General features: G+C 57.7%; 1 protein-coding gene across 2 annotated transcripts; it reads right to left on the bottom strand.

Moving 5' to 3' along the window:
* Positions 1-554: 554 nt before the first annotated feature.
* Positions 555-47,321, bottom strand: PPP2R5C (protein phosphatase 2 regulatory subunit B'gamma). Of its 2 annotated transcripts, XM_028507689.2 has the most exons (13): positions 47,121-47,321; positions 27,483-27,593; positions 26,511-26,603; positions 26,296-26,426; positions 21,951-22,010; positions 19,854-19,962; positions 18,470-18,523; positions 16,120-16,290; positions 14,668-14,795; positions 12,361-12,462; positions 11,035-11,107; positions 6,782-6,898; positions 555-1,568 (listed from the first exon to the last, which is right to left on the bottom strand). In XM_028507689.2, the coding sequence occupies exons 1-13, from the start codon at positions 47,187-47,189 to the stop codon at positions 1,437-1,439; spliced, it is 1,350 nt and encodes a 449-aa protein (XP_028363490.2). In that variant the 5' UTR covers positions 47,190-47,321; the 3' UTR covers positions 555-1,436. The 2 variants fall into 2 exon arrangements, with proteins under 2 accessions (XP_028363490.2, XP_028363491.2); XM_028507690.2 differs by lacking the exon at positions 6,782-6,898 and having other exon boundaries at positions 47,121-47,320.
* Between the last annotated feature and the right edge of the window lie 13,627 nt (positions 47,322-60,948).

Here is a 60,948-nt window from a genome sequence, read left to right as displayed (position 1 = left end):
CCCAGGCCCAGGGCACGCGCGCCGCCCGTGGGCTTCGGTGGCGGGGACGACGTCTGCTTGCACAACAGGAGTAGATGCCAAGACCTCGACTAGAAGACAGATCGTAAAAGAAGCCACATTTTATCTTTTGTGCATCAGGACAGTTGACGCCAGCCTGTACAGTCGTATGCCGCAGACAAAGAAACTGGGGTCGTTTGTGTAGGACAGCAGTGCACATCTCAAACAGCTTCGAGCAGGATAAAATAAGTCAAAATACTGGCCACCCTGAGAGAAATAAAGAACAGACAAAGTACTAAGTTTAAAGGATATTTCCTCGTGCTATTCCATCGAAACAAAAGCTCAGTACATGCAAGGAAGGCGTGAGACAGGTAGCAGCGTTTGAGGAGAGCCAGACACTGGGTTTTCCTTTCGAGTGTGTGAGTGGGACGTGTGCTCGTCTCAACAGGACTCCTCCGTGGCCACCCTCGCTGGCCCGCCCGCGGAGCTCCAAGAGCGCGCGCCAGAGCAGCGGCGGCGCCGCGCCAGCGCCCGGCGCGCAGGGCGTGACTTTTGTTACCTTTGCCCGGAGGCGGAGGCGGCTGCGGTTTGCACTCGGCCGAGAACTGGCTTCTCGAAATGCGCTCATCCCGGCTTTCCACAAAGCGCGGGGGCTCTTGAGACTCTAATGTTACTAACTCAAGAGCCTGGTTAAAGGACACGCTGTGTAAGAAGTGAAAAAACACAGGCAAACCCCAGGATGAACACATTGCTTCAAAAACTCCAATTCTAGCCAAGGGAGACAGAAAGCTCTGTGTCGAACAAACCCCTCCCGCGAGCCCCTCCTGGAGTCCTGGTGTGGGCAGACGGGCAGCTATGGCTTTAGAAAGACACGAAAGGAGTCGGGCACGGTGCCCCTGTTGCTACTCAAAGTAAAGGAGACCTCAGGAAAAACCTGCTCCGGGGACAGTTACGTGTCATCGTCCACATCGGAGCAATGACAGCAAAGAAGCAGTTCCATGACATCGGGGAAAAAAAGAAAGAAGAAATTGCTGGTGTAAACAATCACATGGAAACAATTTCAAAGGTTGCAGAATCTTAAAAATACGAAATACTTTTTAAAAGTGTTCCTTTGATTTGAAAAACATTGATATTCTCAAAGAACCACCTATTTTCAACGATCGCGAGTTCCGTTTGGGGAGAAGGTGAGGGTGATGACCAGGGTGCTCGCCTTAGCTCCGGGGACACCGCCGCGAGGGCGGCGGCGGCGCTGCCTGCGCCTGCGTCACCGACCGTCGTTTGAACTCCTGCTCTCGGGCGGGCGGGCGGGCGGGGGCGGGGCGCGCTACTGCCTAGAGGACGGGTGAGAAAGCTCTGACTCTGAGTGTGACTGATCTGTATGGCACGAAAGTGTGTGTTTCCTACAGGACCTGGGACGCGCCAGCAGCCGGGGCGGGCGGCTAGCGGCCGTCCTGGGACAGCAGCTCGTCGGCTCTGCAGTGAGCCTCCAAGGCGTTCTTGGTGTGGAGGTCCTGAGGCAGCTCGGACTTGCGGCGCACCAGGGCCCGGTCCTTCTTCAGGTCCTTCTGTGCCTGCAAGTACAAAGGCAGCGGCGTTGACTACGAACTACTACGCTGTCCAGCGGGAGCGCGCGCGCGCGCCTCATGGGCGCGGGACAGTGTGCGGTGGGGGGTGGCTCTCACCGGGCCCCTCTGAGCGCTAAGGGACGTGCAAAGAGGCAAAGCACCTCCTCTTGCGGTGAACACCCCGGAACGTCACGATAAAAATAATCTCATGACCGGTGAGAAGGACGGTGCACACGACACTGCGTTTCTGTCTGCTCAAACGGGCAGTTTTACAGAGTACTCAGCGCCTCTCTCGGGCAGATTCATCAGTGTTCCGTCAACCCCAAACATCGTCACACCCTCCTATTTGATGAAATGTCCCCAGAGCCATTCTATGGCTCTGGCCCTTCCAAAAACATTTCATAACGTTGACATTTCCTTTGTAGGTAAATAAAAATGAACTAAAATTTTTTAGTGACTATTTTAAAACTGAATTTAAAACTTCTCAAACTTCTATAAAACTTGAAAAGAGATACTTTAAGAGGTATTAAATGGGTCGTGTGGGGGGGAAAATCCCTCTAAAACTTAGAAAAGTGGTTTTTATTTACACAAGATTTCCCAACAGTAACTGTAAGGAATAAAGGACTCCCTCTTCCAGCCCATCCTCTTCCTGAAGTTTAGAACGGCCGGGCCTTCCTTAAAATACACAAAGCTCACGTTTGCACGAGGATTCCGAGAACTGTGTCTGCAAGGACGGGGGCCTGGTGCAGGCAGCCGACACCCACGCACACCCGTCTCCGCGAGTGGCCGGCAAACGAGGCGCCCCCCTCGCAGGGAGGGCCCCTGCGCTAACAGCGCTCCTGAGACGCGACGACGAGGACGAGCTGTTGGACTCGCCGAAGCCGCGTGCACACAGAAGGCGGCCCAGAGACTCGAGCCTGTGCCTAGCTCTGTGCCGTCGGTGCAGTACGCCTGGCTTTAATGAAAAAAGTTCAAGCACCTGCAGAGGTCATACACGGGAAGTTCACGTTTTTGCAGAGCATTTCTTAGGGGTCTCTGCATACTACCTCCTCAAACAGCAATAATACCAAAGTTAGGAAACAATTTTGTGTGACATCACTTCGAGAGTATTTCTGAAGCGTTATTGGATATTGACAGTCATTCACGGTGGAGGCAGGGGTTTGGGTCTTCCCCCCGACACCCTGTGAGCGGCTTCCGGAAAGCCGCGCACGCCAGGGGCTGTGGGGCCGGGTCCGTCACAGTCGCGGCACTGGTCGGAGTGCTTTCGTCTGTGAGGGGGCTTGCCGTCGGCCCACAGGACCCTCAGGGGGAAACCCCGCCCCGAGTTTTACGCCCACTGCAGGGCGGGCCATAAAACAAAGCAAAGCGAAGTCAGACCAAACCCAGCGTGTCCTGCCCGAGGGATGCGACGGCCGCGGAGACAGCGCTCCCAGGAGGGAGGAAGCGTTTTGCTAGAACAAGGCGCCGGCGGGCACCTCGCAGCTGGGGCCTTTTCGGTCCCTGTGTGAAGCGGCGAGTGACTTCAGAGGAACGGGAGCAGGACAGCACGAGACGCCATGCAGACGGCCGCCCTCAGGGGGCAACGCTCGGTGGAGGGGACGCGCTGCTGGCATGCTGGCGGTGGGCGGGACAGACGGACAGACGGGACAGACGGCGTGCCAGGACTGGGACGTCTCTGTGTCTCTGTGCGGGATGCCCCGGGAGGAGACAGCTGGTTCTGCGGCCGACCAGCTCTGGGGGAGAGGCCACGCCCACACAGTGAGGGACGCTGTGCACGTGTCACTGCCGGAGGCGGCGGACTTCCCGGCCCTCGCCACCACGAACCAGCTGGGTGACGGGAAAACACTTCATGTGCTCACGAGCTGTCGACTCTCTCCCTCGGTGCAAGAGCCCCGACGCACTCTACGGGCTGAGCCCCAGGTCCCTGCGCTTCCCGCCTCTCGCCTGCCTGTCCCCACTCTCCTGGCCTGCACGGCTGCCGCAGCTTTTGTCCCGACCGACTGCTAAAAACGAGAACTGCAAACATTTTAAATGTCCGGTGTAAACGCCATTCGCACAAGGCTTCCCAGGATGTTCTAGACGGGGTTACACACGCTCCTCACAGGAAACGCGAATGGACTTGGACTTGAGAACGCACCGTCGAGACTCGCCACACAGTTCCAACCAGCTACCGCCCCCCGGCCTTCAGAGTCAGTGCCGTGCACTGGGGTCATTTTAAAGAAATGTGGGCTTATTTTCGAAAATAAAATTAGTTGAAAATAAAACTAAAAGGGCACTGGAAACACTAAAGGCCTAATTTTCAGCTGAAGCGTCCTCTGTCGGTGCTGGCCCCCAGCCACACGTGTGCGCTGCCCCCGCATTCCCGGTGCCCCCCTGTGCCCCGACCACAGAGTCGCTGCGACCCCGGACGCGGCTGCGAACAGTCCCCCGTGAAGAGGGCTCTCGCCCATCACATGTCACGCCCAGCAGGCTGCACCGTGCATGTCTTTGCCCAGACAGGCCGACCCACGGAAACCCACAAGAAGTCCTGCAGTCGGGGAGGGTTGTTAACCTTCTTTGTTCTTTTGGCATTGTTTTGGCTATTCTAGGTCCTCTGTGGTGTCATGTGACTTTGGGGACCCGCTTGCCACCGGGGCTTCCGCCTGAGACGGTGCTCGTCTGGGGAGAACTGGCGGTGTCTTAAAGGCACGGAGTCTCCCAGCCCTGGAATGTGGCCCTCGGAAATCGGAAGGGAAGGGGCGTCACTCCTGAAAGAATGTCAGCTACATGAAACACTCTAATGTCAGGAGCCGTGAAAACAAACCCGCTCTGAGCCCCCCGAAACCACCCTGTCCACACGCCCGTGACCTGGGATGGGACACGTGGACGGGCTTCTCCCCAGCACACGGGCAGCGCTCCTCCCGGGGAGGACGGCTGCCCTTTGTCAAGATCACCCATCGGGAGGGTTTCTGGGTCCTGGCTGTCTCCCAGGGGCTGGTGCTGCTTCCAAAGGCCTTACTCCAGAAGAGAACGCTAGCTTAGCCTGCGTTCTTGATCACGTTCATGATCTCCTGCAGAGAAGGCCCTACGCCACACACAATTCATTACTTTTGGGGCAGTTTGTTCTCTTCCTGGCTTTGACCGTCAAGTCAGAGGATGTACCAGAAAGAAACATTCTCCAACCCTAAGACACTGAACGTGAAAGCACTGGCTTGCAAACCATCAATTTCCTCCTCACTTGTGGACGGACTAACAATGAGCACGTGGTTGCAGGTTCACAGGCAGGCCCCCTGGGGAAGGGCAACGGTTTGATTTCCTCTGCCTGTCGCCTCTGCAGGTGACAAGCTGGCTGTCCGCTCCTCAGCATGCTTTAAGCTGTCAGAGCAAAATGGTAACCAAAACGAGGACCTCAAATTGCTTTTCAAGTAAAAAAAATCAAGTAGGAAGATTAACGCTCCCACAAACAGAGAAAAATATGAGAATTCCTATGGTTTTTGTGAGGCCCGTCTCACTGATAAAATTACTAACTGGGAGGGAATCATGGAACTCGTGGACTACGTACAGGCCGGGCTCCTGATGCTCACTAGGGGCGTGCGGAGTTCCCCACCGCACGCACTCCTCGTGTCTTCAGTCCTGACGAGCCAACGGAGCGTGTGTTTGCCTGCTTTCCGCTTTAGCCCGCAGCTGGGAGCTGGCCGGCGGGAGTGGCATGGCCGGGGCCAGCCCGGGCGCCTCCTGCAGCCCCGAGAAAGGGGTCCAGACCAGGGCCGCCCGATCCAAAGTCACGCCGGCCACATACGTAATTCCAGATTTTCTAGTAGCCATGTCAACAAAGTGAAGAGCAATAGCAACAGGCAAAATTAATCTGGATGTTTAATTTGTCCCAGTATACCCCAAATATTGTCATTTCTACGTATGGGCAAGAATTAAAAGTGAGCCCTGGCTGGTGTGGCTCAGTGGACTGAGCACAGGCTGTGAAACAAAGGGTCGCTGGTTCGATTCCCAGTCAGGACACATGCCTGGGTTGTGGGCCAGGTCCCCAGTGAAGAGCTCATGAGAGCCAACCGCACAATGACGTTTCTCTCCCTCTCTTTCTCCCTCCCTTCCCGTCTCTCTAAAAAATAAATAAAATCTTAAAAAAAAAAAGAATGAAAAGTGCGGAATGAGACGCTTCCACGTGCTTTTCCTCTTGGCAAGCCTGGGCACTCCCGAGTGCCAGTGATGGCACAGCTCATGGCGGTGGCCACGCGGCTGTGGCTGCGGGCTGGGCAGCGTGGCCTGCGAGGTCGGGTCGGCCGTCGGGCCAGCGCTCCAGGAAACATCCAATCCTGTCTGACCAGGCGGGGAGTGCGGTTTTCTTGCACTGAAATCAAGCCGGCCGAACGAGGAGCTCTGAAGGAGGCCGGCACCGCTGAGCCGCCTGCAGACGGCGCACAGCGTGACTCCAGGCACCCCGGCGCCGCGCACGTCCGAGTCCCAGCGCTGGCGTCTTTGGAAACTCTCCTGGGCTGAAGTCAGAGGCCAGGTCCCCAGCCTGGCCAGCACGACACCGGCTTACACGAGCGGAAACGGGGGGGCGCCCTCAGGGAGGCCCGGCTCGGGAAGGCCCCTCCAGCCCAGGCAGGAGCTCGCCGCGCGACCCTCTCTGGCGCCCACGTCGTGTGTGCTCTCAACTGAGCAACGGGTCTACCTGTGGGCCAGTGGGGGCCGCCACAGGTGTTCCCACCACGGCAGAAGCAAACCACACAAGCAAGGCACTGCATGCGGCAGGCCTGGGCACCCCACCGGGGCACAGGCCCCGCCCGGGCCCCTCGGACGTCTGGGCAGCCGAGCTGGGCTGTGAGCGCAGTCGGGGCCTCTCAGGGGCCCGCGGGGCCAGCGCGGGAAGTCGGAGGAGGGCAGAAGGAGAGGACAGCGGCAAGACGTTAGTTACTGCGAAGCTCTCGACTTTCGGCTCAAGTTAACGTGGAAAGAACAGGTGGGCGGGGCCCCGGCTGTTAGGGGGAGGCGGAGACAGGTCACAGGCACACGCTTAACCCTTCAGGGCCGCTTCCAGCAACTCGGCCCTGAGGTGCACAGCTGAGGTGTTCCCCGTGCAGCCACTGCAGCTGGCCTTGAACCCCGGCTCACACGGCAGCCCCTGCCGGGCAGCACGCCGCCTCTCACGGGGGCGTGCGCCTCTGAAGCCAGTCTCCAGCGAGCGAGCGCGCGCCTCCCAGCTGAGCTCTGCGCACGTTTACCTGGCGAGCCTCTTCGTTCACTGTCTTTCTCAGCGTCTGCATATCTTCAAACAAGGGCCCATCTGTCTCCATTGCCACCGGGATGCTCACGGTGCTCGCGTGACTATACACCGTGTACTGCAATGCAAAGCGTGGAGTCACTCTCTGGCAGCGCCCGGGGCCGGGCACCCCCAGGGCCCTCCACCGCCTCCTCCGGCAGCGCCCTGGCCCTGCCGCGGACCACTGTGGTCCCCACAGCTCTGGCCACACGCGGGTGGGAGGGCAGAGCTGGCCCCAGCGGTCACGCTACCCTCCAGCCCCCGGGGCTGGGGACAGGTGGTGCCAGTGCCTTGCAGTCCTTGGTGTCCTGGCTCCACGGGAGCAGCGAGGGCGCGCCCTGGGTCGGTCACCGGGGCCTGCGCCTCTAACCTCCCAGCCTTCACACGCCGCCTGCCGCCCCAGGGCCCTTCCCTTTCCTCTCGCATCCTCCTTCCTGGGCCCTTTACCCTTTTTCCTAACTCGCTTCGGCCCCACCACGGACCACACCCAGCCCGCACAGCTGCCACAGTGAGCTGGCACTGACTGCAGCGAGGGGCCAGCGTGTCCCTGGGGCCTGTGGGCCTCTCAGCGGCTTCCTGGCCACCCCCCCACGCTCCCTGGGCTCCGGGCTCAGTGTGCTCGGCAGACAGGCCTCTCACCCCCGTGATGGGGCCTCGGCCACCAGCCTGTTGGTGGGGCCACCTGCCTGTTGGTGGGGCCACCTCCTGGTTGCTGAGCCATCTTTTGGTCTCTACCCTCCTGGGCCTGTCTGTAGCCAGAACGCCCCCCTGCCCCCCGCTTCCCCATCACCTCCCGCCGGCCCCTCAGAACAGGCCCTGCCCAACTCACGCGTCCCGTGGGGTCCTGCCTCACGCCTGTGACTCCGCTCTGTTCGCCTGCGCCCCCCACCCCCTGAACCCCGTTCCCTGCAGGCCACTCGCCCCGGAGCCCCGCCCTCACTCCTTCTTCAGCACGGCCCCCCACACGGCAGGCCCCTCGGGCCCCCCGCACTGCTGGCGGCCCGAGTGGTCTGAGGCACAGGGCTGACGAGGTCACTCGGCTGCTCGTGACACTTCAGCACACACACAGGCGAAACCCACACCTCTGTCCCCCTCCCCCGCTGCAGGGCACACCCGGCCCTCCTCCACGCCTGGAGGCCGCCAGCGCGGAGGGACGCAGCTTCCCTGCCGTCCTCGCTCTGCCCTGAGCCCCTTCCAGGGGATTCAGAGGCCCGAGTCCCCTCGGCTGAGACTCCTGCCGGGCCGAGGCCCCTGGGGACCCCAAAGTGGCACCGTTTCTTCCCGTGCCCCTCCTCGACGGCGGGCCCAGGCCTCCCGCCCTCCTCACCCAGTGTGCCGTGGGTGCAGTCTGACCGCCCCCCATCTTTGTCCTGGGAAAGTGCCATGACTTGGGGCTGTGCCCAGCTGGGCACGGGGGGGGGGGGGGGGGGGGGGGCGGCACAACAACGCCTTGTCCTGGCGAGGCTCCCGGCCGCTGGGCCCTCCTGTGGCGGCGCAGGGGCTGACGCTGAACCAGCAGGCCCGCGCCCGGCCCCTCGGAGCAAGAAACGGAGCGCGCACCTGACCCGGGGTGGGCTGTGCTGGGGGCGGCGCGGGCTCCCAGTCCTCGCTGGGCCCCTGCAGAGAACAGGTCAGCGAGGGCTCCACGACACGCTCACGGCAAACCGAGCACCACGTGGCAGGGCGGGGCCCGCCCCAGGGACAGACACCTCCGTGCAGGCTCAGGCTCACAGCGGGGCCAAGGAGCGCTCGGCCCCCAGGCAACCCGTCTCTCAGAGCCCAGGCGGCCGCCCGAGCCCTTGCCGCCCCCTCCCCTCCTGCCGCCCGGAGGGCACACCACAGCCACACCCAGAGCCCCTGGGAGTGCTGGCCGTCGCTTCGCACGGGGCCGTGAACGTCAGGGGGAGCAGCAGTAGGACGAGACGCGGCCCCACTAGGCTGACAGGAGAAACAACGCTAGAGAGCAGCGTTTCACGATTCAGGAGTTAAATCACGTGCGGCATTAGCCCCCGGCGAAGCGGCCACCACCACCAGAACAAACTGACTCAGCGCCGCGGGGACACCCCCTTCCCGGTGCCCACGGCCGCCGGAACACGAAACACGCGGCCCGTGAGACAACCGGAGGAACCGTCCGGAAGACCTCTCGACACGCGTCAGGGAACAGACGGTGGACCCCTGAGCACCGCCTTCAAAGAGGAAGCCGTTAAATGGGTTCTGAAAGAGGCAGGTCTGAGCCCGAGAAGCAAGCTTCGGAAACCCGGCCGTCTCCGTCGCACAGACAAGGAACGACTCACCAACTTTCTGTGGCGGACGGCGAGCAGGGACTCGAGTTCAGGAGCGCTGCTCCCTGGAGAGAACCGAAGCAGGCACGGGCCCCGCCCCCAGCCCCGCCCCCAGCCCCGCGGGCCCCGCCCATGAAGTACTTTCCGCTCGCTCACACGGAGAGGAGCTTGGGGTCGAGCCACAGACGTCTCAACACAGGGATGAGGGGGCGGGCGGAGCTCGGATGGAGGGCAGGTCCCCGCAGGGCAGCGCCCGGGCGCAGGCACACCCTGCACGCTGCCCCGGCGCCCGAGACGTCGGTGAGGAAGGAGAGTGGCCAAGAGGGACGGAAACGCAACACGAGACAGCGCAGGGGAGCCCACAGCGGCCCACATCTCGGGAGGAACGGCTGTCACAGCCCCGCAGCGAACCCAGCCCTGCCTGTGCACCCCTCCCCCGGCACTCCCCCTCGGTCACGTGACAGCTCGGGCAGCCTCTCATGAGGTCACGCCTGTACCCTCTGCAAAACCAGTACGGCACTCTGGTCCGTGTCTCCTGTGTTTCTCCAGGGGGTCGGTTTGGAGTGTGTGTGACGGGTTCGTGCCAGCCCTCGCTGGGGCCCCGTCTGCCGGCGCCCCGTGCCGACGCCGTCCACCGCCCGGATCTGCGCTGTCACTGTGCTTCCGCGCCGACGCCGGTGCCCAGCCTCCCTGCGACTCGGGAGCCCGAGGCTGCGCCGCCGCTGCCCGAGCTGCCGCCCGAAGCCGGTGCACCGCGGCGCCACAGGCGTCCTAGGATGGCACCGTGGTGGAACAGGGCGGAACAGACACCGCTGGCCGTTTGTTTTAGGCAGACTCAAGGAAGCACTTAAGAATGTCACTCAATTTCCCCCACGGCATAAGTCTCCTGATTGTAGTTTTAGCAGAGGAAGCACAAATCGGTGTTATCACAGAGGCAAAATGTACCTCTCCCTCCGCGCTCGTGCCCTGCTTGTTTATGAAACGTGAGGGGGGCTCGCAAGCCTCCACGCCAGCTGAGACGACAGTTACTCTCGCGCACCCCCAGCGCGGCACACGGACGGCTCGCGGCCTTGTTCACCTCTCGGGGCCTGGCAGGGCTCCGGGGACTCCCCTTTGTGCAAAGTCAAGCCTCGTCCTTCCCGGGGAGCCGGGGAACGCCCGAGCACGCCCGGCATGACAGAAAGACCTGCACAGACGCCGTTCAGGGAGCGGCAGGCGCTGCGGCGGCAGGCGCAGGACCGTCTGCAGTGACGGGCACCGAGGACCAGGGCGCACGCCCCCGGAGCCCGGCCACCCCGGAGCCACCCCGGGAGTCATGGCTCCCAGGGCCCCGCGGCTGGCTGCTCGGGAGACGGGGCATCGGTGCCGCGTGCCGGATGCGCAAGGGCCCTCCCGGCTCAGACGGCGGGGGTGAGGGCGGGGTGGGGAGGGGGACGACAGGCTCAGCTGCTTCGAGGACAGGGGTCTGGCAATTTTTTAATGACAAAGGCTCAGCCTACAGAAACCCGGTTTTAGGGAAGAAGCGATAAACTTTATACTCAATAGATTCCAAATCTCATTCCTTTTCTTTCAGAATTTGCTATCACAAGACGGAAATACAGTTTGGGCCATAGCATCTACGGCGTTTACAAGGGGAAGCAAATCACAAGGCTGGCCCAAACAGAGCCTGTGTCCCGGCCTCTTTTCACCGCAGCACACTCACAGCTTTCACGCCTCACGTAGAGAGCAGGAGAGAAACGCCAGTCCTGTGGTAACAGCACTCTGGGGCAAAGCGAGCGCTTGTCCGGAAGCTGAGAGCATTTCTATTGTGGACGTTTTCGCACACGGCGTCCGTGCACACGGCCGCCCGCCCACCCGTGACGCGCCACAGGCCTGTCTCACAAAAACACGCGGTCCCACCCGAGACGTTTCAAGTTACTCTCTTTTTCAGTACCTGGGGGTTTGCTTTGGCTAGGTTTTCTATTTTAACCCACGCTTCTTCTCGTTCTTTCATTTTTAGCTTCTCTCTGAAAAACAGTAAAAGGTCACTGGGGTTAGAGAGAGGGAGCAAACCCAGGGAGCCGCTACAGGGAGACCAGTGCAGGGGCAGCGCCTCGGCCCGTCTCCTTCCCCGTGGGGCGGTGAGGGCGGGACGCAGGAAACGCGGTGGGCGAGAAGGCAGCCGTCACTCGCTCAGGGGAAAGACCTGGAGCACCGCAGCGAGCCGGCGGCCCCAGGAGGCTGACGCTGAAAAGCAGCGGCCTTGTCTGACGCCGCCCCCGGGGAGTCACACGGCCTGAGGCCGTCGCTGAGCTCGGCTTGCTCGTGAACCCAGGACACGTGCAACACGACTTTTAGGGCCCGTTCGGAGAGCAGCGACACTCTGGGAGAGCAGGCCCGCCACTGTGACCGAGCCCGCTGCTGCGCACCGCCGGCCCACACTCGACAGCTCCCCTGTGCGTGCCGGCTGCCTCGCTCTCCCCACCCCCCACCCAGAACACAGGCTCCAGGGAAGCAGGCCTTTGCTGGTTCCGGTCGCTGCGGTGTTGCCGGAAGCCAGGACGGCCCGGCACACAGGCAGATGCTCACGGTGTGCACAGGGGGGACGTGACTCCTGTCACGCAGACTGTGATCTGAGTGAACGACCTTCAGTCAAGGGGATCTGCCGTGGCCAGTTTCAAGGGACAAGCAAAGGACAAGAGCTCCGGCAGTTCACACTGACCCCGAAGCTGGGCTTTTGATAACTGATTAATCACACAACTAGGAGGGAGCGCGCCTTGTCACCTAGACCGCCCCTAGACAGTGTGGACGGGGGCGTGGCTCTGCGAAGGACACAGGCCAGGCCCCAGGGGCGCCCGCGGAGCAGGGGTCAGCGCCGCGAGCGGAGCTGTGCGAAGGGGAAGGCTCGCGAGCCCCCGTCCGAATCTCAGGGGACGGATGACCGACTCACGCTCCCGCCTGGTGAACGCGGAGACCACTGCCCACTACGGCCTCCCAGCGTCCTGAGCGGTGCAGCAGTCTGGCCGTTAGGTTCTTGGCTACACGTGCACTTCTGCAAAAACGATTAGACTAGGAGCATGGTGGGGAAAACAGCTAGCTTTAAGGGTGTGTTCTCTGAAAATAAGGATATCGTAACAAACGTTTTAGTTGCTGTCGAAGTGTAAAAGGGCTGATTTTGCTTTAGCGTGAAGAATGGCATCAGGACAAACCAACGGGAGTTTCCTCAGGATTAAGGGAAAAATCGTCCTTGAAAGAGCAACCCTGGAGAAGAGCAACTTACTTCAGTTTCTCCGCTTTAAACTGCTGGGTGCAGTCGTCGAACAGTTTTTGGTTCATCTCCATGAAGAGTTTCAGGGCGTTGTATATCAAGCCGTGGATTGTCCTACAAGTGAAACTCGGTGTTGACACTCAGAACGCCTGATCACTTGCACCCCGCCCCCCTGATCCTCGGGGACAGTCGATTTCTCCTCCAGACCTATCAGGCTACGCCAACAGTTCGCCAAGTTCTCAAGCTTTAAAATAAAGAAGCTGCAGCTTCGGATTCACTCGTTCCTTTTGCTACAGCCGGCCTTGGGGCCCTGAGTGCCCCTCACGGCCCTGCTCACCCTGCTCACCGGCCCTGGGTTAAACTTGAACAAGTATAACTAAGACGAACTTAATTATACAGAGAACAATAATGGAAACATTGTATTTCCTATAAATGCCAGTTTTCTTTCCACCTCATTCACTGAGGACAGGAAAACCAACTTTACTAATGCCTGCGGAGCTCTGGCAGGCAGAGGCTGAAGTCACCGCAGGGCAGCACAGTCGCACCCGGCTGCAGGCTCTGGCACCCCGGAGGGGCGGGGCCCGGTGAGGTCGGCAGCACGGCTGCGCAGCAGAGCCTCCCCCCACCCCAACCCCCCGGAACTGAGAGCAGCAGCTGGAGAGCTGTCAAACCAAAACCCGAAACAAAACATTAAACTTTCAAATTGTAACTACTTTTTAGTTAACTTTATAATAATAAAACCCCACATCATACGCAGGCAACACTTAAAAGAGCCTCTCTTCCCGTGCGCCGGGCCGGAGTCACGCTCAGGTCCCCCGGGAACTTGACCGCCGCCGCTGGGCTCGGGGAGAGGAGGCGCTGGAGCGGCAGGCAGCTCCCAGTGAGCACGCGAACCTCGACTGGGCCAGTGGGGGGCGCTCCCACGCCCAGGACCGCGGTGAGCGTTTACGGGGTGCCGTCAGCTGTTAGGACTAGTTGACCTCTCCCCAATTCCCCCTCACACCGAGGTGAAGGTCACTGCCAGGCAGAGTGCCGCGTGTCCAGGCCCAGCGAGGCCACACAGCGGGCTGGCTTCCAGACCGCCAGCCCGGCGTGAGCGGGCACCTGTTCGCTGGCACAGGCTCCTGCCTCCAACCGACAAACAACACGTCTGCGAGGCGCAAAAAGCGCGGCGTGCCCGCGTGTTACCGCTCTCTCGGTCGGCTCTCACGGCACACCAGGCCGGGCGCCGACATTCCCCGCTCTCCAGGGGAGGGAGCGGCCGGGGGCCCTGGCTGACTGCGGGCCGGGCTGCTGCCCCCGAGCCCACTGCCCCCTTGTGCACGAGGGGCAGGAGCAGCGGTCCCGGCTCGGCTCCCCCACCACCCCCTGCTCTAAATTCCGACTCACTGCTCCGCACACACAACGGGGAGGAATGCGAGCAGACAGCCCCGCCCGTGCCCACGGTTTCTCATGCAAAGAGCTCCAGTGGCCGCGCCACCCCGCCACGAGGCGGAGGCGGCGGTGCCCACGCCGAGGAGGAGGTCTCAGGGAGCACTGTGGAGAGAGCCGGCCCACGCACCCTCCTCTGTGAACCGACAGGAGGGGAGCACGCGTGAGGCTCCTTGTCCGCATCACCTGCTCTCAGACGGGGACAGCGGGTGGTTCTCGGTCACGTAGGCAGGCTCACCGGGGCGCGTGCTGGCAGGGCTCCAGGCCCCGGAGGGGGGCCACGGTGCTCCTGCAGGGGCCGAGCCCTGTGAGCTCTGCAGGGACCTCCGAGTCCTCTGGGGGGGACTTATCAAGACGCTGCTGCTCGCACGGCAGGGACAGCGGGCGTGAACACACGTGGGCTCAGAAGGCGGTGGGGCAGGCCAGTTACGGGCCGCACTTCCACTTAATCACGAGGCCGCAGAGAAATCAACGTGTTGTTTTGTGACAGATACTTCAGACCTGGATGTCAACCGTAAGTGGTTTGAAGTATGAGCAGAAGATGCTACAGCTGAAGCTACTACACATAACATTGAATGCAAACTGTAACTAAAAAATAAAATTAAAGCCCCGGCTGGTGTGGCTCAGTGGATTAAGCACTGGCTGCAAACCAAAGGGTCCCCAAATTCCTGTCAGGGCACAGGCCTGGGGTGTGGGCCAGGTCCCCGGTTAGGGGGGCGTGTGAGAGGCAGCCAGTGGAATTATCCCTTGCACATTGCTGTTTCTCGCCCTCTCTTTCTCTCTCCCTCCCTCTCTCTCTAAAAGTAAATAAATAAAACCTTTTAAAAAGAAGTTAAAGAGCAAAGAACAAGACGCGCAGAGGCGGTGACCGCCGCCGGCCCCGCTCACTTGTTCCAGTGGGTCTTCGAGTTGCGGTACAGGGACGGGAACATGATGGGCAGGATCTTGGCGGCGTTGTCGCTGATGAGGCTCATGATGTACTCGTTGTTCCAGTAGTACAGCGCTCGCTCCGCCACCTGGCGGACAGGAAGCGCACGCTTTATCCCGGTCGTGACGGGAGTCATCCGCAGATACCCCCCTGCTGCCCCCGTGAGCAGGACGATGAAGTACATGCTGTGTCAGGAAACTTGTTCCTTCAAACTCACAACACCTTAGGCCAGCGATTTCCGTCTGGTGTGCGGCAAGAATTTTCAGTGCACGCCATCCTTAACTATTTATTCGGGGCACCGACCTTTTCCTGGTAGACTGTCAAATAAAAAACTGACAACAGCCAGCGCAACAACGGCCACCCAGTGTGAACACCGTCTCGAACCACAAACATGTAGGTCACATGACGAGGTTGCGTCTTACTGGTCATGCTGTCTAAAAACGTTTCATCTGATTGGTTAGTTCTTGGTACCAGAAACCCTTGTGTACAGGTGCAGGCACCTGAGTCTTTAAAAAGTCACTTTGGAGCAAAAAGGTGGTCATTGCTACTGTTACTGTTGTTCTGTAAGTCAGTCAGAATTACATGTTTATATCGGACTGGCAAAAAACAGAATGCATGTTCTGGCGTGCTGCACGGTTTTAGCGAGCAGCTCGCATGTATCATGCGATCAAGAAGGCTGGACGTCGGTGCCTGGGACCGTCACGCTGAAGGGCCAGGGCAGCGGCACCACTCAGTGGACACTCACGCCAGCCAGGGTCTGGCGTGCCCAGGGCACGGTCACACGGGCCCCGTTCAGCGGCCCCAGTTTACAGTAGGCGCCTGCTCAGGGAGCACCAGGGTGGGGGGCGGGGGGCTGAACAGAGCCACTGGGGACAATCTCTGAAAAAGCCCGGATGCATTTAAGAAGGAAACCAGGAAAGGAGGTGGGAAGTGGCCTGACCGAGAACTCCGTGGTGACGAAAACCGGGACTAAAGGGTTTTTCTGGAGGGTGAAGGGAGGCGGGGTTATACGGCGCCAGAAACCGCGAGCCTCACGCGGGCGGGAAGTCAGAACGGAAGGCTTTGCCGCCGTGGCGTCGGCTGTATGGACACCGATCGCCCTGTCAGCCGTCGAACACAGGGCTGTACACCTTCTGGGGCAGCCGGCTTTCCAGAGAGGTCGTTTCTACCTGTTCTTTCAAGAAATGTTTCCGGTAATGGGCACAAGATACTGAAGTGTGTTTCATAGCATTAAAGTCTTAGCATCTTATTTTGAAGTACGATGAAAAGTAAAACCTCGAAGTTTACCCTCAAATCACATGAGCAGCACGGCGTGACCGGCCGCACCTAGGAACCTGACACCGCTCCCCCAGGGGAGCTCGCCCCGCAGCCACCGCCTGCCCCCGCGTGCCCGCGCACCCCCGAGCCCGTACCTGGAAGTGCGGGCTGGAGACGCACTTGGCCAACTGCCGGAAGAGCGGCTCCATGATCTTGACAAATTCCGAGGGTTCGATCACGTCCAAAATCTCTTCTAACTCGTTCAGGAACATCACTTCTTTTGGGCTGTGGGTCTTGGGCCAGTACTTGAGGAGGGCCATCACCACCTGGGGGGACACAGCACGCGGCGGGTGACGTCCCGGGGCGGGCGCGGGGACGCTGGCTTGGCGCCTCCCCGCAGAGCCGCAGAGTGAGGCGGTGCTGGCCCCTTGCAGGAGGGACGGGGACCCGCCACTCGCTGCCTGGGCTGTACGGCTGGAGAAGCTGGCTGTAAAGTGGGGGGTCTGGGTTTACACGCTTTAGAACCGCAAGTTCAATGGGCGTGACCCACTCACTCACGGCGACCGACCAGTTCCAGGGCCAGGCCCTCTCAACAGGCAGGGAAGGCAGGCAGTCAGGGCCGTTTGGGGAGGGGCCAGGGGACACACGCAGAGCGCGAGAGCTGGCGGTCTCGGTGCCGCAGCGCCGGTTCCAAAACTGCCGGCAGCACAGGCACGTGCACAGAGTCCGCTTCTCCCACCGCTGACCGTTCGGACGCACGTGTACACAAACATGCGGGCACTGTGTGTGTGTACACATATACACATGTGTGTGTGTGTATGGTGTTTTCAACGGTGCTGAAACCTCTGAGAGGCATGAAACGAGCTGGAGTGCGGGTTTAGTGGGTGCTGTTTCCCATGGGGGGGCAGGGGTGACGACGCTTTGCGAACAGTGGCCGCGGTTGCACGTCTTTGTGAGTGTCATTACTGTCCACGAGTCGCACACCTAAAACCGCACCTGAAAAGGCAGAGTTCACGTCATGTGTACTCTAAACCACAATTTAAAAGGCTGACCCCTGGCCGGGTGGCTCAGCTCGTCAGAGCTCTGTCCCAACCCGCAGAGGTTGCAGGTTCGCTCCCCGGTCAGGAAACGTGTCAGAGTCAACCGGTGCGGGGTGGGCGGGGCAGGGGGAGCAACAAGGACACTGGGACGACGACGGAAGAAATCAACCAGGGAATGATGCATCAGCAAGGGGAGCGACAAACTGATGTCTCTCCCTCTCGTCCATCCTCTATAAAAACTGGAAATTAAAAAAAGTTAAAGGCATAATACACCAAAACCCAGTGACCGTGCATATTAAATGGTGAATTGTGTGGTATGTGAGTTATGCCTCAATAAAGTTATTTTTAAAAACTGTCTTTAAACGCTTGCCCCAGCACCTGACATGCCCAATCTCGCTAATCTAGGCTACCATAGCTCTTGTATTCTTACTTATTTTAAAAAAATTTATTTATTTTATTTTTAGACAGAGGGCAAGGGAGGGAGAGAGAGAGGGAAAGAAACATCGACGTGTGAGAGATACATGGACTGGTTGCCTCTCACGCGACCCCCACTGGGGACCTGGCCTGCAACCCACACATGTACGCTGACTGGGAACTGAACCGGCAACCCTTTAGTTTGCAGGCCGGCACTCAATCCAGCACTGAGCTACACCAGCCAGGGCAAATTTTGTATTTTTAATAAAAATAAAATGCAAAAACCCCCAACAAATCTAAACACAGAGCAGCAGCCACGTAACGTCCCCTTGCGACGCAGTGATTGGAGAGCAGTCGTGCTCCCGTGCGGAGAGGACTCTCCTGAGAGGAGAGCCTCTTCGGGCCCGCGGTCCCGGGGCCTCACTGCCTGCGGTCCCTCCCGCCTGCGGTCCCGGGGCCTCACTGCCTGCGGTCCCTCCCGCCTGCGGTCCCGGGGCCTCACTGCATGCGGTCCCTCCCGCCTGCGGTCCCGGGGCCTCACTGCATGGGGTCCCTCCCGCCTGCGGTCCCGGGGCCTCACTGCCTGCGGTCCCCCCGCCTGCGGTCCCGGGGCCTCACTGCATGGGGTCCCCCGCCTGCAGTCCCGGGGCCTCACTGCCTGCGGTCCCCCCGCCTGCGGTCCCGGGGCCTCACTGCATGGGGTCCCTCCCGCCTGCGGGCAGTCACTTGTGCTGCTGGACCGAGAGAAGGGCACGTGCTAAACTGCACACGGCTTCGTGGCGACAACGGCCAGGGCCCTGGGCTCCAGGCACAGCGAGGGACAAGGGGACGACCGGGGCACACGTCGTCACTGCAGTCAAGGGCCCTGTCACCCAGCGGGCCGCCCCTGAGCCCCCGCGATGCCCGGGTGCACCCGGTGTGCTCATCAGGACTGCGACTTCAGGGAAGGGCTGCGCGGCTGCGTGCCGAGCAGACAGCGGGGGGTGGGCAGTGAGCACCCTGCGGGTGGGCGGGCGGGTGGCCGGTGGCAGGGCGGGGTGGGGGCACTTACTGGTTCCGTGAGGGTGCTGTCCTTCTCCAGAAACTGCACGACACAGTACGCCAGCTGACAGGGGAAGGAGAAAAGTGTCAGCATCTCGCTCTACCATAGCGACACCACGGTTTCCAGGACCCCAGCATCACTGTCGAACACCTTCCCCGAGGAGAGGGGGTGTGGCCTGGGGTGCCCCCAGCCAGGTGGGGCGGCCCCCCCCCGCAACAGGCCCCAGCGCAGGCCAGAACGGACTCCTCTCCCTCACCAGCTGCAGAAGGACCAGGGGGGCTAGAGAGACCAGGAGGCTGTGGTTCGGGCCAATACCGATACACCAGCTCGGGTTTGATGGGGGCCTCTCTTGCTGTTTGTTTTTTTTAAACTAATGAACCAGTAACCTGATAACTTGGAAAAATGGAATTAAAATCTGACTCCACCTTAAATCTCTGAACTACTGACTTCCAATATAGAACAACTAATATGACACCACCCGGGCTGAAAGTAATGCAAAGACCTTGCCGGTTAACAGCAGTCGGAGAAAACACTCTGAGCGACAGGTGTCCCAGGAAGCCGGTGGCATTGGGATGGTCCGGGGAAGAGGGAGGTGGCCCTTGAACAGTGGCCGCTGCCCGTGCTGCCGGAAGCCCCCGGGGAGCCCAGGCCTCCAGCACGGGCGGACCCCGGCCGCCCGCTGACCCTTGAACAGCACGGGCCCGGAGCCCGTGCGGGCCCCCTGAGGACCACCCCCACCGAGGGGACCCGCCCAGTCCGAACACGCGGCGTTCAAGCGTCCGCTGTGCTCTCCGCAGTGTGCCCGGCGCCGCACACGCCCCGAGTGAGGCCTTCGGGGCAGGGCTTCCTGGGTGCCGGCCCACGGGCCCCAGCTGGGCGGGAGCCCCCGGTCTTCAGTGCCTGCCGCCAGCCTCGCCGGGGTCCATCTGCGTGGAGCTCAGAACAAAAGCGAAGGCAACGCCAGGTCTCCTGGATGCATGCAGTGGTCAGTCCCCACTCAGGGGCCAGGTTTTCGGAGCCGTGAAAGTCCAGGTTCCAGAAACGAGCCTTTCCGCTGGCCACGGACGCAGCACGGGCTCCCGTCCAGGCACCGGACTTCACACGCCGCTGCAGGCGGCTTTCCTCTGCAGGGTCGCCCCCCGGCTCTCCCGCCACACCAGTCGCACCCTCTCTACGCTCAGACCTCATTCTGAAACCCTCCCTTCCCGAGGTTTTTCTGAGTTTCCTGAAAAGGAGCCTCTCTTTGCCCTCCCACCCTTTCATTGGTTGCCGGAGCCCCGACACCTGAGTCACAGATGACGACACGGCGAGAAAGGACGCAGAGAAAGGAAGCACCCCTGGGCCAGCGGCCGCACGGGGCCGCTGCTGCGTGAAGAATGTTCCGGGGCCTTACCTGGGGGTGGTAGACGCTCAGAGACTTCACTTTGTGCAACGGCAGCAACACCTTCAGTAAGAAAATCTTGTGCTCTTCTTTGAGGGGTAAGGCAAACCCGTTGATTATGCTGTGAGAGAACAGAGTGCGCGCCAAGTTTGAACACTTACAAGTTCCAGGCTGAAGAAAAGTTGTCTTGCTGTTTTTCTTTCCATTTTTTGCTTTTAGCATGAAAACCAGCAAGCAAAAGATACGTTTGCAATAAAAGGAGCGTATCAGCAGAAAATAAAAAAAAAATTTAGTATCTTCAAGGAAGCACGGTCAATTGCACCTCTTTAACTACAGGGTGATTTTGAACTTCTGGGTCTGCAGGGTGTTACCCAGTGCAGGAATCTCTGGGGGCAGAAGCCCCTCCCTCAGGCCACAGACAGGAGCAGCTGGGGGGGGCGCCCAGCTCCGTGTGCCACACCCAGCACCTCCCCTCGGCCTGCACCCATCTGGGGGAATGCACTTCCCAGGAGAAACTCCCGGCTCCTCATTCTGATCCGACAGAACAGAGTGTGTGTGCACAGAATGGCTTCAGTTAAAAATCACCAGGAAAACTGTTTCCTTCAGCAAAGGGCGAGGGTCTGAGGGTCCTACCCGTAACCTCCAAAGCGAAGTTTCTGTCTCTCCCACCAAGCAGTTCATTCACTTGGTTTTAGGACTGGGCAGGCGCAGATAAATGTCACCCAGAGCTGCAGAAGCGGTTCAAGCGTCCTCTAGGCCGCTCCCCCGCCCTTCGTGAACCTCGGGGACAGGGTGCTGCGGGCAGGGTTAGTCTCGAGTGGCCCTCAAGGACAATAGGCTCCTTCACATGGGGGGACCCTCAGGATCAGACCCCTCTTGTGGGAAGACAAAGGAATCAAGCCCAGCCGCGGTAGGAGAGACCGTGCATAAGTGTGTGCGTGCGTGCACATGAGAGAGAGAGACATGTTTTGCTAGACACTGCCAAGAGCTCACTCAGCCGATGAAGACAATTATCTTCCCGCTTCGCGGAATAGGAAGCAGGCCGAGTGTAAGGACCCTGCCCAAGGTCGCACCACCCGCGAGGGGCACCCACCTAACCGCTCGCTGTGCTCTGCGCGGGAGAGACCCGCTGCGTGTGCCGACACTGGTCAAAACAGGGGTCTCCATGCGGACTAACATTTTTCCCAAATTGCATCTAAAAGAGCAAGCACAGCTTTGGGAGCATTAAGCACAACTGCACAGGCCTGCCCTGACCAGCGCGGCTCAGTGGGCCGGGCATCACCCTGCAAAGTGAAGGTCGCCAGCTGGATTCCCGGGCAGGGCACCTGCCTGGGTTGTGGGTTCTGTCCCGGGTCGGGGTGCTATGAGCGGCAACCAATCGATGCTTCTCTCCCTCTCTTTCTCCTTCCCTTCCCCTCTCTCTGAAAATAAGTAAGTAAAATCTTTAGAAGACCACACGGGATTCTCCCCCGCAGGGCTCTGCAGAGCCGCTGGCTGCGCACATGAGGGCGCCTCCCAGCAGGGAGCCCGGAGACGGCCCTTCCGGCTCGTCTGGCGGCGGAGCCCGGGGGCCCTGGGAGGCCGTGGGTCAGGAGGCCGGACACGAAATCTCCAGCCGTCAATTAAAACGATGATAGCAGGCAAGAACCTTGCTTGGATTAAGATAAAATTTTTGAAATGTTAATTTTTTTAAAGTACACATACAAATAATTTATAAAAATCAAAGCAATTCGAAATATTAGCATTTATTCAATCCCTCAAAGGTACAATGATCTATTCTTCTAGGTGTCAAATATAAACTCTCTTAATGTAACTATTTTTAGCGGTGCTCTTGAGAAAATAATTGAACTGGTGTTTCCATAGTAATGTCCCCGAGGTAAAGGAGAGGGAGTCTACCTATGGAGCCATACAGATGGAAGACATTTGTCACTGGGCGCACCCTCACCCAGGAGCTTGCCCACCTGCTCCATCTCCCACCAGCTCTTCCCGAGAGCGGTGCCGCTCGCCTTGCTCTGGAGGGGGGCAGCCGAACTCAGCAATGGGACCACCCGGGCCCGAACCCCACCTAAGGCCGCCCGGTCACTGCCAATACACACAGAGGCGACCTACCTTCCCAGTATTTCCAGTAACTCTGCTATCCCGTTGTGATGCTCTGTTTCATAAATAAACCTGGAAAAGGCAATGTGTCATTTAGAATCAGACAGTGAGATAACAGCTGGAAAGGCTAAAACCCTCCGAATAAAAACCAGCCCTGTCAGGAGGGAGAGCACGCAGCCAGGCGGCAACAGCGCACCGAGCTGTGCAAACCGTTCTCGGGGCGCGCTCCTTGTCTCCAGACACACTCCGCGTAGCCTGGAGGGCAGAGAGCGAGGCCTGCTCAAAAGCTCCCCTTTTTATTTAGAAAGTTTTCAAACAAAAAGGCAAGTTGAAAGAGTTTTACAGTGAGCACCTGTGTGTCAACCACCCAGACTCGACAATGAGCAACTTGCCGTTTGCTTTATCAGCTCCATCCACCCCTCTGTCCGTCCACCCCTCTGTCCATCCACCCTTTTCCCTGCTGCATTTCAGCGTGGGTGGACGCCTGAATCTCGGGCCCCCACTGGGAACGCCCCGCGTCCTCCCTGCAGAATCCCCCACGCCGTGCCGGCGGCGAAGGACCGAGCTCCCGTGCTGGGACGACGAGTGGGACACAGAAAGGCGTGTCCTTCCTCCGAGGGCCCGTGGGGAACGACCTGCCTGGCTCGCACCTGCTCGCCCGGGGGCGTCAAAGCCAACCCGGGCTGACCCAGCCCAAGAAGCGAGGGTGTCAGAAACCGGTCCCCACCTCCAGCCCCGACAAGAGTGGGTGATGAACAGAGAGCGCAACTCGAACTCCATCGTCCGTGTCTGGAAACCACATGGCCGGGCACCCACAGGACGTCAAGGAACCCTGCAGGGCGGGTCTGCCACAGGCAGGTATATATATTTCCAGGTGACCCGTCACCGCACGGGCGGGGCTCCCCGGATTTCAGACAAGGGGGTGCGGAGTGGGGAGAGAGCGGCTTTGTCCGGAACAGAGGTCTGTGACGCAGAGCGGGGCGGTGGGCAGCGGGGCGGGAGGGCAGGCGAGGCGGCCCGTGGAGGCTGGAAGGCCAGCTCACAGAGACCTGGGTGCCACGAGCACCATGGTCAGCAAAACACAGTGCCTGCCGCAGGAGCCAGTCTGGTGGCGGCGTGGGAACGAGCAGGAGAGCCCGGAGGGACAGGGCCGCTGGGGGAGGACGAAGGCCCACGGAAGCACCCGAGCCACCAGCGGACACGGCCCTTTACTGCCACCACCCTCCCTGTGACACCTGCACAGGAGGCCACCGCCCCGCGGCCAGCCACTCCACGGAGCGCTTGAGTCCACGGAACTCCACGGAACTCCACTGGAAGGCTCCCTTGTGCCTCACTTGTTTGAAACACTCGAAACAGTGACACGGCCAAAGCCACAGCTTTGCATACACTGCAACCGAGCAACTTCTGATACAACTTAGACACAACTTCTGATCTCTCACTGAGATCTGGGGGGACTCTGAACCCCAGACACAGAGGAGCCTGACCAGCGCCCCCCACCATGCTTCTGATCTGTCTCCACCAGCTTTACTGTTTCAATAAGGACGGCTTTTAGCTGTATAAGCCATCTTGATTTCCTAAGTCAGCCTCGCTGTTTTCTTAATCTCCAACTAGCTTAACCCTACTTCAAGCAGGTGCAGAAAAAGAATGAGCACAGTTTCCCTCCTCACGTTCCCGGCAGGAGACAAAAAGGCCGGCGTGGAGGGGGAGAGAAGCCTTGGAGGTCGGTGCGGGGCGGGCTGGAGGGCCGCTCGCTCGCTCAGCGAGAACATCTGGGCTCTAAGGATGCTCGGCAGACAGTCCCCAAACTGGGTGGGGACCCCTCTCTTCCCAGTGGGGCGAGTGCTGCCCTCCTCCGAACGGGCTTCCTCCCAAGTCCCGGCCCAAGGGGCTGGGACCAGTAAACGGGGTGCATGGACGCCCCACAGAAGCGCGGACGAGCCCCGGGCGGACCACAGAAGCGTGGGCAAGAATACACGGGCTTTCAGCCACTCAGAGGTGGGGGGGCTGCTTGTCGCTCAGTAGGGTACTGCAGCCCGGCCCGCCACAGCCACCTAACCGTTGGGGCCCGCTGTTGGCCACGACAGGCCCCACGGGTATCTAGGGCTCTCTCTACACCACACCTTAAAGACGCCGAGTGGAACGAGAAACTACAGACACAGTGAACTGGAGCAAGCAGGTCTGAAACGCTCTTCTCCTCCTCAGATGCGCCTGCGCCACAAGGGACTCTGGGAGCTGAGTGCCCGGCCCAGGCCTTGCTCCGTCACCGTCCCCCGTGGGAAACCAGGAGACGGTGCTGTGGAGGGCCGAGACCCGGCCAGCTGTGGGGCCTACGCGCCGTGCTCACTGCTGACCGTGTGTGTCAGGAGTGGTCAGTACAGAAAAGCTCACTGGAAGTCAAGAGAAAACACCCCACTCCCGCCCTGACCCTGCAGTGAGAGCGGAACTACACTGTGCGGCGGTAACTCTCCAGCCGCAACCTATGAGAGTGTCTCAGTCACTAGGTTCAGGTCCCTCAAGGGATGGGACACTTTCTGCTTCTTGAATGCCAGTGTTGATGTGTGATTCCATTATCTGAACCAAACCTGTATTTAGGAACAAAAAACCTACTTGGGGGGGGGTCTTTAATTTTAGGCCTAAAGGACTGAATTTAAAACGTGCCTCTTCTTGGTCCAAGTAACGCACACGTGCACCGTGTTCTGACAGGTGACCGACCACGCCAGCCGAGCAGGGAGCCGCCTCATCAGCACCAAGAACACCGGCCAGGGCCGGGCACAGGCAGCGTGACATCACTGTCCTGAGTGTGCGGCTGCTCGAAATGGGTGTGGGGGGCCCAAAGGTGTTCAGAGGGAAGCCACCCTCACATCGGAAGTCTCTGCCCCTGGAACGCCGTGTCCAGCGTGGGGATAAGGGAGAGGGTCAGACCCTGGGAGCACAGGAGTGCGGGGCAGGGGGACCTCACGCACTGGGCTGCATGCCAGGGCCAGGCTGGTGACAGATAGCACGAGAGACACTGGTGACAGACCCCCCGGAGAGGCTGTCGGTCTTGGCTGCGGGATCCTGTTTCCCGTCCACCCACCCACCCCGGCCCTTTCCTTCTCCCCTGCTCGGTCGGGGCATCTAAGGGACCCCGCTGGCCTCCGCAGTGCTCCTGCCGTGGCCTGTGGCCACCCCCTCCAGGCGATGGCCAGGGTTGTCGTTCTCCCTCCGGCACCGCAGCTCCTTCGCCTCACAGAGGGACCCGCACACCGTGCCTGTGGCCGCGAGGGCCCGTCACTGCCCTGGGCCGTTCTGCACTGGGGGCCGCGGGGGAGCCTTCCCGAGAAGCCAGTGTCCACAGAACGCACTGCGGGTTCAGTGGGCCTTCCGGGGCAGAGCAGCACAGCGGCTGTTTCATCTGCCAGCACCTGTCTGGTGCCACCACGGCTGGGTGCGAGCTGGCACTGGGACGGGCACCAGAGTGGCTGGCACGAAGCCTGCCCTCGCAGGGAGGCTGGGCCCGCCTGCCAGGCCGGGGAGGCTTTCCCGGCGCGCAGGTGCTTCCGGAGGGAGGCCCGGGGGGTCGAGGAGAAGGGCTGGCGGAAAGGAGCATCACAGGAGACGGAACCAGGCTGCGGGGCGCTGACGTGCAGGAGCTGGGGTGGAGCAGGGAGGTGGCCGTAAGGGGGCCCGACCGGTGGGACGAGGGGCCCCACCCAGGACTGAACACCTGCTCCCCCAAGAGACGAAGGGGTGCCAGAGGGGTGTTGAGACCGGGACGGGGAGGGCTGGGGTCCAGGGGTCCAGGGGGACACCGCGCTCAGGACACTGCACTCAGGACGCTGTGGAACGTTCTCTAATGAGCTGCAGCGCTGCGGCCAGCCCGGCCTGCCTTGGCCCCGTGCTCCTGCAGGCCTGGGGTGGCCGTGGCCGCTGAAAGCTGCCCGGCCTCCACGTGAGGCTCCCAGCAGGGAGCACCGGGGAGTCTCCAAGTCTGTAACGTGAGTCTCAGATCTCCTGAGGTTTCCCAGAGGTCCTCTCCCTGCTCCCTCCCTCCTCTCACTGAGACGCAGCGGGGAAGGATGGAGGAACTGCAGGAGGACGGAAGGGTGGCTTCGGGCAGATCACTGCCTGCGCCCCCAACGGACCCCTGACACAAACGGGGTGTGTGACGAGGCGCTGGGGGTGGGCCCGGGCGGGGGCTGGGAGGAGGAGGGGCCAGCCCCGGCCCGGCACGGGGGCGCAGGTGCAGACGAGGGCCGCTGGACACGACCGGCCGGTGGCTCCTTGGTCCCTCGTGGAGGGAACAAGGGGGCGGGGGGAGGAGTATGGAGATGACCGTCACCATGTGAAGAGAGGAACGCCACCCTCACGGACTTACCTATAAAATATATTATTTATCTGTTTTCTGATGTAAGCTCTTAAGCCTAAGAATTTTCCGTAGATTCTGTGAAGGGTAGTTTTAAGAAAATCTCTCTCTCGAGGATCTTCGCTGTCAAAGAGCTCTAAAAGCTTCGGGAAGAAAAAGACACTTAGTGACTGGAGGCTCTCCCTGTAAATTAGGGCTTTTGCAGTTTCCGCGGGTTTGCACCTTACCTGCAATACAAACTTCTGGTCAATATATTTCTTCGCTATATTAGGTTGGAAATCTGGAGACTCTAAAAATCTTAAGAAAAATTCATAAACAAGCTAGGAGGGAGAAAAAAAAAGACCAAGTCAAAAAACATGGCATTTTATTAAATGGAGACTAAATATACACCGTACATTGAGTCCTGTCACAAATATTAGCCTTAAAAGGGCCGTATACATACTCAGCTAATGCCAAATTACATGGCCCATTCAACTGTAACTGATGACAGTACTTGTCTGGTTTGGCTGAGAACCACAGACTAGCTCCTTAAATGGCATTTAAACACAGTAACTGCCATGCTGATGTCACCACAGCTGACGTTACACCGCTGGGAGGCCGCTGTGCAGAGTGGCCATGAGCCGGGCTGTGACCAAACTCTGGGTGGGACTTGCAGCCCGTCACCTCCAAGTGTCCGGGGAGAGCCAGGTGGACAGGAAGCTGGGACTGGTCAGCAAGAAGGTCCCAGAGGCCGTGGGAGGGGGCGCTCCACTCCTGAGACAGCCTCCTTTTCTGTTTGTTTTGCCCCTGGTTCCCTCCCGGTTCTCAGCTCTCCCCATCTCCCCCCCAGGACCACCCGGACCGCCTAACTGAGCTCTGGGGCACAGAACAGGTGCACATCACATCTACGGACCCCGCACCCGGCAATGTCCGTGTGAGTCCTCCCGGCCATCAGCACGGGGGCCGTTTCCATAGAAACACACTGACAACCCCGTATCGCTGTGGTCGATATACTGCGTCCCCCGGACAAAAACCGCGCAATGTTCTCTCTTCTGCTAAAGCGCTTCCATGTACACACAAGGGTGCAAGGGCCATGCCCCTCACGACCAGAGGTCCACCCGCGACCAGCTGGAGTGAGCCCTTGGGCCAGTGCACCCGCGTTAGGGGGGACCCCGCAAACACATGCATCTGTGTTCCTGGCGCGTCCCCGAGTTCAGTACCTGTAGGTGAGGCCAGGCTGCTTCTAACGTTGGCTCGTCTTCCTCTGGGTCAAATTCTGCTCCCGTGGGGTTGGAGGACGGTGGTAACGTTCGAAACATGTTGACTGCAAACTAAAATCCACATATGCTACAATTATAACCAGGACATTAAAGATATTCACAAAGAACATTTTAAAAAGATCTTAAGTAATTCTAATGAGAGCTGATTCAGTGGTTTTTTTGTCAAAACTCAGAAGCAGCCCCAGCGGGTGGGGCTTGGCTGGGTGGGTGTCGTCCCGCAAAGGGGACAGTCGCCAGTCCTGTTCCCGGCCAGGGCACAAGCCCGGGCGGTGGGCTCAGTCCCTGATCTGGGCCCACACAGGAGGCCGCCAACCGATGCTCCTCTCCCTTTCTCTCGCCCGTCCCCACCCTCAAAAAAAAACATCAGCCGCAGTGTGGGCCCCCAGGAGAACTGCAGCAGGAGGCACGGCTGTGGGCAGGCCACCCTGAGCCCAAGGCCCACGCGAGACACCACGGGGCGCAGACAGCCCCCTCACTGGGGACAGGCCACCCGGCCAGACGCCACTGTCGCCAGGAGCAGAGCCCTCTGTCCTCGCGGGGCTATGAAAGTGCAGGAAGGGGAGTTGGCGGCCACTGCTTTCACGGGGAGGGTGGCACTGGTGGTCTGGGGAGTTCTATCCTCTCCAAGAGAGTTGCCTGGAGACTGGGGTCACCTTCGAGAGGTGGAGGGGGTGGCCCTGGTGATGGCAGCTGCAGGCCCGGTGTCCCTGCTGGCGGAGGTGTCCGAGAACACCCACTGCCCGCCTCTCCTGGAGCCGCCAGAAACACATGGCCGGGGCAGCCGTAACTCTGGGTGCACTGCATCGGAGGGGAACACCCAAGTGGGGGGGAGCAGTGGAGACCCCCAGGACCTGCCAAATTAGCAGTCCGCTCACCCAGATGGGGACTGCCGGTCTGGGGCGAAGGGCAGATGGCTGCCCCTCTGGAAGGGTCTCCAGAGCACAGGTACCCCGTAGAGAGGACTGCCACGTGGGTCCAGGCCCCGGGAGCATGCAGCTCACACCCAGCGGCCACCCTCCCCTGCTGGGGCCGGGCCGGCCCAGGCTGCCCGTCTCACCAGGCTGCCCGCAGAGGGGGTGCCTGCCGATGAGCCTGAGTCTGGAGCTGCAGCGCTCCACACGGTGGGACCGCTACAGCCGGGGTGGCGGAGAAGGGGCGGAGAAGGGCCACAGATCATGGTCCCAGGCGACGGCCGAGAGAGTCAGGCACACCACAGTGTGGTGGATGGCATGAGGGGGCCCGCTGTTCAGTGGGGCCGTGCTGTGAGGTCGCTGTGAGGCACTCGGCCGGGGCTGACACCCACCAGTGGCTGACCTGAGTGCAGGAGACGGCCCTGGGGACCGTGGGCGAGCCACGCCCAGTCTGCTGGAAAGCCTGAGTGACACTGCAGTCCCTGAGGCGGAGGGAAGCCCCCGTGGTTGGCTGCCCACCCCCTGACCCTCTCCCTAGTCCAGCCCTCCCGGGGCCCACGGGGCCCACTGTGCCCGGCGGCCTCCGCAGGCCTGAGACAGTCCCGAACCGCTCCGGCGACCCCCGACCCCCGTGTCTGCCCCACCGGTCTGCTCTCCAAGGTGCTGGGACCGACACTCTGCAGGGCTGGTCGGGCTCCCCGGGCCGCGCAGCGGTGGCACGGCCCCAGTTTCACGGAGAAGCCCCACGTGCAGCGTCCGGCCGGCCTCAGCCCACCCCCGGCACCCGCACGGCCCCAGACGCTGAGCCGGGAGGCGGGGGGGGACTCGGACCAAGCTTTCAGTGCAGAAGCCCCCTGCGGTGCCCTGGCAGGACGGCCACCCTAGAGCCAGGCGCTCTATGGTCCGCCGGCTCTCTGTGATGCAAGTTATCTATTTTAGGCAACAAGCATTTTCTCCTTTTTATTAAACTCACTGGGGGACACTGGTTAACAAAACACAGGGTTCAGGTGCACACGCGAGCCTTGCACTGTAACTCCCACCCACCTTCCCCACCACGCTGCACTGCATCAGCCTAGTGCTCAGTCTAAGCAAGGTTAGAGGAGAGGAGGCAAAAGGAGGCCATCTCAAGTTATTCTTGGGTCTCCATCCTAGCAACGTTTCTTTTTCTTTTTTTTTTTAAAGGCTTTATTTATTTATTTTTAGAGAGAGGGGAAGGTAGGGAGAGGAGAGAAACATCAGTGTGTGGTTGCCTCTCACTCACCCCGTACTGGGGACCTGGCCCACAACCCAGGCGTGTGCCCTGACTGGGAATCGAACCGGCGACCCTTGGGTTCAAAGGCCAGTGCTCAATCCACTGAGCCACACCAGCTGGGGCCCTAGCAACATGTCTTGGCCCATGGAAGTTCAAGGGTGGAATCTGCTGAGCACCGTGGTGCTGCTGTCCGTGTGCGTGCGAGGGAGCGTGCTGTCTAGATGCGTGGGGCTCAGTCTGCGAGTAACACGGAACGTGATCTTGTCACATCAGGCCGCGGAAGCCGAGGGGAGCCCGTGTCCCCCAGTGGTCTGGAGGCCAGAGGTCGGACTCGATCACACCAGTCTGTCACCCTGCTTGGCCCAAACCCCCTGACACGCGTGCTGACCGGGGCGGACGCGGCTACAGCCGGGTCACACAGTGCAGCATGGCCTGGGGGGCGGGGGGGGGGGGGCCCTCCCTGGGCCGCCTCTATCCAGGAGCAGGACCCTCCACTGAACATTCTGCCCAGAGCCTCAGCTTCCTCGTCTGGATCCTGTCTGCCCCGGGGATGGGGGAAGAAGGGGAGAAGCCCCGGGCACAGGGGAAGGAGGGGAGAGGCCCCAGGCACGGGGGAAGAAGGGGAAGAAGCCCCGGGCACGGAGGAGCACCACCATGTGCGTGGATGTGTCTGTGACCCCCATGGTTCTGATCCTGGGATGCCAGGAGGCACCTGCTTTCACAGCTTTCTGGACATTTCCACCGTCAGGACTTAGAACCGGCCACCAGATCGCTAGGTTTGTTGAAGTAGATGTAACACAAAGTGGCCCAGAAAGCAACGTCACGGAGAACCCTCCGTCCCTGTCATGGTTGCCACCGAGAGGGGCGATAAAGTGCCCGTGCTGGACGCCCCTGCAGCACAGGGGACACGGGTGCACGTGGGGCTTCCAGACATGAAGGGGTTCACGCCAAGGAATAATGCCAACGATCTAATTTCCGAGACAACGAGGAAAGAAAGGCTGATTGTTCAGTTTGTTGTTCAAAACCACAAGGGCTGCTCCGCTGTGACACTGACGCTGTTCCACCTGCCGGCACAGGGTCTGTAAAGGTGAGCCCACCACAGGCCCAGGTACAGTCCCCCTGGACACCCTTCCTCCCGCAACAGAAGCGCTGGGTTCTGAGTCAGGTTGCTAAGGGACCCTTTTGGGGAGGAGGGGCAGTGGGAGCCCATCTACCTTTCCTTTTAAATAAAAAATTGTATTGCTTGTAAATAATATAACGCGCAGTATGTGGAAAGACCGACAGACGTAGCAGACAGACCATCTCAGCTGGGCCCCGGGCACAAAACCCAACAAAGACCAAAAGTAAAACCTTGGCCCCCCTCTCCATGCACAAGCAACACGGAGACATAACTGAGAGGAGGACCCCGCCCAGGTCACAGCCAGGAAAGTGACCAAGGGATGCGCGGCCAGTGACCGGCCGCGGTGGCGAGGGCACGCGAGCCCCGATGAGGGGGCCAACGGGCCCCTGATGGGCGCAGGGACCGGCCGTTCCCAGGGCCGGGGGACGTCACTCCCCCACAGGGCAGTTCGCACACTGACTGCAAGGAAAACAGAATTCTAGTGGATTTGCTACCTCGATGGACGGGACTAAAATGCAGGTGGACAATAAAAGTCCGAGCAGCAATCTCACAGAGAGAGAGAGAGGCCGCCCCTCTCCTAGCTGCACGGTCAGCCCACACCTGCTTTCCCGCACAGCTGTCATCTTGGGGACCCACGCGCCACACTTCACTGACGGCCTCCTCCCCAGCACCTGCCGGGGGCTGCACCGACGGGGCCCTCAAACACCTGCCGCCGGTCGCCGCAGCGACGGCAGCGCCGGGCGGGCGAGCACTGCACCTGCACTCTCGGCCGCAGTGTGCTCTCGCCGGGGGCGTGGCCCGGGCCCCGGCTTCGCCAGGCCCCTCATTTTAAGCTCATGGGTCAGGCTGTCCGTTTTCTTCATGACATTTGTCTGACGTAACTGACGGCTGGGTGGCTCTGGGGTGACATCTTTCTCCAGCACTGCCTCCCAGGCCGTCACGCCGTCTGGCAGAGACGGGCAGCCAGCACACAGGGAGAGGAGCGGGGCCCCCCTCCACGGCAGCGTCCCCACCTTCTCCATGGCAAGAGCCCTCGGAGAACGCAGCTGATCTCCAAACAGATGCCAGGGTGTGGTATTTAAGAAAAGAACCACAGTTAAATTCTTACTCTGAAAAGCTTATTTTTTAGCCCTGGCTGGTGTGACTCAGTGGATTGATTGAGTGCTGGCCTGGGAACCAAAGGGTCGCCAGCTTGATTCCCAGTCAGGGTACACGCCTGGGTTGCAGGCCAGGTCCCCATTAGGGGGCGCACGAGAGGCAACCACACATTGATGGTTTTCTCCCTCTCCTTCTCCCTCCCTTTTCCTCTGTATAAAAAATTTTATAGTCCCTCAAATATATTCTTAAAGATATTGTGGAAATAAAAATATTATTTATACAAGATCAACAATAATTGATAACACAGCAGTTCCTTGAACAATGTCATTTTGCTCAACATCGTCTTGTTATAATGCTTTTCGGGAAACAGAACCGTGTCCTACCCGGGGCGCTGTCCGGGGCGGGAGCGTGCCCGGGGTCCCCACGTCTGGGCGGGCTTTCTCCACGGGCTCCGGTTTCCTCCCTCATCGCACAGCTGTGCATGGAAGGTGAACAGTGTGTCTACGCCATCCATGGTGAGTGTGAGTGGGTGTGAGTTCACCTGCAAGGGGAGGGCGTCCGGCATGATCCCACCTCACACCTGAGCAGCCGGGACAGGCTTTAGCCACCCGTGACCCTGAACAGGCTGGAAAATCCTGATTTCATCTTTATTCATCTTTCTTAGATGTCCACACAGCTCACATTTATCTCAATGTTTAAAATTAGAAATGTTCTGGGTCTTCATTTGGAAATTTGGTGATACTTCTGTGACCAGAAACATGCTGCAAGAACGTAACTTTTGTTCACATCAATTAGCCCAGGGAATGACTGGTTCGTTACACCTCGTTCCACTTAAAGTCACAGTGTCCGAGAACCTACTGATGACGTTAAGTGAGGACTTACTGTACCTATAATTCAATTAAATTAATGTTATTTAAAGGTAACACTGGATTTGGAAGTTTCTCTCAAGTGATTTACTTTGGGCCAAAGTTTAGTTATGCATAGATTCTGAATGATGTATATTCCCCGATATTTAGTTATGAGAAATACCAATCAAAAAGTCTAATCTTATGCCCTGGCTGGTGTGGCTCAGTTGGTTGGAGCATCGTCCCATAGACTGAAGGTTTGATTCTCTGGAAGGGCATATACCTAAGTTATGGGTTTGATTCCTGGTCTGGGTGCATAGAGAATGCAACCAATTGATATTCCTCTCTGTCTGTCCTCTCTCCCTCTCTCTTCCCCCTCCCCCTCCCTCTCTTTCTAAAAGCAATGAAAACATATCCTCAGGTGGGGATTAAAAAAAGTCTAATATTGCAAGGAATAGCTGTGTAGCCAGCAGCTAGAAAATACATTTATATTCTAACATAATTGCTTTACCAGATAGTCTGATTTTTTTTTTTTTGCAATAAATGTGAGAGAGTTTAGGAATGCTTTAGAATAGCAGAAGGGTGGACTCTGCAGTCCACAAGGCGTAAGCACACTGAAAGGACCTCTCAGGGCCACATGTGTGTACAGCTGACCATTCTCACGCCCTGCCCCTAACCACCAACTGGGTGTACACAGTGATGGAATCCCCGGTCACACCAATAACCTCCGAGCACACATCTGTTCAGAATCCTTGCTGGCTAGAGCTGTGTTAATTTCTTATGATAAGTGAAGCAGAGACTTACACTTAGAGTAAAAAGGATAGGATTCACCTAACTTCCTGATCAAGAAACTGGGAAAATATACGGAATTACGGCTCTGAAGACACTGGCTTCCGGGCAGTGGAGGACAGGGCCCCTGAGAATGGGGAGCCAGGGCGGTGAGCCCCACAGCTGCCCAGGTTCCTGCCCAGACAGGACTCCCAGGTTGCAGCACGGGGAGCCCAGCTGCAGCGGTGGCTAGGACGGAAGGCAAAGGCCCCAGAGCAGGGAGCTGTGGAGAGAGAACACTGAGGCTGCGGAGCCCCCCCGCCCCCTGCAGAGAGCGGATGGATCCCGTGTCTGTGTGAGGAAACCGGGGGGGGGCTGGGAAAAGAGCCCCCCGGAAAGAGCGGAGGGACCAGTAAGTACTTCTCAGGGTGGGGCAATGCCTGTTCAGCCATGGGCATAACACACCACAGAAGTGCTGTGGCTCCGGTCCTGCCAACACATCTTAAAAGCAAGAACTAGAAGAATCAAACCATTCGCAAACAACATAACTGCATCCCAACACGACTCTCAAGGTCACGAACAGAGAACTGTGAGGCGATGGCACTCGACCAGCTGAGCTTTGGCGTCAGGTGTCCAACACGAAAGGAGCAGGCGTGCAGGGGGCAGGAGATGCCACTCGTGGTGAGAGAAAAACCACTCGGCCGAACCGACCCGGCGCTGCCACGATGTCAGAATCAGCAGACAAGGACTTCAGAACAGCATTCCGCGTGTGCAGAAAGGGTAGGTGGAGACATGAAGATATAAAAAAAAACACTAATAAACTACTGGAGATTAAAACTACGGTGTGTGAGCCTTGGCTGGTGTGGCTCAGCGGACTGAGCGCAGGCCTGTTCGATTCCCAGTCAGGACACACACCCGGGTTGCAGGCCGGGTCCCTGCTGGGGGACGCGTGAGAGGCGACCACACACTGATGTTTCTCTCCTTCTCTCCCTCCCTTCCTCTCTCTCTAAAAATAAATAAAATTAAAAAAACCCTACAATGTGTGAGATAAAACTTCTCTAGATGGGAATTAACACCAGTTAAGCACTGCAGAAAGATCAGTGGACTTGAAGATGGCAAAGGAAACCACCAAATGAAACAAACAAACAGAAGGCTGGAAAAGAAAAGACAACGTGAGAAAACCTACTGCACGCATGACCACAGCCTCTGCAGGACAGACGAGGGGAAGAAAGGACACTGAAAGAGACGAGAACCAAATAGTTTTCCAAGGTCGATGAAAGTGACACACGCACCCCAAACACGAAGCGGGGGACCACACCAAGGCACATCATAATCCAACTGCTTAAAAGTCACAAAAAATTTCCTGAGTAGCCGGAGGGGAATGAAGACGTGCTCTGTGCAGAGGAACGAAGACAGGACTGACAGCGGATTTCTCGCTGGAACGATGAGAACGAGACGACAGTGGAGCAAGCCTTGCAAAAGATGAAACCGGGGCCTGTCGTTCTGGAGGCCGCGAGCACGCATCTCAGCGCCGAAGCTCAGGAAAGGCCTTGGGAACACACGGGGACGGCACGACCCAGCCCCCAGCAGACCGCGCTGGGGCCCGTTCAGGGACGTCCTCCCGGCCCAAGGGGCCTGACGCCGGGCGGACTCTGTGCCTGCCCGACGGAGGGAAGCACACCGAGAGTGCCCGGCATCGGGGAGGGCAGAGCATTTTAGAAATTACTAAAACCTCTTTAAAGGATAGTTAAAAACAAAAAACAGCACATGGTGGCGTTTATGACGCACAAGGAAGTAAAGCGCACGCCGGCAGCAGTGGCGAGGCCGGGAGGGATGGGAGGGACAACAGGAAAGTCGCCACCATGAGCCCCTCGTGTCTGTGCGGAGCGGTGTGCCGTCGCCGGGGGGGGGGGCGGGGGGGGGAGACTGTGACTGTGACAAGGCATAGACGTGTTTCTGAAAAGGTAAATGAATAACTGAGATCAAACAATAAGAGTTGTAGTTAAGAAGCCAACAAAGGAGATAAAACGGAGTCATGAGAAGCACTCAGCTGACCCCGAAGAGAGCAGACCAAGAGAAAAGGGACACGGAGGACAGATGGGACGAGTGGAAAACGCACAGCGAGGTCGGAGGTTCCGACCCGACACCGCGGTGCTCGCGCTGGACGTAGCGGCTTTAACGCCCACGCAGACGGCAGAGACGTCCGGCCGAACAGAGCAGCGAGGCCCACCCACGCGAGTGTGGAAGAAGGCCTAGCGCGCCGATGCCCGTCAGGGGACCGCTGGGGGCGCTGTGTTCACATCAGACAAAGCAGGTTCTGAAGCAAGGAGCATTGCCCGGGATAAGGAGGATCATTTTATAATGACAAAGCAGCCCATTCGACCAATAAACAACACTGATATTTATGTACCAAATGCACGAAGTAAGACCTGATAGAACTACCTTCAAGAAAAGACAGACCATAAACAACTGGAGACAGAAAATAAACAGCCCCAATTCCAACAGTAGCCAAAGCGCAATCCTTCCTTATGCATCTGAAGAGACACACGTGGGGCCCGAATGCTGGAAACCATGGAACGGAGGAGAGCGCAACGGGGAAGGAAACACACTGTGTTCTTGGACGGGGGCGTTCCGTGATGCCAAGCTGTCCGTGCTCTCCAAGTGCACACACTCAGTCCAATCCGATCAAAACCTCTCCCGGGTGTGTTGCTGGCTCCAAAGTGTATAGGGAAAGTTAAAGCAACTAGGACAGACAAACGACTCCGGAACAAAGCAGAGGGCTGGAGATTCACCATCTCCGTGTTCCCTGCAAAGCGGCGATGGTGAAGACAGCATGGCTCTGGTGAGCGGGTCCCGAGGCCGATGGGACAGAATGAAGAGATTCGCAGATGTGGTCTGCCAATCCTTGAGAGAGGGGCAAAGGCAACTCAGCGAAGAGTGGTTAGGAGTCTTTTTAATAAATGCTTCTCCACAAACAGAATGCATGGACACCCACATACCGGAAAATGAACCTCAAAGTGGATCACAGACCCAAATGTAAAATGCAAAACTCTAATACTCATAGGAGAAAATCTTTGTAACCTTGGGAGGCAAAGACTTCTCAGATGCTATGCCAAAAGTATTTACTACCTGCGAAAGAAACAAATAGTAAATTGACTTCATTTAAATTCAGTTAAATTAAAAACTCTGTAAAAGGCACTGTTGAAGTAAAAAGCCAAGTCACAGACGGAGAAAATATCTGTGAAGCACATAACCAGCAAAACTATTTTTATCCAGAATATGTAAAGAAGTCTCAATCTAACTCCGTAACAAGAAAACAACCCAGTTAAAAAACGGGCAAAGGACTGGAACAGACACTCTACCCAGAAAGACATACAAATGACAAACAAGCAAGGGACGAAATGCTCAGTGTCACCGCTAATGAGGGAAGTGCAGATTGGAGCCGAAGAAAGACAGAAGGAAGGCCTGACGGCACGGACACCGGACGCCGAGGATGGAGGGCCCGGGCACCCAGAACTCGCGCGTGTGCGCCGCTGGCAGGAGTGCGGAAACAGGGCACCCGCTCCGCGCAACGGTCTGGCAGCTGCTCGGAGAGTTACACACGTATTTACACCACGACCCAGCCACCTCAAGCCTACATGTTTACCCAAGTTAAATAAAGACCTATGTCCAAAATTTGTGCATAGAAACTTATAGTTTTATTGCCAAAATTTGAAATAAACCAATTATCTCTCAAATGGGAAATGGATGAGCTGTGGTACTTCGATAAAATGAGATATTACTAAGCAATTCAAAGGAACAAACTATTGCCCAGGCTGGTGTGGCTCAGTTGTTTGGAGCATTGTCCAGGGAACTGAAGGGCTGCAGGTTCGATTCCTGGTCAGGGTATGTGCCTGGGTTGCAGGTTTGGTCCCTAGTTGGGGTGTGTACAAGGGGCAACTGACTGATGTCTCTCTCCCCCTTTCTCCCTCCACCCCCCAGAAAGAAAGAAAACAGAGGAACCAAACTACTGATGTATCAGCAATGTTGATGACTCCCAAACACATTACGCCAAGTGACAGAAGCCGGACTCAAGGACTACATACTGTACAGCCCCGTTTCCATGACGTTCTGGAAAAGACAAGAGGGCAGAGCTGGAGGACAGGCTGGCCACGGCCGGGGATGACGGGGACGCGGGGGCCGGGCTGCAGGGGAGCAGCACGAGCACTGTTTGTGGAGCTGAGGGCTGCTCTCGGTCTTGGCCGTGGTGCTGCTTACATGAGATGCATTTACCGAATCTCAGAGGACTGCTCACTAAAAAGTGACTTTTGCTGTATATGAATGAAACATTAATTTTAAAAAATGTCATGGGGCTGTCCAGGTCTCCCAATGCCATTTGTTAAAGAGGCTATTTTTACTGAAGGAGAACAAAGACAGGAAAATCCCAGATTCTACACAGGAATATTTTCACCGATATGTGCCCTAGAGCAAGGAGCATAAAGGAAAGAATAAACAAATGGGACTTCATCAAAACAAAAAGTTTTTGCATAGCTAAAGAAATATCAGCAAATGAAAAAGGAACCAACTGTATGGGAAAATACACTTGCCAATGATACCTAGGATAAGAGTTCAATCTCCAAAATACGTAAGGAACTCACACGACTCCACTCCAGGAAGATAGACAACCCAATAAAAAAAATGAGCAGAAGACCTGAACAGACACTTCTCCAAGGAGGACATACCGAGGGTCCAGAGACATGAATGGATGCTCAGCATCACCAGCCATCAGAGATGCAGATTAAAACCACAATGAGATACCACTTCGCACCAGGCACAATGGCCGTCATTAATAAATCAACAAACAAGTGCAGGTGAGGGTGTGGAGGAAAGGGAACCCCAGTGCACACTTAGTGGGACTGCAGACTGGTGCAGCCACTATGGAAAACAGTAGGGAACTTCCTCAGGAAACTAAAAATGGATCTGCCTTTGACCCAGCAATTCCACTGCTGGGATTATACGCTAAGAACCCTGAAACACCAATCCAGAAGAACCTATGCACCCCAATGTTCATAGCAGCACAATTTACAATAGCCAGGTGCTGGAAGCAACCTAGATGCCCATCAGTGAGTGAATGGATCAAAAAACTAGGGTACATTTACACGATGGAATTCTACGCAGGAGAGAGAAAGAAGGAGCCCATACCCTTCGCAACAGCTCGGATGGAGCTGGAGAGCGTGATGCTGAGTGAAACAAGCCAGGGGGCGAGGGACAAATACCATACGATCTCACCTTCAACAGGAGCCTAAACAACAAAACAAACGAGCAAGCAAAACACAACCACAGACATGGAAATAAAGAACAAACTGCCGGTGACCAGACGGGAGGGGAGTAACGGGAGAGGTGGGAAAGGGTCATCAAGGAACCTGTATAAGGGACCCACGGACAAAGCCAAAGGGGGGTAGGATTGAGGGTGGGAGGCGGGGGGAGGACAGTGGCGGGGGGGGGGAGAGAGACAACTGTACTTGAATGACAATAAAAAAATGTTCGGAAAGATATTTACTGGGCATTAAGTTCCCAAACCTTCTTGGTGCACAATGTCCTTAACTGTTTAAGTAATATTTGTGTGTGTGTGTGTGTGTGTGTGTGCGTGTATGTATGTATGCATATGTATGTATGCATGTATGTTTTTTCCAGGGAGAGAGAAACACTGACTTGCTGTTCTGCGTCTCCAGGCGCTCATGGGTTGAATCCTGAACGTGCCCTGACCCGGGACTGAGCTGCGACCTTGGCAAGTCAGGCTGGTGCTCCAACCGGCGGAGCTCCCCAGCCAGGGCCAGTGGTTCCCTCACTGCACCCCTAGACCGGGAGAAATACGCACCGACTTAGGGGCTTTAAACAGCACGCCCCCCGCCCCCCGCTCAGATTCACCAAGTCATAATGGGCATGCACCTAACTGTACACACCTGAAGTGCACAACTTGATACATGTGCATACATCCGTCACCACCACACAATCAACACGTGTGTCATTTCCAAAACTTTCTTAGCTTTTTGAAAAAACTAATACATACAAGTTGGCTGGGTGGGTGTAGGCAGAATTGGGGGGTGGGGAGTGGAGGAAAGAAAAAGTTTCACTTTCTGTGATTTTATATTTATTTCACTTATTACAAAATAAGCCTTCATTGCTTTTATAACTTAAAAAACATCAAATAATAGAAAGGGGAATTCTCTTGAAATAATAAGAGCAAGTCTTCAAGGCACGGCTCACTACTATTTGAAGTAGAGAAGTCATTCTCTGGACTCCAAAAAGCACGGGGTGCTTTAATCTGTGCCGGCGCATGGCTGACGCCCCGCCGCTCTGGCCCAAGCCCCCATGACGCACGCCGGTGACACTGACGGCAAAACTAACAACTAAGCGGAAGGGGAACCCACGATTTAAGTCGCCGCCTGGAAGAAATGTGCCGATCTGCCCTCTCCGATTCAAAGCCCTCTTTCCTCTCCCATCCCCCACAACAAGTGACCCGCCACAGAGCACATGTGAGAATCAGATACAAAAGCACGAGAGCGCCCACGCCAATCCTAAGTGAGACACACGGCAGCCATCGTGGGGGTCTGGGAGTGGACCCCTCAAGAACCCAAGAACACCCACCCTCTGAGCACCACACAGCGACGCGGTGATGAGGCCCTAAGCACGAAAGAAACCGTGTGCGTGGGCATCTGCACGCTCACGAGCAGCGTGGGTTGACGTAAGGCAACGAGCTGCTTTCCCCGGAAACCTGAACGTGAGTCCTGGCAAGAACAGCACTGCAATGACACCACATATGGAGAGCACACTTCTTTTTTAAGAAAAAACAAAACAAAACAAAACCATATTTATTGACTTTTTTTAAAGATTTTATTTATTTATTTTTAGAGAGGGAAGGGAGAGAGAGAGAGAGAAACATCAATGTGCGGTTGCTGGGGGTTATGGCCTGCAACCCCAGCATGTACCCTGGCTGGGAATCGAACCTGGACACTTTGGTTCCCAGCCTGCGCTCCATCCACTGAGCTATGCCAGCCAGGGCTATATTTATTGATTTTTGATGATGACAAATGTACATGACCCTTGCTAAAATTTTTTACAATTGCCATTATACAGCAAGTGAGGAGAGTCTGCATCATCGCACCACCCTAAGGCACCTCACGAGCAGTCTGCACGGCCCCCCCGCCCCCCCCCAGCACAGCCCCCTGCCAAGCACAGCTGGCCGCGCAGCCGCTCCACCTCCCGCTCCCGCCTCCTCGCTGTCAGCGCAGCACCCGCGGGCGTGCGGGCAGTTCCGGAGAGGCCGCCCTGGGCACCCGACTCACGGAGCCGCCGGTCCAGCCACTGCCTTCGCTGCCCCTCAGGCCACGCTCACCGTGACTGCAAGAGTGGTCATCTTCTTTTCAGGGATTTCCAGTTCCAGCGAACACTCCACATTACTCTTTATTAGTTTCAGGTGTACAATGTACGGAGCGATCCCTCTGATGATTCTGGTACCCACCTAGTGCCACACACCGTTACTACAATGTTACTGACTACACTCTCTAGGGCTTCCAGGCTGTTGTGAAATGGTAACATTTCATTCTTCTTTGTCTGAATGCAGAAAGCTCTAAGGCTGGGGCAAAAGTAGGGTTATAGTGGTGAGTCCGTGAAACACAGAGTTTATTCTTGTACTGTTATTTGTGAAGTATTGTATTCTTTCCCGCCCAAACAACTGTAAGGCTGCCGCCTGCCCGCCCTGCATGCCCAGGGAGTGCGCACTGAGGCTGTGAAAGGCCGCGGGCTAAGGTCGGTGGAAGCTGTGCCAGCGCGGTCAAGCCTGGCTCTGGGGGTCCACAACCTTGGGGATCAGACGGAACGGTGCCTGGTCCCACAGAGGGGCTCTAGCCGCAGAGGGGCAGCATGGGAAGGTTATTCCGAGTGATTCTGGAGCTTCTGGCATGTTTTTAAAATGCCTTCTATTTTAAGATTTTATTTATTTTTAGAGAGAGGGAAAGGGAAGGAGAGAGTGAGAGAAACATCACCTGGCTGCCTCTCGCACGCCCCCCCACGGGGGACGGAACCCGCAGCCCGGGCACGTGCCCTGACCGGAACCGAACAGACGCCCAGCCCGTTCATGCAGCCACACCGGCCACGCCGGGATTCCCGCACGTTGGCGGGCAGCCTGGGGAACAGGTGAGGACAGCGGGGCAACAAGGGGATCGGCTCTTCGAACACGCTCTCAGGTGAGGCTGACGCGGGGGCCTCTAGGAGTGCTCTTCTGACCCCTTTAAACTCCCCCGAGTCGGTCAGGGCCCCCCCAGAGAGCTTCTACTTGTGGGGCTTTTACCTACTGATACTGACTGCACTAGAAATTAAGCCAGAGAAATCTAAAAATATTAACTCATTAAAATAAACCTATGTCTTAATATAAGCAACATCTATAAAAACAACCGATTTTCATAACTAGTATCAGTTATTTCATAAAAGAACTCATATTAAATAAAAATATTTTCCAAAACAAAAACAAACTCAGTGAGAAGAGTGTCACTGTTTTAGCAAATCTCTTTGGTTTCTGGCTTCAGAGGAAACAGCTCGTTCCTCCAGGTTCAGAACGCTGGTTTGGTTGAAACAGAAGAAAAACCTGTGCCCCACAAGTCGGTCGCTGGGAGAGGGAGGGCGACCGACAGCCCTGGTTCCAGATGACTGCGGGCTCCTCCGGCGCGGCACCGGCACCCGAACTCGACCAGAGGCAGCGTAGTGGGGGCCGCTGCTGCGTGCACCCTCGGGCCGTCCCGGGGCGGGTCTTCACCCACCAAGGCCAGTCCAGTGCTGCTCTCTGCCCTTCTGGGCTCTCCGGCCCGTGAATGCTTTTGCACCAGCACTTGCTGCTCATCGGGAAAACACTGGTCACGAGCTGCGCGGATCTTCCCGTGGGGACTCCTTCCGTCCGACGCACGAAGACCCCGTTCGTTCACGCCGCCGCCCGTCTCGGCGAGAGGCTGCGGCACTGGGAGGCGGAAGCACACACTGGCAGGTACAGAGTTTCCAAAATCCACATTTCACTTGAAAGCTTGAGTTGATAACAGACAACAAACACCGCCAGTGATTTTCCTTAAAGCGACACTCTCATTGTATCTTCTGAGAAACTGCCCGCTGGTTATTCACATCTGAGTAAGCAGTTCGCCCGCCGCCACCGTTTCAGCGAGACCGGTGCTCGGGAAGCACGGCCAGGCGGCCCCTCGGCTTTGCTGTCTGCGCTGAAACTGTACGGAAATTCCAAGGCCTGGGAAACAGACTGACCCGATAATCTAACTGAAAACAAAAGCCAAAACCCAAAACCCCAGATGGGGGGGCGTATTTAAGAGATGCCTGAACTTCAGAGACAACGGAGGTGGTGTCACTCAGGCCGAGGATCCAGGTGACAGGAGTCCCCCTGGGGCGTGGCTCCTCTTCATCCTCCTCTCCCTGAACCTAAGTACTTAATTTAGTTTTATTTTGTATGGTACGTAAGCTTTGGATCCTTCAAAGTGGAAATTAGTGTCTAAAAATACGACGACAAGACAACACACACAAACGTACACACCAGACAACCCTTCCAGCAAGCCCGCCAAGTGCCACTCCAGCGGCCAGCACACCAGGGCGCCCACGGAACCGTGGGGCCCACGTCCCCCCTGCCGGGCCGGGGTAGCCCTGCTGGCCGGAAGCCTTCCATCGGCTGCACTGAGTCTGCAGCCCTTCCTTCCTCCCTTCCTCCCTCTCTCCCCTTCCTTCCTTCCTTCCTTCCTTCCTTCCTTCCTTCCTTCCTTCCTTCCTTCCTTCCTCCCTCCCTCCCTCCCTCCCTCCCTTCTCTCACCCACGCCCTGTGTTCACAGCACAGAGCGCAGCAGCAAGAAAACCTCATGTCATGTCGGCCCCCGGCCCTTCGTTCCATCCCCTTCGCTCCAGACAAACTCGAGGGCAGGGAGAGGCCACTCTCCGCCCCACACGCCCTCTAGTCCGAGCAGGGAGGGAAGGCACACGGTCCCTGCTCTCTCAGTGACACGGAAAAGCACCTCACGAGGATGTATCTTCACGAGACCACCCAGCTCACCACGTACAAGGTTTCTCTCCGCACGCCGCTCCCACCGCACGGCAGCCTTGCACATGTCCGTCCCCCCCCCCCCCATTCCTTTCCTCCACGGCACAGCCATGACCTCAAGTGATACACCGCTGGTCGGCTTGCGCGAGGCCTGTCCTGCATGCAGAGGAGAGCTTCGGGCGGGCAGAAATGTGGGCCACTGCTCTGTTTTCTCACCAAAAAACGTGCCCGGCCCTTGGTGGACACTCACTGGGTGTCTGCAGCTGCGTCCGAGGGTGAACCGCCCAGCCGGGAAGGCTGGCCCGGGGTTCAGGGCCAGGGACACAGGACAGCAGGAAGAGGATCTAGCTAGGATATGACTCCTAACAGGGTGATGAAAAGCGGTGGCCATTAATCTAGAAAGTCTTGGTGGGGGTGGGAGTAAAAAATACATAGTAATTAACTGGAACATAATCAACAGAAGAAAAAAAGCAAACAAAATATAACCAAAGACACTGAAATTAAGAACAACCTAACAATAGCCAGAGGGGAGGGGGAGGGGACAGTGGGGAGAAGGGTTTTCGGGAACTACTTACTATAAAGGACATGTGGACAAAACCAAGAGTGAGGGTGGAAGCAAGGGAGGGAGGTGGGTTTGGCTGGGGGGGGGGTGCAGAATGCAGAAAACTGTAATTGAACAATAAAGTAATAAAAAAAAATGGGCAAAGAACCTGAACAGACACTTCTCCAAAGAGGACAGACCGATGGCCAACAGACACATGGAAAAATGTTCCATGTCACTCACTAATCATCAGAGAAGTGTACATTAAAACCACAATGAGATCCCACCTCACACCTGTCAGAATGACCATCATCAGTCAATCAACAAACAACAAGTGCTGGCGAGGCTGTGGAGAAGGGGAACCCTAGCGCTCTGCTGGTGGGAATGCAGGCTGGGGCAGCCACTGTGGGAAGCAGATGGAGACACCTCAAAAACTGAAAATGGATCTGCCTTTTGACCCAGCGTTCCCACTTCTGCTAATATATCCAAAAGCACCCGAGACACTAATCTGAAAGAGTATGAGCGCCCCTGTGTTCACTGTAGCGTTATTTACAAGCGCCAAGGCGTGGAAGCAGCCCAAGTGTCCGTCAGTAGGTGAGTGAATAAAAGAACTACAGGACACTTATGCAGAGGAATACTACTCACCTACTAAAAAAGAAAAAAAAAAGGAAAAAAAATAAGTAGTAACGATTATTTTTAAAAATTAAAAATTTGAACACGTCCTCAGGGCTTTAGCACCTGAGTGGTTCCGGTAGCGCGCACTGCCGCTGGGGAGTGCCGGTGAGAGACTGCCGCCAGCAGGCGGCCGCGCTGGGGCCAAGGGCAGGGCCGTGATCCACCCCGGCCGACGGGGTCTCGTTCTCCACAGACTCCCCCCTCCCTCCTGGGTAAGAGCGGGACTCGGGGGCTGCTGGCAGCCAAGGCTCCTCGAGAAGAGTAAAACCTTCCATACGCGTAACTTAACATAGAACAAATGTTATGTGTTTAGAAATATAATATGTAATATACTAATGAACTTAAAGTAAATTTAATAGATAATAAAAAAGCATTTAAAATCAGTGGGGAAGATGGACTATTCAATACATGGTATGGGGACAAATGATTTTCAATCATTTAGAAGGCAATAAAATTATACCCCCACCCTGTACCACTCAGAACAAATCCTAGGAGGGTTATAAAGTGAATAGTGAACAAAAAAAATATGAAAGGATTGGGGGAAAATATCAGAGATTTTTCTTGTGATTCTTTTTTTCCCGGGGATTCCAGGGCTTGGGAGCCCTTCCACAGTAACCGAGAGCTGAAATTAAGAAGAGAAAAAACAAAAAAAAATTCCCCAGTTTTTCCCCAACCTGAGTGGGTGAGGGTCTCGAGAGCTCACTGCTCAGCACGTGTGCTGGGGACCGTCCTCCAGGGGTGGGCGAGGGAGGAGGTTAACCCGTGTGGCCTTCGCAGCCCTCCGCTGGCTGGACACTCGGCCACCTCGGAACTTCGGGAGTTAACAGTAACATATTAAAACAATCAAGTCAACCTCAACTCCTGGCATGAATGTAACATTACTTTCATCTTTTCTCCCAAAGCAAACATATTTTGAGAAATAAACATATTCTAGTTAAGTCTAATAAATTCTGAAATATATAACTTTCAGGAAAAATAACTGAACTTAAGGAGTTCAGTGACAGTAAGCATTAAACATTTGTATTAAGCAACAAGGACTCCCTAGTAACGGGGGAGTGTTAATTTCAAAGGCAGGTAAAAATCAACGATTAAAAAGAAAAGGGAAATGTGACTTTCACAAAGCCAGCGCTTCCTGCGTGAAAACAGGAGGCGGAACCAGGACACACAGGTCACCCGGGACGGAGACGACCCAGTGCAGGGGTCGGACCCTGTGTGTCTGCCGCCGTGTTCTCCCCGGGGACCGCCAGCGCGTATCTGGCCAGTTGTCTCCCAGGCGCGTCCGGCCTGCCGTTCGCCGTCCCCCGCCCGGGCTGGGCGGCCTCCGCGTGGCGGGGGTGTCCCTCGGCCCTGCCTGCAGCCTGTTACAAAGCCTCCACGTGGACGTGTCCACCAGGGTCTGTGTGGACGGACGGCTCTGTCCCACTGTTTCAAGGAGGCATGTACCGTAAGCTTTGACCTCATGCCTTGCACAGTAAAGAGTTTGGGTTTTTTTTTGTTTTAGAGGGTTGTTTTTATTTTGGGCTTTCCCCTCTCTGTCTTTTCACGTAGACCAGATGTTTGACCTACAGGGGTAACAGTGTGCAGCCCGTCCATCCATTGTTTCTGGGGCGCTAACGCCTGGGATGGGAAATGGCATCTCCGGGCCCTGGGCCACACTCGCCCTTTGCCCTTTCCTTCCAGTTCAATACCTACTGTTTCTCCGTTCATATATGCGACGTACGAACTCTTTCCATACGAAAGAATTCTCCTTATTTAAATAAAAAAAAGGGAAAAAAAGGGAAACTGGAGCTCAAAGAGCAAGAGTTTTAGTAAGTTCAGATCGCACGGGAGCTATTTCCCCACGGTACTGCCTGAGGTCGCAGTGTGACCCTGCAGAGGGCCTGCACACAGGCTGCAGAGGCTGAGACGGCAGGGCACCACCAAGGAGCCAGGGCGGCACCGGGAGCCGACCGCAGCGCAGAGCCGGTGGGTCTGGACGCGGACTGACAGACAGGCCGGCTCAGCCAACCGGGACGGCCCGTCCTGACACCAGCTGGGTCCCGTCCCTATTTTCGCCGCGCCCCACCAGAATTTCCCTGCCCATGCATGCAGACCACGTCTACGTCTACATTACGTCTGGAATCACCGTACGAAGGTTGCTTGTGTTAAGAAACAAAACAAACTGAAGGTGGGCGGTAAGTCCAAACACGAGCTCCACCACTTCCGCCCCCCGTAACTGCGAGGGTGGAATGGGCGAGCTCTGCGCGCAGCCCGGGGCGCCCGACCCCTCCCCCCGTCACTCAGCCGCCGCCGCCAGGGCGGCACTCACCATGTGGACCACCTCGGGGTAGACGGGCTCGGTGACCACGTTCCGGCTGTGGGTGATGTACTCCACCATCTCGCTCAGCGCCGCGCGCTTCACCTCCTTCCACTTCAGGTCGCTCAGGGGGTCGGAGACGAAGTCGAAGAGCACGCAGCACTGGCGCAGCTTCTGGACAAAGAGCTTCTCCTGGTCGGCAGGGGGGGCATCTGAAACCAGAGCGCAGAGCGCGGTCAGCGCAAAGGTGCTGGGCCCCGGGTTGCTGTGGGGCGCTCTGGAGACTTCCGCTATTTTTACTTTGGATGAACAGAAGAAACAGCGACATGGGATGGGGTGGACAGAGGTTAAACTCCCCTTAAGGAAAACGAACGGGAAAAAGCCACTGGCCACCGCTCAGACCACAGGCCTCCTCTCACACGCCCACTGACGTCTGCAGCCACACTGAGCGCCGTTCGGACCGAACGCCCTCTGGACGCACCCATTCGGACAGCACCCGGGCGCCAGTCCCCACGGCCAGCACCGTGCGGGCAGTGCAGCGCGAGGCCAGGAAGGCCTGGTGAGCGGCCCGGACACCCACACCAACGTGGCAACTGAGCTTGCAGGGGCGGGCAGGGCGCGGAGACACACGGGAGGATGCTGCCACAGGCCTGCAGCTGCTGCTGCTGCCGCGGCGGCCCCCCAGGGAAGCCCGGAGCCGGTCTGAACGGGCTGCCACACCCCCCGGCCGGAGCGTCCGCCCGGCGCCCACAGCGCACCTGCCATGCCTCTTCCTGGGCCACGGTCAGCGCGCATCACACACGGCGGCGGCAGCACGGGACAGCTCAGACAGTAACAACCACTGCTCCTGACTGGTGCTTACCGGGGTCAGGTAACGTCTTGAAAGCTTCACACATATTTACATTTTTTGTCATGAAATCGTCATGATGACACAAGACTAAGAAACAGGTCCAGAGGGTCCGTGTAGGGCCGGGAAGCAATGGAGCCCTGTAAGACTTTCCAGAATCCCGGGGAGCCTGGAAAATTCCTGCCTGCCAGCATGAGCTTGACAGCCTCGCTGGGGCGAGGATGAGATCAGGGCGATACTGACAATGGGGTTTATTGACGGATATTGAAGCTTGTCCACGATCTGCAAACTGGCTTAGAGGACCTGTGCAACTCAGTGACCAGCATTTTCCAAGCGATCGATAAGTGCTGCTTCAAAACCGTCCCAGGACAAGAGAGCCGTTCAGAGAGCCCCGGGCTTTCATGTGCTGAGACGCCAGGCAGCTCACCGACACGGCTTCCGACTCCACGTTGTCGAGAGTCCGTGCGACGTCAAGGAAAACATCCGCAGCGATGCGACCGGCCATCGGGACCCCCCTCCTCCCCAGCAGGCCTTTCTCCGCCGCCGTCACCGCCGCCGCCACAGCAGGGCGGGGGACGGAACTCAGGGGCACGGGGAGGACCCAGCCACCTCCCCCGAGCTGGACGGGAAGGATGTGCGAGAACAAACGCTGCTGCCACCCTCACACTAACTTCGTTTCTGTTTCAGAAACACGGGTATTCTCCTGGCAGTACGTCACTTCTGTTGAGATGCAGCAGGTTTGCCATTTTGGTAACGAGTTCATGAACGACGCTTACACTCCTCAGAGGTTTCACTTCAAATGTGGCCAGCACTGACAGCGCAACCCACACCGCAGACCACGGCGGGGTCCTGGGCCGCCGAGGTCATGCCCACCCCACACCCCAGGGTGCTCCCCTGCAGGCTTCCACCGGTTCAGCCCCCGCCCTCCTCCCCGCCCCTGACTGTCCCCTCCCGTTCAGGCTCCTCCGCAGGCCCCCCCTCCTTCCCAGTGGGGCAGACGCACTGCCCGGAGCCGGCCACCTGGCACCCCCTCCCCACCTGGACACGTGTGGAGGGCAGGTGCCGGGCGGTGGATGGTTTGCCAGCTCCCCGGCCCCGGACGCCCAAACCCGGATCAACTCACTTCCAGGGGCACCACCGTGCTCCTCTAGCTCCTGCCCTGCGGGTGGCAGGGCGAGGGCATAGGATGTACGCCCACAGGACACTTCGGAGACCATGGGAACCAACATTTGATTCATAAACACTCATTACTCGGGACAGCTCAACGATTTTAAATAACATCGTTGCCATGCTTGGGTCTCCTAACAGTCAGTCATCCGTCTCTCTCAACGAAAAGCTTTCATTTTCTGAATGGCCTTCTCGCCTGTCTTCCACCCTCCCCCACTCCCACACCCTTCGTACACCCCCCAGGTTGCGGGGTCTCCTCACGAACCCCTTTCGAGGTCACAGCTTGTGTATTTGGGACGGATGGCATTCTCAGGCCCTTGGCGCTGCAGATAACTAAGAAACCCCCGTTGACCCCTAAGGGCCCCCCCTGAAACCCCTCGCCCGGGACCTACCCTCCTCAGCGTGGCTTCTAAGAAGTGGTAGGTGAGCCCTGGAGGCGCACCCCACGACCCTCCTGAGGCAACGAGCACACACCCCCTGAGCACCTTGCCCACGGCCCCCGCGCTAAGGGGCGCAGCACAGGTGTGACTGCACAATACTCTCTAGCCCAAGGGCGTGGGAGCGCAAAGTGGTGCGACGGTCAGTGTGGGGTCCTGCAGGGGGCGGCAAAGAAGTCCCACGTAAACCAGAAGCCCTGAAGGCATCGGCCCCTTTAAAGACAGGACGGTGACCGTGACCGGCATTCAGGAGAAAGACTCAGCTGTCGCCAAAACAGTGGAACAAACACACTGCAATGAAAAAGGAGGAACGGAAGAAAACCTCTTTCTCCTGTAAAATTTCAATCCAAACTTCCTCTAGGAGGCAAGAAAATCTTAACTTTGTAGAAATTATGTCAATTCTTCCAGGGCTCCAGACAGTGAAGATGTTACTATACTGTTTTCGTCCATAGTTATAAAAACGGTTTGGGATTATAATCTCATAAACTCTTTTTACTTTTTAAAACCTCATCTGGCTATTTTTACAATTTCACTGTTTTAAAACACTCTATCGTAACAATCAAATTGAACACAATAATAAAAACATTACATCCCTAGTGACTATAAAATATTTCCATGTTTCTTTTTTAAAAGATTTTATTTATTTACTTTTAGAGAGAGGGACGGGGAGGGAGGAAGAGAGGGAGAGAAACATCAGTGTGTGGTTGTCTCTCTGACACCCCCTACTGGGGACCTGGCCTGCAACCCAGGCCTGTGCCCTGACTGGGAATCGAACCAGCGACCTTGTGGTTCGCAGGCCAGCACTCAGGCCACTGAGCCACGCCAGCCGGGGCTCCACATGTGTTTTGAATGCAACTTAGTTTAGCTTCTTATTGGTCACTGGATTGAAAAAATCTCCACTCCCTGCTGTGTTAACAGGACTGTGCCGCCAGGGAATAAAAACCAGCAGAGGTGGTGAAAGAATACGCTTTAGGCCTGTATGTATTCTGAGTTTTTGACAATAGAAAAGAGTTATTTTTGTAACTAAAAATAAAGTCTTGGGGATAAATAGTAATGGAAAAAATATAAAATCAAAACAAAACAAAACAAAAAGCTTTGCGCTAGCTGCTGTGGCTCACGTGGCTGGAGCGTCACCCTGTAAACCGAAAGGCTGCAGGTTCGATTCCTGGTCACTGTGCACACAGGAGGCACCGATCTGCTTCTCTCTCACGTCAGTGTTTCTCTCTCTCTCCTCCTCCCTCCCCTCCCCCCTTTCTAAACATCAACACGCATGTCCTCAGGTGAGGATGAAACAGAAAAGTCTTTGTAAGTTAGCATTAGTAATCTTCGAAGAAAAGAAATCATGACCCTAAGTTTGACCCAAATCTTACAATTACTTCTTGGAGCAGAATAAACAAAATAACAGATTTTGAGTCCTGCCCACAAACGACCGTGGCTCCTTTAATTTTAAACCGTACACAGACCGATGATGCAGACACGCTTGCTTCACAGCGTGTTAGTGGACGGCGCTGACCCCAAAAGAGCACCAGCTAAACGGCACGACCTGAGACAAAACTCAAGTGCAGCCTGTCGGAGTTGCCCAAGGTCAAGGCTCTTTAACTAGAAAGGGCTGTAAGAGGCCACCTGCCAGGAAAAGTCCCATGACAGCACCGAAAGCCCAGCACCACGCTGACACTGCTGACCCGAGAGAGCGAGAGCAGCAGAGGCCGGCACAGTTCAGGTTAAGAGTTTGAATATTCCTACTTCCTTTCGTTGTTTTTGGAGTTAAGAGCTGTAACATTCTTCTACACAAATATCACAGGTACCTTATGTTTGTGTAAATCTCTTTCTCCTCCCCCCTCTCCTGGTATTTTCACTGATTTGCTGTGGTGAACTTGGGATACTTCCCAATTATTTCAAGGTCAATCCTTAATGAAAGCTGGGGCAAAATGTATGGACATCCTATGCAAAACCTGCAGGGGGAGAAGACATTGACCTTGGCATCGGAAATACCACACAGAAGGTGGAGATAAGAACGTATGTATTATTCTTTTTTTTTAAAGATTTTATTTATTTTTAGGCAGACAGGAAGGGAGGGAGGAAGAGAAAGAGAAAAAATGTGCAGTCGCCTCTCATGCACCCCCTACTGGGGACCTGGCCCATAACCCAGGCACGTGCCCTGACTGGGAATCGAACCAGCGACCCTTTGGTTTGCAGGCTGGCACTTAATCCACTGAGCCACACCAGCCAGGGCTCTTTTTAAAAGATTTACCGAAGGGAAGCCTGCAGGTAGTGAATAATGACGGTTAGTTACCGTGAGAGCAGGTGGGAACAGCCGCTTCCGGCTCGGGAAGTGCTCCGGGTCTCACAGTGTGTCCGCGGCGGCACGGAGCGCAGCGTGCAGAGTGGCTCCGGTCCGCTGGCCCGAGACCTCCAAGGTGGGGACGAGCCCCGGGCTCCCAAGGTGACAACACACTACTACTTATATTGTCTTCTGCGGCACAGAACGAAGAAGGCGCGCTAACGTTCACTGCACAACTGGCCCACGCTGGAGGTGGTGCTGGAGCCCGCTCTGGGGCAGGTGCGTGCGCCCCCTGAGTCTGGAGACCGCAAGAGGCGGGAAGGAGACCACGCGAGGCGTGTACACGGGAACCCGGAGCGGCCAATCCCATCACGGCCACCTGCAGAGGGGGTGCACCTGCACGCAGCACATGCCGCGCCTGCAGAGGGACTGACAGACGTGACATGGGACGTCGGAACCACCAGACCGTAGGATAGGGTACGATGAGGCCGAATGGCCAACTGTCGCTCTGCGCGAAGAAGCATTGCGTGAACTCTCCGACAGAAAAAGGATAAAAAAAGCCCAGCACACTCTACGAACAAGTCTCGGTGGTGAAAAGAAACACTCCGAGAGACAAAGAGGACTGAGCTTCTGCATGACGGCTGCGCAGAGGCAGCAGAACCAGACCGTCCTGGTACGCAGATGACGGCTCTTCCCAAGCAGCCGCCACCCCAGTGACACACCCCCAGCGACACACAGAGACAGGGCTGCAGAAACGGCAGGCCCAGAGGGCGTCAAGTCCGGGGACGGCGCCCTGAAGGCACCCTCGGGAGGCACCCTCAGGAGGCCACAGTCCACTTCCCGGCCCCACACACGGCGCAGCTGGAGCGGCTCGGCTTCCAGGGAGACCACGCGTGGGGCCCACAAGGGTCTACGACAGTGTGCAGGTCACGAGCCCACGAGAGGCGCCTCGAACAGAACGGAAACAGACGAGCCATGTCTCCAAAGCCCGGGGCCGGACCCTCCGCCACGGCGTCGCCTGGCCTTCGGCTGCGGCTATTCCTGGCACCGAGTGAGCAGGAGTGGGGTTCAGTCCAACCGAGAACGTCTGGCCTGAGTCTGGCACGCGTCATTAGCGTGTGCTCGGTCCCACTGAGCTCCGCCTCCTATATGAGGAAACTCAGCAGATGGCACGTTCCCCCACGAACGAAGCAGGAGTTCAGCGATATTATCCTGCTTTCGAAAGAGTGAGTCCACGCACCATTCCCTGACCCCTCGCCCCACTCCCCGCGCGCCCCCTGTCCTCGACGGCGTCCCGTCCGCAGGCGCAGGCCTGCCCCGGCGGCTCCGCCCGGCCCCGGCCCCAGACCGAGACTTCCTGTCGGCCAGGGCCGGCCCTTCGCCTGGCTCCGCTCCTGTCTCCACCACTCGTGTCTGTGAAGCACCCCCCCTCCCCCCCACCGTGCATCTGGGGCAGCGGCGGTCCCTGCAGCGCTGACCCCTCCTGTCTGCGCATGCGGGCTGTTTCTCCAAGCAAGTTCTCCTTCCGAGTCTTGAACACAGGTTTCCAGTTTTCTCCTAGAAACGTGTTACATGTCCTTTTTCAGATTTGTTCTTCGGGGTTTGTTGTGTCCTGATGCTACTGTACAGAGTACCTTTACAAGAATTTTCTAGCTGCTGCTGTGATACAGAAAAAAATGGTTCTGGGTGTTATTTTTCTATCCAGCTAGCTTGCTTAACCCATCACCTCTAAGGGCTCCCCGCCCATCCCTCTGGTTTTCTGTGTGCACCGTCCTCTCACCTGCCAACGCCAACGCCCTTCTCCTCCCCTCCCAGCGCGGGCGGCCTCCCGCCCCACCACCGCACAGGGACGCGCTCGCCGCCCACCAGCGCGCTGGGGGCTTGCCCGGGACTCTGAGGGCAACTCGTCCCAGACTGAGGAACGGCCTACGGGCCCAGTGCTGCCCTGGTCCCCACCCCAACAGAGACCGTCCAACCGGATCAGCGGGTTCTGAAACGTGCGCCAACACGCAAGGGGTCAGCACTGGCCAGGGCCCTGCGGAAGGACGACCGGAAAGAACTTCAGTCATGAACGCGGCCGAGCCCGGCCGTGCCACGGGGAACAGAGTCCGGGAGAGGCCCGAGCGCATGCGGACACCTGACTTGCTACAACCGGATCACGGAAAGCGAAGAAAGGCCACGCTGTGCATGTGTGGAACAAGGAGGTACCCAGAGAAAAAAGGAAGGAGAAAGGAGGAGGAAAGAGAGGAGGGAGGAGAAAAGAAGCTGGATCCTGTTACACACAAAAATACAACATAAGCTCCTAGAGGCTTAGAACTGGCATCTGAAAGACAGAGCTCTGACGTTATCAGAAAACACAGAAAAGTGTCGTAGGTGGAGGGAGAGAGGGAGGGAGGAGGACTTGCGACACAGAACAAGGGGTCGTTACAGATGACGAGTCGGACCACACGGAGCTGAACTCTCTCCTTCACCGAGGCGCCACCGGGAAAGAAAGGACAAGCCGCCGAGCGGGGGAGCTGCCCGGACACACGCAGGCCACAGACTCGTGTGCAGGACACACCAACTCTCCCAGCAGATGGGCAGGAGAGGTCCCGGGCACCAAGGGAGAGAACACACCAACTCTCCCAGCAGATCGGCGGGAAAGGTCCCGGGCGCCCAGAGGGAAGCAGGCAGGAGTCCTGACCAGGCAGGCACCTCACAGAACACGCCCAAGTGGCGGATGTGAGACGCCCAACAGACCCATGACCACTCAGTGGTCTGAGGACCAGCGAGAAGCCGGCAAGGGAAGACCCCCGAGCTCTGGACAGGCTCGGCAGCAGACAGGGCAGGGCGGTGCTCCGAGCTCCACGCCACAGCCAGCCGCCTGTGGCTCTGGGGATCCGAGCTGGTGCCTTCGGGGAGACCCCCACTGCCCAGTCCTCTGGATTCCACGGCTCTGCACAAAGCACCTTCCAGGCCCGGGCCTGTGCAGTCTCAGTTCTAGAGTTAGGGCACGTTGTGGCGCTTGGAGGCCGCCGCTGGGTGCCGCTGCCCCTCGGCGTCTGACTCTGACTCTTGCACTCGGCAAACACGAACAGGGCCCCCAAGACTCGGGCGGCAGTGCAACAAAGGCGTTAGAGCGTGGGTGGAAGGCGGGGACACCTGGGTTGGAACCCGGCTCCACCTGGTGACCACGGGCCCGGCACTCGACCTCTTCAGGCCTCAGTTTCCTCAACTGGAAAACGGGGAACGCTGTCCCCAGTGTGCATGAGTGGATGCCATGTGCTCGGAGGGCTGTCTGAGACAGAAGTGTCCTTAGTAAACACCACTGCTTACTGTGTCTCTGTTCGTCAGATGCCAGGAGACTCCTTAGCTTCTGTCCCTCAACACTGTTCATGCTCCTGTCCTCAAAAAACGTCCGTCACGAAAGCAACACTTCACCCTCCCCAGGCATTCGCAAGCAGGCCGCTAGTGCACTGCGCTCAGCAACTAAATCTGTCCCCCACGAGAGGCGGGCTCTCGAGTGGGCGGTGCCGGCTGTGCACAGCAGTTACGCGGCTGCGCCGGCAGCCAGGGCACAGGGCCTGCCCGCCGCCGCCGCCGCTCTGGTTCTGGAGCCCTACGGCGCAAGGGCACTCCTCACGTGGGCCGAAAGAGGGGGAGCAAACCCCGGACCCACTCACGGCACGGGCGGCTGCTAGGTCACCGAGGAGCCACTCTCTCTGGTGGTTTCAGGGACGTTTTGGCTCTGTCCATTCGTGACACAACTAGATTTAAATGGGGAAATGTCCTTGCAGTTCTGCTTTAAGGCTTATAAGGGGTTATGGTGCAACTGTCTTTTGGGTCTGGGGCCAGAAGCTCGCAGGGACAGATGATGTGTAAAACTGGGAAGTGGACGGCACGCCAGGGTGGCAGGGCACACTGCGGTGACCCAGCTGCGCTCGGTGGCGGGAGGTCTCTGAGCCCCGTCTCCACACCCGAAGACGGGGTTCTCTCTGGCCCCGAGAGACCGCGCAGCAGGCTGGCGGGCACGGCGGGGTCTCCACACAGGAACGGGGCAGGGCGTGCGGCTTTTCCTCTTCAAATCCAGGCTGGGAGCCGGTAAGTGGGCCCCACGGCGGGGGCATGGAAAGGGCCGAGGGTGTGAACCTATACACCCTTGGAATCGTTCTCTCTGCGTGAGTCAACCACTGGTCTTTGAACAAAACTAGAGCTTATGCCCTGGCTGATGCAGCTCAGTGGACTGAGCGCTGGACTATGGACCAAACTGTCACTGGTTCAATTCCCAGTCAGGGCACATGCCTGGGCTGCAGGCCAGGTCCCCAGTGGGGAGTGTGCAAGAGGCAACCACACATTGATGTTTCCCTCCCTCTCTTTCCACCTCCCTTCCCCTCTGTCTAAAAATAAAATTACAAAAAACCCAAAACTGGAACTTAGTGTTGAACTGCCAATTGTTTGATGCATTCACATATATTAGATGTTTTTGAAGAATTTTGTTTTCAGAAAAGTGATACACGTTTGCTGTGGAATAAAAACGAGAGAAGTCGAACCACACAGAGCGGGAGCGCGGAGAGAAGCGCCGCCCGACACACCTTCACCTGGTCGCCGCGCAGACGGCCGGCGGGCCCCGTCCGTGGGCTCCTGGGCACCGGGCTGCCCACGTTCCCGTTTCTGCTGCCCCCAACCGCCTCGGCATGCCCCGTAGATCAATGCACAGACCAACATCGTTTGCAACTGTCTGGAGTTTTACTGTACATCTGTGCTATGATCTAACCAAGCAAACCAGTCTTTTTGCAGCAAAAAAGCTATAAATAGTGCTTTACTTTGAAATTGCAGGAGGAAGATAGAACACACTTATCTAGGAAAAGGACGGTGAACTCTGTGAAGGGCTCACACCTTCAAGGCAACGGCACTGCTGGCCAGAGGGCGGGTGGGGGCGGGAGGCTGGCTGGGCAGCCGGGAGCCGGGCCAGGGCAGTGGCATGGCAGGGGAGCCACCTGGGACGCCCCGGTGACACCCCGACGGCCCCCAAGGCCCCAGCAAGAGTGGCCGCGGGCCCCAAGAGGCAGGGCCGGGGAGCGGGCTGGCAGACCGAAGGAAAGGTCCGTCACAGCCGTCCTAGGCAGACCCCTTTGCCGGTGACACAAAACCAGAAGCCTCTCCTCTGCGGCAACGAAAACTTGAGAAGACAGTTTGTTAAAGCACCGTGTTTAAAGGCGTCAACCAAACGGTGAGGACTTGCAGGCTCACGAAGAGAGAACCACGGCCCCGCAGGGGGAGGAGCCCAGGGCCCCCCGTGGCGGGAGCAGCGGCCTGGACCCGGGCGCCCTGTGAGACGGGCAACGGGGCAGGGCCTGGACGAACGGTGAAACTCGATGAAGAAAGTTCCGTGTACCTTTCTTCAGTTCCCACATATCTGACCTTGTTTCAGAAAGCTAAAAACAAACACACCGCACAGATAAGGGATGGAAGGTGAACTTCCCTGAACGCCACCTTCAGATTTACGGAGACGCTCCCACACACTTCCCTTTGACCTCTGGCCGGCTGACCTCTGGCCGCTGACCCCTCTCCGTCTGCCCCTCCCTCCGCCGCCCACCCTCCAGAGCGGCCGTGGGCTTTACCCGTTTTTGTTTCCAGTTTCCTAATTGTCTGTATAGAACACAGGAGTTTTTTTTTTTTTACTTTGGTTCTTTTCTCTCTTTTAAAAAAAGTATTTAAAGAATTTCTTCCTATTCCTATTTAATCACGGTCTTTGCACTTCACCCCTGTGAGAACCCACCTAACTTCCCCTGGCCATTCGCGGAGGAGGCGCGGGGGTCTGGGGTCTGAGCTCGCAGCCCCCCGCGGGCGGCCCTCGGGCAGCCGGGCTTGGAGCGCAGTCCCCCCCCCCCCCCCCCCCCGCTCACCCGCTGCCACTCTGCAGTGGTTCCCGAGCCCACGTGTCGTCCCCCCCCCCACGAGGGTGAGGGGTGACTGTGATAACAGGGTCAGTGCCCAGGGCAGCCCTCGGGCAGCCCGCCGGCCTGTCCCTAGCTGTCACTCGTCTGCCAGACCCTGAGGGTAAAGCTCTCACCCCAGGGGGCGAGGTCCCTGCCTGCACGGCGGGCTCACTCGGGTGAAAAGAGAGGTAAGTAAAAACAAACCAGAACACCAGTGGAACCATTTAGGAAAGAAGAAACCCCAGCGACGGGTCAGACGGGGCAGGGCCACGGCCGCGGGTGCTGCGGCCAGGCCGGCCAGCGCCAGCCGGAGGCCGGCTCCCACCTCCGCACGGACCCCCGTTTTCACCGCACTACACGGGAGGGAGAACGTGGTGTCCGCTCATCCCAGGGCCCGAGAAACCGCAGGGCCTCTCTCCCCGAACGGCTGCACGTTCAACTTGAAATCACGGCACACACCTGTTTCCAAAGTCCCCCCCCACCGTTCGCTCTAGGGACTCCTGATCGGCACCTGCTCCCTGCACCCCGGCCTCACGGACTGCGTGCCCCCAGCGCTGGCCACTTGAACACTAGGTCACGGGTGCTCACGGTGGCTGTGTCATCCTGTGGCCTGCAGTTCGGTGCCAGGAAGCAATCCTGCCCGCCGGAGACTTCTTTGCCTAGGATTCACCTTCGCCCAGAAGGAAGGAAGGCCATGGCCCTGCTTCTCTGTGGCGTCTCCCTGGCACAAACCCCGCGTGAACAGGGCCGCTCCGACACGACGCCGAGCAGCCGGGCAGAGGAGGGAGGTTCGCAGCGGGCAAAGCAGCCCAGTGCCCGCAGAACACAAGGGCAGGGGCAGGGGCCACGACCACGGGACCCACGGGTGCCGGACAGAGAACTGGCCGCTCAGACGGCGCGTCACACTGTGCCAGCCTCTCGGCACCGACGGCAGGCTCCTCCCACGGGTGTGGCCGCCCCTCCCTCGGCCTCCACCCCTCCCCGGACACCGCAGGGCCTTCCTCGCCCAGGCGGCTCCTCCAGATCTCAAGTGAGCACTCGCTGCCTCTCACTTCGAAGGGCCTTTATTTCTAGGGTAGCGTGCTAACGTGGTTCCATTTTCACGTTTCTTCTCTGCTCTCTTCTTCAACACCCTCCTGTGTGTCACCGTCTCACTTCAGGGTCTACGGCTGAAACCAGAACCACACTTGCTCAACGTGTTACACACAAGGGTGTACGTACAAGGGTAAACACAACTTTTATTTTTAAAGTTTTTTCTTTAATCCTCATCTGAGGATAAGTTTATTGATTTGAGAGAGAGTGGAAGGGAGAGAAGAAGCAGCACCAATCGGCTGCCCCTCCCGTACGTGCCCTGACCGAGAATCGACCCACGACCTTCTGCCGTGTGGGACGGCGCTCCAGCTGCCTGAGCCCCCCAGCCGGTGCCAAGGGTCGTTTTTAAATTTGTGGAAGCAATCCTTAGTTTGCTAGCCTAGAAAAGTGTATTTAGTATCCAATTAGATATTATATTTAAATAACTTTACCCAGTTTACATAGCATTTTGAAAAAAACCTTCAGGTCCTTGAGATAAAAATTTCCAAATCGCAGAATGAGTTGTTTACGAATGGCTGCACACCACAGAAACTGGCTGTGAGCGTGCACAGGACCCCAGAGGCTGTGATTTTGGTCTAAAGGGCCAGGAAACACCGCCGTTCCTCCAGGTGCCAGCCTCCCTCCGATGGCCCCGGCTAAGGAGCCGCGGTCCCCGGGCTGTGAGGGACAGTTCCAGGCCGCTGGCCCGTCAGCCGGGTGGAACCGGAGACCCTCAAGCCTGGACGACAAGGGCTGTGTTTTCCTCGCTGCTCGCGCGCTCGGAACACGCTACTGCAAGTGAGACGCTTCCTCCAGGAATCTGGCAAGAACGGGAAGCGAAACAGAAGATCCTGCCAGACCTAACCTTTCTTTGAGGCTTTTTTTAACCACATGCTCTCAGGAGCTGGATTTAAAAAAAGAACGGCCAAGATTTGAGGACTTTTTCTCAGGGCCTTCCGGCCAGGTCACCCGGGAGAGGACAGGCCAGGGACGGTCAATCAGAGGGCTGACATCTGATTCTCCCAGCACTCCGTCAAGGTGCCCTCCTGGACGCCCACGCAGCCTCCTGATAAAGCCACACTGGAGTCACAACGTGTTAACCCTCTGTGCACCAGCCCCAGGCGGCCGGACAGCCCGCGAGCCTCAAGCACCCATTACCCGACCACGTGACTCCAAGGGACTGGGCGCCGGGGCGGAAGCCTCACCCACGAGACGCTGCGTCTGGGAAGAGCATTTCCCTTGAGCCACCCGTCCTGGGACAGCCGCCGGGACGGACCACGGAGGAACACACCCACGCAGGTGACATCACTGGTGGCCTGCGGGGCACCGGCAGCCACGCCTCGACACCTTATCAGGGATCACTTCATGTCATCATCTTTGGTCACCTCCTTTTTTGTGGGGACTACTTTTTGTGCGGTTCAGAAAGATCACGTCTTCCCGACACCGGCCTAGGTGTCGCTGTCCCTGCTGCCAGCCCCACACAGGAGCTCATGGCCCGAGTGAGGGGCCGAGGGGGATCAGACAAGGTCAGTGGCCGTCCAGTCCCAGAGCCAGGCCTGTGGGGTCCGAGGTACCACTCTGCTCAGATGCTCGAGGTGGCCCTCCCGGGTGACGTGACTGTTCCCACCGGAGCAAAGCACCCGGCGCGGCAGACAGCGCATCTGCGGGAACGCCCACAGGCCCCGCACAGCGCCCGTTCTGGAGCGGACACTCGCTTGTCGGCAGCGGGAGAGCCGGAGCTCAGACTCAGGTCCTCCCGCCGCACCCCCACCGCACTGTCCTCTCCAAAGGGAAGGGGTGGGGGCCTTGGGGCTGGGCGAGGGAGCTGGGAGCTGGGAGGGAAAGCAAACTGAAGGACGGGGATACCAGGCCACACGGCAGCTTCCTTCCGAAGAGTCGTCACACCGCAACACTAAATGAAGGTCTCGGGCAGCTTCGTGATCCTGTAACGACTTGTGCCGAACTTCCGAGTCCAGCGGCCTCTCAGCTGACCGGCCTTCAGCAGCCCGCCTTCTTAAACATCTGCATCCGCTCCCATCCGACGACGCCCCCCAGGGTGGAGGCCGTCTGGGGTGGAGCCCCTCCCGACCCACGCTAACGGGAACCGGACACCTGCCAG

This window comes from Phyllostomus discolor, chromosome 1, assembly GCF_004126475.2.
Source record: "Phyllostomus discolor isolate MPI-MPIP mPhyDis1 chromosome 1, mPhyDis1.pri.v3, whole genome shotgun sequence".
Taxonomy (NCBI): domain Eukaryota; kingdom Metazoa; phylum Chordata; class Mammalia; order Chiroptera; family Phyllostomidae; genus Phyllostomus; species Phyllostomus discolor.
The sequence above is the reverse complement of the archived record's forward strand: the minus strand, read 5'-3'. Positions and strand labels throughout refer to the sequence as shown.

Bases quoted from the DNA above. Each gene is read 5' to 3' on its own strand.
- PPP2R5C (XM_028507689.2), bottom strand. From the start codon at position 47,189: ATGGTGGAGTACATCACCCACAGCCGGAACGTGGTCACCGAGCCCGTC. The intron at 12,463-14,667 runs GTGAGCGGGGCC...TTTCACTTGTAG, and splicing joins TCGAAGACCCACTGGAACAA to GACAATCCACGGCTTGATAT. The intron at 6,899-11,034 runs GTACTGAAAAAG...TTTGCATTGCAG, and splicing joins TAGCCAAAGCAAACCCCCAG to TACACGGTGTATAGTCACGC.